Source organism: Vicugna pacos, unplaced genomic scaffold (assembly GCF_048564905.1).
Source record: "Vicugna pacos unplaced genomic scaffold, VicPac4 scaffold_109, whole genome shotgun sequence".
Lineage (NCBI taxonomy): Eukaryota > Metazoa > Chordata > Mammalia > Artiodactyla > Camelidae > Vicugna > Vicugna pacos.
In genome coordinates this window covers 165,938-238,026 of record NW_027328789.1, presented here as the reverse complement: position 1 = coordinate 238,026, position 72,089 = coordinate 165,938, and positions in this window count along the sequence as shown.

Genomic DNA, 72,089 nt, shown 5'->3' with positions numbered 1-72,089 from the left:
GTCTCTCCACATGCTCCGTTCTGAGAGATAAGTGTGTGTGAAAGCCGTCCTTCACCTAGCTTGAAGGGAACACAAAGTTTCTTTTCAGTTGCCAACTCCACTCCATACATATATATGGGGAGGTACAAGCTCCAACTCGGTTTTACAGTGAAAACGGCAGGCACTTCAAACCGGCACTAGGAAACAGACTGAGAAACCAGAGTAAGGGTTTCTCCTGCAACCAGTTCCCTTTGTGCTGGATGAACGAACGTCTCTCCACATGCTCAGTTCTGAGAGATAAGTGTGTGTGAAAGCCGTCCTTCACCTAGCTTGAAGGGAACACAAAGTTTCTTTTCAGTTGCCAACTCCACTCCATACATATATATGGGGAGGTACAAGCTCCAACTCGGTTTTACTGTGAAAACGGCAGGCACTTCAAACCGGCACTAGGAAACAGACTGAGAAACCAGAGTAAGGGTTTCTCCTACAAACCGTTACCTTTGTGCTGGATGAAAGAACGTCTCTCCACATGCTCAGTTCTGAGAGATAAGTGTGTGTGAAAGCCGTCCTTCACCTAGCTTGAAGGGAACACAAAGTTTCTTTTCAGTTGCCAACTCCACTCCATACATATATATGGGAGGTCCAAGCTCCAACTCGGTTTTACAGTGAAAACGGCAGGCACTTCAAACCGGCACTAGGAAACAGACTGAGAAACCAGAGTAAGGGTTTCACCTGCAACCAGTTCCCTTTGTGCTGGATGAACGATCGTCTCTCCACATGCTCAGTTCTGAGAGATAAGTGTGTGTGAAATCCGTCCTTCACCTAGCTTGAAGGGAACACAAAGTTTCTTTTCAGTTGCCAACTCCACTCCATACATATATATGGGGAGGTACAAGCTCCAACTCGGTTTTACAGTGAAAACGGCAGGCACTTCAAACCGGCACTAGGAAACAGACTGAGAAACCAGAGTAAGGGTTTCTCCTGCAACCCGTTCCCTTTGTGCTGGATGAAAGAACGTCTCTCCACATGCTCAGTTCTGAGAGATAAGTGTGTGTGAAAGCCGTCCTTCACCTAGCTTGAAGGGAACAAAAACTTTCTTTTCAGTTGCCAACTCCACTCCGTACATATATATGGGGAGGTACAAGCTCCAACTCGGTTTTACAGTGAAAACGGCAGGCACTTCAAACCGGCACTAGGAAACAGACTGAGAAACCAGAGTAAGGGTTTCTCCTACAAACCGTTACCTTTGTGCTGGATGAACGAACGTCTCTCCACATGCTCAGTTCTGAGAGATAAGTGAGTGTGAAAGCCGTCTTTCACCTAGCTTGAAGGGAACACAAAGTTTCTTTTCAGTTGCCAACTCCACTCCATACATATATATGGGAGGTCCAAGCTCCAACTCGGTTTTACAGTGAAAACGGCAGGCACTTCAAACCGGCACTAGGAAACAGACTGAGAAACCAGAGTAAGGGTTGCACCTGCAACCCGTTCCCTTTGTGCTGGATGAACGAACGTCTCTCCACATGCTCAGTTCTGAGAGATAAGTGTGTGTGAAAGCCGTCCTTCACCTAGCTTGAAGGGAACACAAAGTTTCTTTTCAGTTGTAAACTGCACTCCATACATATATATGGGGAGGTACAAGCTCCAACTCGGTTTTACAGTGAAAACGGCAGGCACTTCAAACCGGCACTAGGAAACAGACTGAGAAACCAGAGTAAGGGTTTCTCCTGCAACCCGTTCCCTTTGTGCTGGATGAACGAACGTCTCTCCACATGCTCAGTTCTGAGAGATAAGTGTGTGTGAAAGCCGTCCTTCACCTAGCTTGAAGGGAACACAAAGTTTCTTTTCAGTTGCCAACTCCACTCCATACGTATATATGGGGAGGTACAAGCTCCAGCTCGGTTTTACAGTGAAAACGGCAGGCACTTCAATCCGGCACTAGGAAACAGACTGAGAAACCAGAGTAAGGGTTTCTCCTGCAACCCGATCCCTTTGTGCTGGATGAACGAACGTCTCTCCACATGCTCAGTTCTGAGAGATAAGTGTGTGTGAAAGCCGTCCTTCACCTAGCTTGAAGGGAACACAAAGTTTCTTTTCAGTTGCCAACTCCACTCCATAAGTATATATGGGGAGGTCCAAGCTCCAACTCGGTTTTACAGTGAAAACGGCAGGCACTTCAAACCGGCACTAGGAAACAGACTGAGAAACCAGAGTAAGTGTTTCTCCTGCAACCCGTTCCCTTTGTGCTGGATGAACGAACGTCTCTCCACATGCTCAGTTCTGAGATATAAATGTGTGTGAAAGCCGTCCTTCACCTAGCTTGAAGGGAACACAAAGTTTCTTTTCAGTTGCCAACTCCACTCCATACATATATATGGGGATGTACAAGCTCCGACTCGGTTTTACAGTGAAAACGGCAGGCACTTCAAACCGGCACTAGGAAACAGACTGAGAAACCAGAGTAAGGGTTTCTCCTGCAACCCGTTCCCTTTGTGCTGGATGAAAGAACGTCTCTCCACATGCTCCGTTCTGAGAGATAAGTGTGTGTGAAAGCCGTCCTTCACCTAGCTTGAAGGGAACACAAAGTTTCTTTTCAGTTGCCAACTCCACTCCGTACATATATATGGGGAGGTACAAGCTCCAACTCGGTTTTACAGTGAAAACGGCAGGCACTTCAAACCGGCACTAGGAAACAGACTGAGAAACCAGAGTAAGGGTTTCTCCTGCAACCAGTTCCCTTTGTGCTGGATGAACGAACGTCTCTCCACATGCTCAGTTCTGAGAGATAAGTGTGTGTGAAAGCCGTCCTTCACCTAGCTTGAAGGGAACACAAAGTTTCTTTTCAGTTGCCAACTCCACTCCATACATATATATGGGGAGGTACAAGCTCCAACTCGGTTTTACTGTGAAAACGGCAGGCACTTCAAACCGGCACTAGGAAACAGACTGAGAAACCAGAGTAAGGGTTTCTCCTACAAACCGTTACCTTTGTGCTGGATGAAAGAACGTCTCTCCACATGCTCAGTTCTGAGAGATAAGTGTGTGTGAAAGCCGTCCTTCACCTAGCTTGAAGGGAACACAAAGTTTCTTTTCAGTTGCCAACTCCACTCCATACATATATATGGGAGGTCCAAGCACCAACTCGGTTTTACAGTGAAAACGGCAGGCACTTCAAACCGGCACTAGGAAACAGACTGAGAAACCAGAGTAAGGGTTTCACCTGCAACCAGTTCCCTTTGTGCTGGATGAACGATCGTCTCTCCACATGCTCAGTTCTGAGAGATAAGTGTGTGTGAAATCCGTCCTTCACCTAGCTTGAAGGGAACACAAAGTTTCTTTTCAGTTGCCAACTCCACTCCATACATATATATGGGGAGGTACAAGCTCCAACTCGGTTTTACACTGAAAACGGCAGGCACTTCAAACCGGCACTAGGAAACAGACTGAGAAACCAGAGTAAGGGTTTCTCCTGCAACCCGTTCCCTTTGTGCTGGATGAAAGAACGTCTCTCCACATGCTCAGTTCTGAGAGATAAGTGTGTGTGAAAGCCGTCCTTCACCTAGCTTGAAGGGAACAAAAACTTTCTTTTCAGTTGCCAACTCCACTCCGTACATATATATGGGGAGGTACAAGCTCCAACTCGGTTTTACAGTGAAAACGGCAGGCACTTCAAACCGGCACTAGGAAACAGACTGAGAAACCAGAGTAAGGGTTTCTCCTACAAACCGTTACCTTTGTGCTGGATGAACGAACGTCTCTCCACATGCTCCGTTCTGAGAGATAAGTGAGTGTGAAAGCCGTCTTTCACCTAGCTTGAAGGGAACACAAAGTTTCTTTTCAGTTGCCAACTCCACTCCATACATATATATGGGAGGTCCAAGCTCCAACTCGGTTTTACAGTGAAAACGGCAGGCCCTTCAAACCGGCACTAGGAAACAGACTGAGAAACCAGAGTAAGGGTTTCACCTGCAACCCGTTCCCTTTGTGCTGGATGAACGAACGTCTCTCCACATGCTCAGTTCTGAGAGATAAGTGTGTGTGAAAGCCGTCCTTCACCTAGCTTGAAGGGAACACAAAGTTTCTTTTCAGTTGCCAACTCCACTCCATACGTATATATGGGGAGGTCCAAGCTCCAACTCGGTTTTACAGTGAAAACGGCAGGCACTTCAAACCGGCACTAGGAAACAGACTGAGAAACCAGAGTAAGGGTTTCTCCTGCAACCCGTTCCCTTTGTGCTGGATGAACGAACGTCTCTCCACATGCTCAGTTCTGAGAGATAAGTGTGTGTGAAAGCCGTCCTTCACCTAGCTTGAAGGGAACACAAAGTTTCTTTTCAGTTGCCAACTCCACTCCATACATATATATGGGGAGGTGCAAGCTCCAACTCGGTTTTACAGGGAAAACGGCAGGCACTTCAAACCGGCACTAGGAAACAGACTGAGAAACCAGAGTAAGGGTTTTTCCTGCAACACGTTCCCTTTGTGCTGGATGAACGAACGTCTCTCCACATGCTCAGTTCTGAGATATAAATGTGTGTGAAAGCCGTCCTTCACCTAGCTTGAAGGGAACACAAAGTTTCTTTTCAGTTGCCAACTCCACTCCATACATATATATGGGGAGGTCCAAGCTCCAACTCGGTTTTACAGTGAAAACGGCAGGCACTTCAAAGCGGCACTAGGAAACAGACTGAGAAACCAGAGTAAGGGTTTCTCCTGCAACCCGTTCCCTTTGTGCAGGATGAACGAACGTCTCTCCACATGCTCAGTTCTGAGAGATAAGTGTGTGTGATAGCCGTCCTTCACCTAGCTTGAAGGGAACACAAAGTTTCTTTTCAGTTGCCAACTCCACTCCATACATATATATGGGGAGGTCCAAGCTCCAACTCGGTTTTACAGTGATAACGGCAGGCACTTCAAACCGGCACTAGGAAACAGCCTGAGAAACCAGAGTAAGGGTTTCACCTGCAACCCGTTCCCTTTGTGCTGGATGAACGAACGTCTCTCCACATGCTCAGTTCTGAGAGATAAGTGTGTGTGAAAGCCGTCCTTCACCTAGCTTGAAGGGAACACAAAGTTTCTTTTCAGTTGCCAACTCCACTCCATACGTATATATGGGGAGGTACAAGCTCCAACTCGGTTTTACAGTGAAAACGGCAGGCACTTCAAACCGGCACTAGAAAACAGACTGAGAAACCATAGTAAGGGTTTCTCCTGCAAACCATTCCCTTTGTGCTGGATGAACGAACGTCTCTCCACATGCTCAGTTCTGAGAGATAAGTGTGTGTGAAAGCCGTCCTTCACCTAGCTTGAAGGGAACACAAAGTTTCTTTTCAGTTGCCAACTCCACTCCATACATATATATGGGGAGGTACAAGCTCCGACTCGGTTTTACAGTGAAAACGGCAGGCACTTCAAACCGGCACTAGGAAACAGACTGAGAAACCAGAGTAAGGGTTTCTCCTGCAACCCGTTCCCTTTGTGCTGGATGAACGAACGTCTCTCCACATGCTCAGTTCTGAGAGATAAGTGTGTGTGAAAGCCGTCCTTCACCTAGCTTGAAGGGAACATAAAGTTTCTTTTCAGGTGCAAGCTCCAACCATACATATATATGGGGATGTACAAGCTCCAACTCGGTTTTACAGTGAAAACGGCAGGCACTTGAAACCGGCACTAGGAAACAGACTGAGAAACCAGAGTAAGGGTTTCTCCTGCAACCCGTTCCCTTTGTGCTGGATGAAAGAACGTCTCTCCACATGCTCCGTTCTGAGAGATAAGTGTGTGTGAAAGCCGTCCTTCACCTAGCTTGAAGGGAACACAAAGTTTCTTTTCAGTTGCCAACTCCACTCCGTACATATATATGGGGAGGTACAAGCTCCAACTCGGTTTTACAGTGAAAACGGCAGGAACTTCAAACCGGCACTAGGAAACAGACTGAGAATCCAGAGTAAGGGTTTCTCCTGCAACCAGTTCCCTTTGTGCTGGATGAACGAACGTCTCTCCACATGCTCAGTTCTGAGAGATAAGTGTGTGTGAAAGCCGTCCTTCACCTAGCTTGAAGGGAACACAAAGTTTCTTTTCAGTTGCCAACTCCACTCCATACATATATATGGGGAGGTACAAGCTCCAACTCGGTTTTACTGTGAAAACGGCAGGCACTTCAAACCGGCACTAGGAAACAGACTGAGAAACCAGAGTAAGGGTTTCTCCTACAAACCGTTACCTTTGTGCTGGATGAAAGAACGTCTCTCCACATGCTCAGTTCTGAGAGATAAGTGTGTGTGAAAGCCGTCCTTCACCTAGCTTGAAGGGAACACAAAGTTTCTTTTCAGTTGCCAACTCCACACCATACATATATATGGGACGTCCAAGCTCCAACTCGGTTTTACAGTGAAAACGGCAGGCACTTCAAACCGGCACTAGGAAACAGACTGAGAAACCAGAGTAAGGGTTTCACCTGCAACCAGTTCCCTTTGTGCTGGATGAACGAACGTCTCTCCACATGCTCAGTTCTGAGAGATAAGTGTGTGTGAAAGCCGTCCTTCACCTAGCTTGAAGGTAACACAAAGTTTCTTTTCATTTGCCAACTCCACTCCATACGTATATATGGGGAGGTACAAGCTCCAACTCGGTTTTACAGTGAAAACGGCAGGCACTTCAAACCGGCACTAGGAAACAGACTGAGAAACCAGAGTAAGGGTTTCTCCTGCAACCAGTTCCCTTTGTGCTGGATGAACGAACGTCTCTCCACATGCTCAGTTCTGAGAGATAAGTGTGTGTGAAAGCCGTCCTTCACCTAGCTTGAAGGGAACACAAAGTTTCTTTTCAGTTGCCAACTCCACTCCATACATATATATGGGGAGGTACAAGCTCCAACTCGGTTTTACTGTGAAAACGGCAGGCACTTCAAACGGGCACTAGGAAACAGACTGAGAAACCAGAGTAAGGGTTTCTCCTACAAACCGTTACCTTTGTGCTGGATGAACGAACGTCTCTCCACATGCTCAGTTCTGAGAGATAAGTGTGTGTAAAGCCGTCCTTCACCTAGCTTGAAGGGAACACAAAGTTTCTTTTCAGTTGCCAACTCCACTCCATACATATATATGGGAGGTCCAAGCTCCAACTCGGTTTTACAGTGAAAACGGCAGGCACTTCAAACCGGCACTAGGAAACAGACTGAGAAACCAGAGTAAGGGTTTCACCTGCAACCCGTTCACTTTGTGCTGGATGAATGAACGTCTCTCCACATGCTCAGTTCTGAGAGATAAGTGTGTGTGAAAGCCGTCCTTCACCTAGCTTGAAGGGAACACAAAGTTTCTTTTCAGTTGTAAACTGCACTCCATACATATATATGGGGAGGTACAAGCTCCAACTCGGTTTTACAGTGAAAACGGCAGGCACTTCAAACCGGCACCAGGAAACAGACTGAGAAACCAGAGTAAGGGTTTCTCCTGCAACCCGTTCCCTTTGTGCTGGATGAACGAACGTCTCTCCACATGCTCAGTTCTGAGAGATAAGTGTGTGTGAAAGCCGTCCTTCACCTAGCTTGAAGGGAACATAAAGTTTCTTTTCAGGTGCAAGCTCCAACCATACATATATATGGGGAGGTACAAGCTCCAACTCGGTTTTACAGTGAAAACGGCAGGCACATCAAACCGGCACTAGGAAACAGACTGAGAAACCAGAGTAAGGGTTTCTCCTGCAACCCGTTCCCTTTGTGCTGGATGAAAGAACGTCTCTCCACATGCTCCGTTCTGAGAGATAAGTGTGTGTGAAAGCCGTCCTTCACCTAGCTTGAAGGGAACACAAAGTTTCTTTTCAGTTGCCAACTCCACTCCGTACATATATATGGGGAGGTACAAGCTCCAACTCGGTTTTACAGTGAAAACGGCAGGCACTTCAAACCGGCACTAGGAAACAGACTGAGAAACCAGAGTAAGGGTTTCTCCTGCAACCCGTTCCCTTTGTGCTGGATGAACGAACGTCTCTCCACATGCTCAGTTCTGAGAGATAAGTGTGTGTGAAACCCGTCCTTCACATAGCTTGAAGGGAACACAAAGTTTCTTTTCAGTTGCCAACTCCACTCCATACGTATATATGGGGAGGTACAAGCTCCAACTCGGTTTTACAGTGAAAACGGCAGGCACTTCAAACCGGCACTAGGAAACAGACTGAGAAACCAGAGTAAGGGTTTCTCCTGCAACCCGTTCCCTTTGTGCTGGATGAACGAACGTCTCTCCACATGCTCAGTTCTGAGAGATAAGTGTGTGTGAAAGCCGTACTTCACCTAGCTTGAAGGGAACACAAAGTTTCTTTTCAGTTGCCAACTCCACTCCTTACATATATATGGGGAGGTACAAGCTCCAACTCGGTTTTACAGTGAAAACGGCAGGCACTTCAAACCGGCACTAGGAAACAGACTGAGAAACCAGAGTAAGGGTTTCTCCTGCAACCCGTTCCCTTTGTGCTGGATGAACGAACGTCTCTCCACATGCTCAGTTCTGAGAGATAAGTGTGTGTGAAAGCCGTCCTTCACCTAGCTTGAAGGGAACACAAAGTTTCTTTTCAGTTGCCAACTCCACTTCATACATATATATGGGGAGGTCCAAGCTCCAACTCGGTTTTACAGTGAAAACGGCAGGCACTTCAAACCGGCACTAGGAAACAGACTGAGAAACCAGAGTAAGGGTTTCTCCTGCAACCCGTTCCCTTTGTGCTGGATGAACGAACGTCTCTCCACATGCTCAGTTCTGAGAGATAAGTGTGTGTGAAAGCCGTCCTTCACCTAGCTTGAAGGGAACACAAAGTTTCTTTTCAGTTGCCAACTCCACTCCATACATATATATGGGAGGTCCAAGCTCCAACTCGGTTTTACAGTGAAAACGGCAGGCACTTCAAACCGGCACTAGGAAACAGACTGAGAAACCAGAGTAAGGGTTTCACCTGCAACCCGTTCCCTTTGTGCTGGATGAACGAACGTCTCTCCACATGCTCAGTTCTGAGAGATAAGTGTGTGTGAAAGCCGTCCTTCACCTAGCTTGAAGGGAACACAAAGTTTCTTTTCAGTTGTAAACTGCACTTCATACATATATATGGGGAGGTACAAGCTCCAACTCGGTTTTACAGTGAAAACGGCAGGCACTTCAAACCGGCACTAGGAAACAGACTGAGAAACCAGAGTAAGGGTTTCTCCTGCAACCCGTTCCCTTTGTGCTGGATGAACGAACGTCTCTCCACATGCTCAGTTCTGAGAGATAAGTGTGTGTGAAAGCCGTCCTTCACCTAGCTTGAAGGGAACACAAAGTTTCTTTTCAGTTGCCAACTCCACTCCATACATATATATGGGGAGGTACAAGCTCCGACTCGGTTTTACAGTGAAAACGGCAGGCACTTCAAACCGGCACTAGGAAACAGACTGAGAAACCAGAGTAAGGGTTTCTCCTGCAACCCGTTCCCTTTGTGCTGGATGAACGAACGTCTCTCCACATGCTCAGTTCTGAGAGATAAGTGTGTGTGAAAGCCGTCCTTCACCTAGCTTGAAGGGAACATAAAGTTTCTTTTCAGGTGCAAGCTCCAACCATACATATATATGGGGATGTACAAGCTCCAACTCGGTTTTACAGTGAAAACGGCAGGCACTTCAAACCGGCACTAGGAAACAGACTGAGAAACCAGAGTAAGGGTTTCTCCTGCAACCCGTTCCCTTTGTGCTGGATGAACGAACGTCTCTCCACATGCTCAGTTCTGAGAGATAAGTGTGTGTGAAAGCCGTCCTTCACCTAGCTTGAAGGGAACACAAAGTTTCTTTTCAGTTGCCAACTCCACTTCATACATATATATGGGGAGGTCCAAGCTCCAACTCGGTTTTACAGTGAAAACGGCAGGCACTTCAAACCGGCACTAGGAAACAGACTGAGAAACCAGAGTAAGGGTTTCTCCTGCAACCCGTTCCCTTTGTGCTGGATGAACGAACGTCTCTCCACATGCTCAGTTCTGAGAGATAAGTGTGTGTGAAAGCCGTCCTTCACCTAGCTTGAAGGGAACACAAAGTTTCTTTTCAGTTGCCAACTCCACTCCATACATATATATGGGAGGTCCAAGCTCCAACTCGGTTTTACAGTGAAAACGGCAGGCACTTCAAACCGGCACTAGGAAACAGACTGAGAAACCAGAGTAAGGGTTTCACCTGCAACCCGTTCCCTTTGTGCTGGATGAACGAACGTCTCTCCACATGCTCAGTTCTGAGAGATAAGTGTGTGTGAAAGCCGTCCTTCACCTAGCTTGAAGGGAACACAAAGTTTCTTTTCAGTTGTAAACTGCACTTCATACATATATATGGGGAGGTACAAGCTCCAACTCGGTTTTACAGTGAAAACGGCAGGCACTTCAAACCGGCACTAGGAAACAGACTGAGAAACCAGAGTAAGGGTTTCTCCTGCAACCCGTTCCCTTTGTGCTGGATGAACGAACGTCTCTCCACATGCTCAGTTCTGAGAGATAAGTGTGTGTGAAAGCCGTCCTTCACCTAGCTTGAAGGGAACACAAAGTTTCTTTTCAGTTGCCAACTCCACTCCATACATATATATGGGGAGGTACAAGCTCCGACTCGGTTTTACAGTGAAAACGGCAGGCACTTCAAACCGGCACTAGGAAACAGACTGAGAAACCAGAGTAAGGGTTTCTCCTGCAACCCGTTCCCTTTGTGCTGGATGAACGAACGTCTCTCCACATGCTCAGTTCTGAGAGATAAGTGTGTGTGAAAGCCGTCCTTCACCTAGCTTGAAGGGAACATAAAGTTTCTTTTCAGGTGCAAGCTCCAACCATACATATATATGGGGATGTACAAGCTCCAACTCGGTTTTACAGTGAAAACGGCAGGCACTTGAAACCGGCACTAGGAAACAGACTGAGAAACCAGAGTAAGGGTTTCTCCTGCAACCCGTTCCCTTTGTGCTGGATGAAAGAACGTCTCTCCACATGCTCCGTTCTGAGAGATAAGTGTGTGTGAAAGCCGTCCTTCACCTAGCTTGAAGGGAACACAAAGTTTCTTTTCAGTTGCCAACTCCACTCCGTACATATATATGGGGAGGTACAAGCTCCAACTCGGTTTTACAGTGAAAACGGCAGGAACTTCAAACCGGCACTAGGAAACAGACTGAGAATCCAGAGTAAGGGTTTCTCCTGCAACCAGTTCCCTTTGTGCTGGATGAACGAACGTCTCTCCACATGCTCAGTTCTGAGAGATAAGTGTGTGTGAAAGCCGTCCTTCACCTAGCTTGAAGGGAACACAAAGTTTCTTTTCAGTTGCCAACTCCACTCCATACATATATATGGGGAGGTACAAGCTCCAACTCGGTTTTACTGTGAAAACGGCAGGCACTTCAAACCGGCACTAGGAAACAGACTGAGAAACCAGAGTAAGGGTTTCTCCTACAAACCGTTACCTTTGTGCTGGATGAAAGAACGTCTCTCCACATGCTCAGTTCTGAGAGATAAGTGTGTGTGAAAGCCGTCCTTCACCTAGCTTGAAGGGAACACAAAGTTTCTTTTCAGTTGCCAACTCCACACCATACATATATATGGGAGGTCCAAGCTCCAACTCGGTTTTACAGTGAAAACGGCAGGCACTTCAAACCGGCACTAGGAAACAGACTGAGAAACCAGAGTAAGGGTTTCACCTGCAACCAGTTCCCTTTGTGCTGGATGAACGAACGTCTCTCCACATGCTCAGTTCTGAGAGATAAGTGTGTGTGAAAGCCGTCCTTCACCTAGCTTGAAGGTAACACAAAGTTTCTTTTCATTTGCCAACTCCACTCCATACGTATATATGGGGAGGTACAAGCTCCAACTCGGTTTTACAGTGAAAACGGCAGGCACTTCAAACCGGCACTAGGAAACAGACTGAGAAACCAGAGTAAGGGTTTCTCCTGCAACCAGTTCCCTTTGTGCTGGATGAACGAACGTCTCTCCACATGCTCAGTTCTGAGAGATAAGTGTGTGTGAAAGCCGTCCTTCACCTAGCTTGAAGGGAACACAAAGTTTCTTTTCAGTTGCCAACTCCACTCCATACATATATATGGGGAGGTACAAGCTCCAACTCGGTTTTACTGTGAAAACGGCAGGCACTTCAAACGGGCACTAGGAAACAGACTGAGAAACCAGAGTAAGGGTTTCTCCTACAAACCGTTACCTTTGTGCTGGATGAACGAACGTCTCTCCACATGCTCAGTTCTGAGAGATAAGTGTGTGTAAAGCCGTCCTTCACCTAGCTTGAAGGGAACACAAAGTTTCTTTTCAGTTGCCAACTCCACTCCATACATATATATGGGAGGTCCAAGCTCCAACTCGGTTTTACAGTGAAAACGGCAGGCACTTCAAACCGGCACTAGGAAACAGACTGAGAAACCAGAGTAAGGGTTTCACCTGCAACCCGTTCCCTTTGTGCTGGATGAACGAACGTCTCTCCACATGCTCAGTTCTGAGAGATAAGTGTGTGTGAAACCCGTCCTTCACATAGCTTGAAGGGAACACAAAGTTTCTTTTCAGTTGCCAACTCCACTCCATACGTATATATGGGGAGGTACAAGCTCCAACTCGGTTTTACAGTGAAAACGGCAGGCACTTCAAACCGGCACTAGGAAACAGACTGAGAAACCAGAGTAAGGGTTTCTCCTGCAACCCGTTCCCTTTGTGCTGGATGAACGAACGTCTCTCCACATGCTCAGTTCTGAGAGATAAGTGTGTGTGAAAGCCGTACTTCACCTAGCTTGAAGGGAACACAAAGTTTCTTTTCAGTTGCCAACTCCACTCCTTACATATATATGGGGAGGTACAAGCTCCAACTCGGTTTTACAGTGAAAACGGCAGGCACTTCAAACCGGCACTAGGAAACAGACTGAGAAACCAGAGTAAGGGTTTCTCCTGCAACCCGTTCCCTTTGTGCTGGATGAACGAACGTCTCTCCACATGCTCAGTTCTGAGAGATAAGTGTGTGTGAAAGCCGTCCTTCACCTAGCTTGAAGGGAACACAAAGTTTCTTTTCAGTTGCCAACTCCACTTCATACATATATATGGGGAGGTCCAAGCTCCAACTCGGTTTTACAGTGAAAACGGCAGGCACTTCAAACCGGCACTAGGAAACAGACTGAGAAACCAGAGTAAGGGTTTCTCCTGCAACCCGTTCCCTTTGTGCTGGATGAACGAACGTCTCTCCACATGCTCAGTTCTGAGAGATAAGTGTGTGTGAAAGCCGTCCTTCACCTAGCTTGAAGGGAACACAAAGTTTCTTTTCAGTTGCCAACTCCACTCCATACATATATATGGGAGGTCCAAGCTCCAACTCGGTTTTACAGTGAAAACGGCAGGCACTTCAAACCGGCACTAGGAAACAGACTGAGAAACCAGAGTAAGGGTTTCACCTGCAACCCGTTCCCTTTGTGCTGGATGAACGAACGTCTCTCCACATGCTCAGTTCTGAGAGATAAGTGTGTGTGAAAGCCGTCCTTCACCTAGCTTGAAGGGAACACAAAGTTTCTTTTCAGTTGTAAACTGCACTTCATACATATATATGGGGAGGTACAAGCTCCAACTCGGTTTTACAGTGAAAACGGCAGGCACTTCAAACCGGCACTAGGAAACAGACTGAGAAACCAGAGTAAGGGTTTCTCCTGCAACCCGTTCCCTTTGTGCTGGATGAACGAACGTCTCTCCACATGCTCAGTTCTGAGAGATAAGCGTGTGTGAAAGCCGTCTTTCACCTAGCTTGAAGGGAACACAAAGTTTCTATTCAGTTGCCAACTCCACTCCATACATATATATGGGGAGGTACAAGCTCCAGCTCGGTTTTACAGTGAAAACGGCAGGCACTTCAATCCGGCACTAGGAAACAGACTGAGAAACCAGAGTAAGGGTTTCTCCTGCAACCCGTTCCCTTTGTGCTGGATGAACGAACGTCTCTCCACATGCTCAGTTCTGAGAGATAAGTGTGTGTGAAAGCCGTCCTTCACCTAGCTTGAAGGGAACACAAAGTTTCTTTTCAGTAGCCAACTCCACTCCATACGTATATATGGGGAGGTACAAGCTCCAACTCGGTTTTACAGTGAAAACGGCAGGCACTTCAAACCGGCACTAGGAAACAGACTGAGAAACCAGAGTAAGGGTTTCTTCTGCAACCAGTTCCCTTTGTGCTGGATGAACGAACGTCTCTCCACATGCTCAGTTCTGAGAGATAAGTGTGTGTGAAAGCCGTCCTTCATCTAGCTTGAAGGGAACACAAAGTTTCTTTTCAGGTGCAAGCTCCAACCATACATATATATGGGGAGGTACAAGCTCCAACTCGGTTTTACAGTGAAAACGGCAGGCACTTCAAACCGGCACTAGGAAACAGACTGAGAAACCAGAGTAAGGGTTTGTCCTGCAACCCGTTCCCTTTGTGCTGGATGAACGAACGTCTCTCCACATGCTCAGTTCTGAGAGATAAGTGTGTGTGAAAGCCGTCCTTCACCAAGCTTGAAGGGAACACAATGTTTCTTTTCAGTTGCCAACTACACACCATACATATATATGGGGAGGTCCAAGCTCCAACTCGATTTTACAGTGAAAACGGCAGGCACTTCAAACCGGCACTAGGAAACAGACTGATAAACCAGTGTAAGGGTTTCTCCTGCAACCCGTTCCCTTTGTGCTGGATGAACGAACGTGTCTCCACATGCTCAGTTCTGAGAGAAAAGTGTGTGTGAAAGCCGTCCTTCACTTAACTTGAAGGGAACACAAAGTTTCTTTTCAGTTGCCAACTCCACTCCATACATATATATGGGGAGGTACAATCTCCAACTCGGTTTTACAGTGAAAACGGCAGGCACTTCAAACCGGCACTAGGAAACAGACTGAGAAACCAGAGTAAGGGTTTCTCCTGCAACCCGTTCCCTTTGTGCTGGATGAACGAACGTCTCTCCACATGCTCAGTTCTGAGAGATAAGTGTGTGTGAAAGCCGTCCTTCACCTAGCTTGAAGGGAACACAAAGTTTTTTTTCAGTTGCCAACTCCACTCCATACATATATATGGGGTGGTAAGAGCTCCAACTCGGTTTTACAGTGAAAACGGCAGGCACTTCAAACCGGCACTAGGAAACAGACTGAGAAACCAGAGAAAGGGTTTCTCCTGCAACCCGTTCCCTTTGTGCTGGATGAACGAACGTCTCTCCACATGCTCAGTTCTGAGAGCTAAGTGTGTGTGAAAGCCGTACTTCACCTGGCTTGAAGGGAACACAAAGTTTCTTTTCAGTTGCCAACTCCACTCCATACATATATATGGGGAGGTACAAGCTCCAACTCGGTTTTACAGTGAAAACGGCAGGCACTTCAAACCGGCACTAGGAAACAGACTGAGAAACCAGAGTAAGAGTTTGTCCTGCAACCCGTTCCCTTTGTGCTGGATGAACGAACGTCTCTTCACATGCTCAGTTCTGAGAGATAAGTGTGTGTGAAAGCCGTACTTCACCTAGCTTGAAGGGAACACAAAGTTTCTTTCCAGTTGCAAACTCCACTCCATACATATATATGGGGAGGTACAAGCTCCAACTCGGATTTACAGTGAAAACGGCAGGCACTTCAAACCGGCACTAGGAAACAGACTGAGAAACCAGAGTAAGGGTTTCTCCTGCAACCCGTTCCCTTTGTGCTGGATGAACGAACGTCTCTCCACATGCTCAGTTCTGAGAGATAAGTGTGTGTGAAAGCCGTCCTTCACCTAGCTTGAAGGGAACACAAAGTTTCTTTTCAGTTGCCAACTCCACTCCATACATATATATGGGAAGTCCAAGCTCCAACTCGGTTTTACAGTGAAAACCGCAGGCACTTCAAACCGGCACTAGGAAACAGACTGAGAAACCAGAGTAAGGGTTTCTCCTGCAACCCGTTCCCTTTGTGCTGGATGAACGAACGTCTCTCCACATGCTCAGTTCTGAGAATTAAGTGTGTGTGAAAGCCGTACTTCACCTAGCTTGAAGGGAACACAAAGTTTCTTTTCAGTTGCAAACTCCAATCCATATATATATATATATGGGGAGGTACAAGCTCCAACTCGGATTTACAGTGAAAACGGCAGGCACTTCAAACCGGCACTAGGAAGCAGCCTGAGAAATCAGAGAAATTGTTTCTCCTGCAAACCGTTCCCTTTGTGCTGGATGAACGAACGTCTCTCCACATGCTCAGTTCTGAGAGATAAGTGTGTGTGAAAGCCGTCCTTCACCTAGCTTGAAGGGAACACAAAGTTTCTTTTCAGTTGCCAACTCCACTCCATACGTATATATGGGGAGGTACAAGCTCCAACTCGGTTTTACAGTGAAAACGGCAGGCACTTCAAACCGGCACTAGGAAACAGACTGAGAAACCAGAGTAAGGGTTTCTCCTGCAACCAGTTCCCTTTGTGCTGGATGAACGAACGTCTCTCCACATGCTCAGTTCTGAGAGATAAGTGTGTGTGAAAGCCGTCCTTCACCTAGCTTGAAGGGAACACAAAGTTTCTTTTCAGTTGCCAAATACACACCATACATATATATGGGGAAGTATAAGCTCCATCTCGGTTTTACAGTTAAAACGGCAGGCACTTCAAACCGGCACTAGGAAACAGACTGAGAAACCAGAGTAAGGGTTTCTCCTGCAATCCATTCCCATTGTGATGGATGAACGAACGTCTCTCCACATGCTCAGTTCTGAGAGATAAGTGTGTGTGAAAGCCGTCCTTCACCTAGCTTGAAGGGAACACAAAGTTACTTTCCAGTTGCAAACCCCACTCCATACATATATATGGGGAGGTACAAGCTCCAACTCGGTTTTACAGTGAAAACGGCAGGCACTTCAAACCGGCACTAGGAAACAGACTGAGAAACCAGAGTAAGGGTTTGTCCTGCAACCCGTTCCCTTTGTGCTGGATGAAAGAACGTCTCTCCACATGCTCAGTTCTGAGAGAAAATTGTGTGTGAAAGCCGTCCTTCACCTAGCTTGAAGGGAACACAAAGTTTCTTTTCAGTTGCCAACTGCACACCATACATATATATGGGGAGGTCCAAGCTCCAACTCGGTTTTACAGTGAAAACGGCAGGCACTTCAAACCGGCACTAGGAAACAGACTGAGAAACCAGAGTAAGGGTTTCTCCTGCAACCCGTTCCCTTTGTGCTGGATGAACGAACGTCTCTCCACATGCTCAGTTCTGAGAGATAAGTGTGTGTGAAAGCCGTCCTTCACCTAACTTGAAGGGAACACAAAGTTTCTTTTCAGTTGCCAACTCCACTCCATACATATATATGGGGAGGTAAGAGCTCCAACTCGGTTTTACAGTGAAAACGGCAGGCACTTCAAACCGGCACTAGGAAACAGACTGAGAAACCCGAGTAAGGGTTTCTCCTGCAACCCGTTCCCTTTGTGCTGGATGAACGAACGTCTCTCCACATGCTCAGTTCTGAGAGATAAGTGTGTGTGAAAGCCGTCCTTCACCTAGCTTGAAGGGAACACAAAGTTTCTTTTCAGTTGCCAACTCCAATCCATATATATATATATATGGGGAGGTACAAGCTCCAACTCGGTTTTACAGTGAAAACGGCAGGCACTTCAAACCGGCACTAGGAAACAGCCTGAGAAATCAGAGAAATTGTTTCTCCTGCAACCCGTTCCCTTTGTGCTGGATGAACGAACGTCTCTCCACATGCTCAGTTCTGAGAGATAAGTGTGTGTGAAAGCCGTCCTTCACCTAGCTTGAAGGGAACACAAAGTTTCTTTTCAGTTGCCAACTCCTCTCCATACGTATATATGGGAAGGTAAAAGCTCCAACTCGGTTTTACAGTGAAAACGGCAGGCACTTCAAACCGGCACTAGGAAACAGACTGAGAAACCAGAGTAAGGGTTTTTCCTGCAACCAGTTCCCTTTGTGCTGGATGAACGAACGTCTCTCCACATGCTCAGTTCTGAGAGATAAGTGTGTGTGAAAGCCGTCCTTCACCTAGCTTGAAGGGAACACAAAGTTTCTTTCCAGTTGCCAACTCCAATCCATACATATATATGGGGAGGTACAAGCTCCAACTCGGTTTTACAGTGAAAACGGCAGGCACTTAAAACCGGCACTAGGAAACAGACTGAGAAACCAGAGTAAGGGTTTCTCCTGCAACCCGTTCCCTTTGTGTTGGATGAACGAACGTCTCTCCACATGCTCAGTTCTGAGAGATAAGTGTGTGTGAAAGCCGTCCTTCACCTAGCTTGAAGGGAACACAAAGTTTTTTTCAGTTGCCAACTACACACCATACATATATATGGGGAGGTATAAGCTCCAACTCGGTTTTACAGTGAAAACGGCAGGCACTTCAAACCGGCACTAGGAAACAGACTGAGAAACCAGAGTAAGGGTTTCTCCTGCAATCCATTCCCTTTGTGATGGATGAACGAACGTCTCTCCACATGCTCAGTTCTGAGAGATAAGTGTGTGTGAAAGCCGTCCTTCACCTAGCTTGAAGGGAACACAAAGTTTCTTTCCAGTTGCAAACCCCACCCATACATATATATGGGGAGGTACAAGCTCCAACTCGGTTTTACAGTGAAAACGGCAGGCACTTCAAAACGGCACTAGGAAACAGACTGAGAAACCAGAGTAAGGGTTTGTCCTGCAACCCGTTCCCTTTGTGCTGGATGAACGAACGTCTCTCCACATGCTCCGTTCTGAGAGATAAGTGTGTGTGAAATCCGTCCTTCACCTAGCTTGAAGGGAACACAAAGTTTCTTTTCAGTTGCCAACTACACACCATACATATATATGGGGAGGTCCAAGCTCCAACTCGGTTTTACAGTGAAAACGGAAGGCACTTCAAACCGGCACTAGGAAACAGACTGAGAAACCAGTGTAAGGGTTTCTCCTGCAACCCATTCCCTTTGTGCTGGATGAACGAACGTGTCTCCACATGCTCAGTTCTGAGAGAAAAGTGTGTGTGAAAGCCGTCCTTCACCTAGCTTGAAGGGAACACAAAGTTTCTTTTCAGTTGCCAACTCCAATCCATACATATATATGGGGAGGTACAAGCTCCAACTCGGTTTTACAGTGAAAACGGCAGGCACTTCAAACCGGCACTAGGAAACAGACTGAGAAACCAGAGTAAGGGTTTCTCCTGCAACCCGTTCCCTTTGTGCTGGATGAACGAACGTCTCTCCACATGCTCAGTTCTGAGAGATAAGTGTGTGTGAAAGCCGTCCTTCACCTAGCTTGAAGGGAACACAAAGTTTCTTTTCAGTTGCCAACTCCACTCCATACATATATATGGGGAGGTACAAGCTCCAACTCGGTTTTACAGTGAAAACGGCAGGCACTTCAAACCGGCACTAGGAAACAGACTGAGAAACCAGAGTAAGGGTTTCTCCTGCAACCCGTTCCCTTTGTGCTGGATGAACGAACGTCTCTCCACATGCTCAGTTCTGAGAGATAAGTGTGTGTGAAAGCCGTCCTTCACCTAGCTTGAAGGGAACAAAAAAGTTTTTTTTAGTTGCCAAATCCACTCCATACATATATATGGGGAGGTAAGAGCTCCAACTCGGTTTTACAGTGAAAACGGCAGGCACTTCAAACCGGCACTAGGAAACAGACTGAGAAACCAGAGTAAGGGTTTCTCCTGCAACCCGTTCCCTTTGTGCTGGATGAACGAACGTCTCTCCACATGCTCAGTTCTGAGAGATAAGTGTGTGTGAAAGCCGTCCTTCACCTAGCTTGAAGGGAACACAAAGTTTCTTTTCAGTTGCCAACTCCACTCCATACATATATATGGGGAGATACAAGCTCCAACTCGGTTTTACAGTGAAAACGACAGGCACTTCAAACCGGCACTAGGAAACAGACTGAGAAACCAGAGTAAGGGTTTGTCCTGCAACCCGTTCCCTTTGTGCTGGATGAACGAACGTCTCTCCACATGCTCAGTTCTGAGAGAAAAGTGTGTGTGAAAGCCGTCCTTCACCTAGCTTGAAGGGAACACAAAGTTTCTTTTCAGTTGTCAACTACACACCATACATATATATGGGGAGGTCCAAGCCCCAACTCGGTTTTACAGTGAAAACGGCAGGCACTTCAAACCGGCACTAGGAAACAGACTGAGAAACCAGTGTAAGGGTTTCTCCTGCAACCCATTCCCTTTGTGCTGGATGAACGAACGTGTCTCCACATGCTCAGTTCTGAGAGAAAAGTGTGTGTGAAAGCCGTCCTTCACCTAGCTTGAAGGGAACACAAAGTTTCTTTTCAGTTGCCAACTCCAATCCATACATATATATGGGGAGGTACAAGCTCCAACTCGGTTTTACAGTGAAAACGGCAGGCACTTCAAACCGGCACTAGGAAACAGACTGAGAAACCAGAGTAAGGGTTTCTCCTGCAACCCGTTCCCTTTGTGCTGGATGAACGAACGTCTCTCCACATGCTCAGTTCTGAGAGATAAGTGTGTGTGAAAGCCGTACTTCACCTAACTTGAAGCGAACACAAAGTTTCTTTTCAGTTGCCAACTCCACTCCATACATATATATGGGGAGGTACAAGCTCCAACTCGGTTTTACAGTGAAAACGGCAGGCACTTCAAAACGGCACTAGGAAACAGACTGAGAAACCAGAGTAAGGGTTTCTCCTGCAATCCATTCCCTTTGTGATGGATGAACGAACGTCTCTCCACATGCTCAGTTCTGAGAGATAAGTGTGTGTGAAAGCCGTCCTTCACCTAGCTTGAAGGGAACACAAAGTTTCTTTCCAGTTGCAAACCCCACCCATACATATATATGGGGAGGTACAAGCTCCAACTCGGTTTTACAGTGAAAACGGCAGGCACTTCAAAACGGCACTAGGAAACAGACTGAGAAACCAGAGTAAGGGTTTGTCCTGCAACCCGTTCCCTTTGTGCTGGATGAACGAACGTCTCTCCACATGCTCCGTTCTGAGAGATAAGTGTGTGTGAAATCCGTCCTTCACCTAGCTTGAAGGGAACACAAAGTTTCTTTTCAGTTGCCAACTACACACCATACATATATATGGGGAGGTCCAAGCTCCAACTCGGTTTTACAGTGAAAACGGAAGGCACTTCAAACCGGCACTAGGAAACAGACTGAGAAACCAGTGTAAGGGTTTCTCCTGCAACCCATTCCCTTTGTGCTGGATGAACGAACGTGTCTCCACATGCTCAGTTCTGAGAGAAAAGTGTGTGTGAAAGCCGTCCTTCACCTAGCTTGAAGGGAACACAAAGTTTCTTTTCAGTTGCCAACTCCAATCCATACATATATATGGGGAGGTACAAGCTCCAACTCGGTTTTACAGTGAAAACGGCAGGCACTTCAAACCGGCACTAGGAAACAGACTGAGAAACCAGAGTAAGGGTTTCTCCTGCAACCCGTTCCCTTTGTGCTGGATGAACGAACGTCTCTCCACATGCTCAGTTCTGAGAGATAAGTGTGTGTGAAAGCCGTCCTTCACCTAGCTTGAAGGGAACACAAAGTTTCTTTTCAGTTGCCAACTCCACTCCATACATATATATGGGGAGGTACAAGCTCCAACTCGGTTTTACAGTGAAAACGGCAGGCACTTCAAACCGGCACTAGGAAACAGACTGAGAAACCAGAGTAAGGGTTTCTCCTGCAACCCGTTCCCTTTGTGCTGGATGAACGAACGTCTCTCCACATGCTCAGTTCTGAGAGATAAGTGTGTGTGAAAGCCGTCCTTCACCTAGCTTGAAGGGAACAAAAAAGTTTTTTTTAGTTGCCAAATCCACTCCATACATATATATGGGGAGGTAAGAGCTCCAACTCGGTTTTACAGTGAAAACGGCAGGCACTTCAAACCGGCACTAGGAAACAGACTGAGAAACCAGAGTAAGGGTTTCTCCTGCAACCCGTTCCCTTTGTGCTGGATGAACGAACGTCTCTCCACATGCTCAGTTCTGAGAGATAAGTGTGTGTGAAAGCCGTCCTTCACCTAGCTTGAAGGGAACACAAAGTTTCTTTTCAGTTGCCAACTCCACTCCATACATATATATGGGGAGATACAAGCTCCAACTCGGTTTTACAGTGAAAACGACAGGCACTTCAAACCGGCACTAGGAAACAGACTGAGAAACCAGAGTAAGGGTTTGTCCTGCAACCCGTTCCCTTTGTGCTGGATGAACGAACGTCTCTCCACATGCTCAGTTCTGAGAGAAAAGTGTGTGTGAAAGCCGTCCTTCACCTAGCTTGAAGGGAACACAAAGTTTCTTTTCAGTTGTCAACTACACACCATACATATATATGGGGAGGTCCAAGCCCCAACTCGGTTTTACAGTGAAAACGGCAGGCACTTCAAACCGGCACTAGGAAACAGACTGAGAAACCAGTGTAAGGGTTTCTCCTGCAACCCATTCCCTTTGTGCTGGATGAACGAACGTGTCTCCACATGCTCAGTTCTGAGAGAAAAGTGTGTGTGAAAGCCGTCCTTCACCTAGCTTGAAGGGAACACAAAGTTTCTTTTCAGTTGCCAACTCCAATCCATACATATATATGGGGAGGTACAAGCTCCAACTCGGTTTTACAGTGAAAACGGCAGGCACTTCAAACCGGCACTAGGAAACAGACTGAGAAACCAGAGTAAGGGTTTCTCCTGCAACCCGTTCCCTTTGTGCTGGATGAACGAACGTCTCTCCACATGCTCAGTTCTGAGAGATAAGTGTGTGTGAAAGCCGTACTTCACCTAACTTGAAGCGAACACAAAGTTTCTTTTCAGTTGCCAACTCCACTCCATACATATATATGGGGAGGTACAAGCTCCAACTCGGTTTTACAGTGAAAACGGCAGGCACTTCAAAACGGCACTAGGAAACAGACTGAGAAACCAGAGTATGGGTTTCTCCTGCAACCCGTTCCCTTTGTGCTGGATGAACGAACGTCTCTCCACATGCTCAGTTCTGAGAGATAAGTTTGTGTGAAAGCCGTCCTTCACCTAGCTTGAAGGGAACAAAAAAGTTTTTTTTAGTTGCCAAATCCACTCCATACATATATATGGGGAGGTAAGAGCTCCAACTCGGTTTTACAGTGAAAACGGCAGGCACTTCAAACCGGCACTAGGAAACAGACTGAGAAACCAGAGTAAGGGTTTCTCCTGCAACCCGTTCCCTTTGTGCTGGATGAACGAACGTCTCTCCACATGCTCAGTTCTGAGAGATAAGTGTGTGTGAAAGCCGTCCTTCACCTAGCTTGAAGGGAACACAAAGTTTTTTTTCAGTTGCCAACTCCACTCCATACATATATATGGGGAGGTACAAGCTCCAACTCGGTTTTACAGTGAAAACGGCAGGCACTTCAAACCGGCACTAGGAAACAGACTGAGAAACCTGAGAAAGGGTTTCTCCTGCAACCCGTTCCCTTTGTGCTGGATGAACGAACGTCTCTCCACATGCTCAGTTCTGAGAGCTAAGTGTGTGTGAAAGCCGTCCTTCACCTAGCTTGAAGGGAACACAAAGTTTCTTTTCAGTTGCCAACTCCACTCCATACATATATATGGGGAGGTACAATCTCCAACTCGGTTTTACAGTGAAAACGGCAGGCACTTCAAACCGGCACTAGGAAACAGACTGAGAAACCAGAGTAAGAGTTTGTCCTGCAACCCGTTCCCTTTGTGCTGGATGAACGAACGTCTCTTCACATGCTCAGTTCTGAGAGATAAGTGTGTGTGAAAGCCGTCCTTCACCTAGCTTGAAGGGAACACAAAGTTTCTTTCCAGTTGCAAACTCCACTCCATACATATATATGGGGAGGTACAAGCTCCAACTCGGTTTTACAGTGAAAACGGCAGGCACTTCAAACCGGCACTAGGAAACAGACTGAGAAACCAGAGTAAGGGTTTCTCCTGCAACCCGTTCCCTTTGTGCTGGATGAACGAACGTCTCTCCACATGCTCAGTTCTGAGACATAACTTTGTGTGAAAGCCGTCCTTCACCTAGCTTGAAGGGAACACAAAGATTCTTTTCAGTTGCCAACTCCACTCCATACATATATATGGGGAGGTACAAGCTCCAACTCGGTTTTACAGTGAAAACGGCAGGCACTTCAAACCGGCACTAGGACACAGACTAAGAAACCAGGGTAAGGGTTTCTCCTGCAACCAGTTCCCTTTGTGCTGGATGAACGAACGTCTCTCCACATGCTCAGTTCTGAGAGATAAGTGTGTGTGAAAGCCGTCCTTCACCTAGCTTGAAGGGAACACAAAGTTTCTTTTCAGTTGCCAACTCCACTCCATACATATATATGGGAAGTCCAAGCTCCAACTCGGTTTTACAGTGAAAACGGCAGGCACTTCAAACCGGCACTAGGAAACAGACTGAGAAACCAGAGTAAGGGTTTCTCCTGCAACCCGTTCCCTTTGTGCTGGATGAACGAAGGTCTCTCCACATGCTCAGTTCTGAGAGATAAGTGTGTGTGAAAGCCGTCCTTCACCTAGCTTGAAGGGAACACAAAGTTTCTTTTCAGTTGCAAACTCCAATCCATATATATATATATGGGGAGGTACAAGCTCCAACTCGGTTTTACAGTGAAAACGGCAGGCACTTCAAACCGGCACTAGGAAACAGACTGAGAAACCAGAGTAAGGGTTTGTCCTGCAACCCGTTCCCTTTGTGCTGGATGAACGAACGTATCTCCACATGCCCAGTTCTGAGAGATAATTGTGTGTGAAAGCCGTCCTTCACCTAGCTTGAAGGGAACACAAAGTTTCTTTTCACTTGCCAACTCCACTCCATACATATATATGGGGAGGTCCAACCTCCATCTCGGTTTTACAGTTAAAAAGGCAGGCACTTCAAACCGGCACTAGGAAACAGACTGAGAAACCAGAGTAAGGGTTTCTCCTGCAACCAGTTCCCTTTGTGCTGGATGAACGAACGTCTCTCCACATGCTCAGTTCTGAGAGATAAGTGTGTGTGAAAGCCGTCCTTCACATAGCTTGAAGGGAACACAAAGTTTTTTTTCATGTGCTAGCTCCAACCATACATATATAAGGGGAGGTTCAAGAATCAACTCGGTTTTACAGTGAAAACGGCAGGCACTTCAAACCGGCACTAGGAAACAGACTGAGAAACCAGAGTAAGGGTTTCTCCTGCAACCAGTTCCCTTTGTGCTGGATGAACGAACGTCTCTCCACATGCTCAGTTCTGAGAGATAAGTGTGTGTGAAAGCCGTCCTTCACCTAGCTTGAAGGGATCACAAAGTTTCTTTTCAGTTGCCAACTCCACTCCATACATATATATGGGGAGGTACAAGCTCCAACTCGGTTTTACAGTGAAAACGGCAGGCACTTCAAACCGGCACTACGAAACAGACTGAGAAACCAGAGTAAGGGTTTCTCCTGCAACCCGTTCCCTTTGTGCTGGATGAACGAACGTCTCTCCACATGCTCAGTTCTGAGAGATAAGTGTGTGTGAAAGCCGTCCTTCACCTAGCGTGAAGGGAACACAAAGTTTCTTTTCAGTTGCCAACTCCACTCCATACATATATATGGGGAGGTACAAGCTCCAACTCGGTTTTACAGTGAAAACGGCAGGCACTTCAAACCGGCACTAGGACACAGACTAAGAAACCAGAGTAAGGGTTTCTCCTGCAACCCGTTCCCTTTTTGCTGGATGAACGAACGTCTCTCCACATGCTCAGTTCTGAGAGATAAGTGTGTGTGAAAGCCGTCCTTCACCTAGCTTGAAGGGAACACAAAGTTTCTTTTCAGTTGCCAACTCCACTCCATACATACATATGGGAAGTCCAAGCTCCAACTCGGTTTTACAGTGAAAACGGCAGGCACTTCAAACCGGCACTAGGAAACAGACTGAGAAACCAGAGTAAGGGTTTCTCCTGCAACCCGTTCCCTTTGTGCTGGATGAACGAACGTCTCTCCACATGCTCAGTTCTGAGAGATAAGTGTGTGTGAAAGCCGTCCTTCACCTAGCTTGAAGGGAACACAAAGTTTCTTTTCAGTTGCAAACTCCAATCCATATATATATATACGGGGAGGTACAAGCTCCAACACGGTTTTACAGTGAAAACGGCAGGCACTTCAAACCGGCACTAGGAAACAGACTGAGAAACCAGAGTAAGGGTTTCTCCTGCAACCCGTTCCCTTTGTGCTGGATGAACGAACGTCTCTCCACATGCTCAGTTCTGAGAGATAAGTGTGTGTGAAAGCCGTCCTTCACCTAGCTTGAAGGGAACACAAAGTTTCTTTTCAGTTGCCAACTCCACTCCATACATATATATGGGGAGGTACAAGCTCCAACTCGGTTTTACAGTGAAAACGGCAGGCACTTCAAACCGGCCCTAGGAAACAGACTGAGAAACCAGAGTAAGGGTTTGTCCTGCAACCCGTTCCCTTTGTGCTGGATGAACGAACGTATCTCCACATGCCCAGTTCTGAGAGATAATTGTGTGTGAAAGCCGTCCTTCACCTAGCTTGAAGGGAACACAAAGTTTCTTTTCACTTGCCAACTCCACTCCATACATATATATGGGGAGGTCCAACCTCCAACTCGGTTTTACAGTGAAAACGGCAGGCACTTCAAACCGGCACTAGGAAACAGACTGAGAAACCAGAGTAAGGGTTTCTCCTGCAACCCGTTCCCTTTGTGCTGGATGAACGAACGTCTCTCCACATGCTCAGTTCTGAGAGATAAGTGTGTGTGAAAGCCGTCCTTCACCTAGCTTGAAGGGAACACAAAGTTTCTTTTCAGTTGCCAACTACACACCATACATATATATGGGGTGGTATAAGCTCCAACTCGGTTTTACAGTGAAAACGGCAGGCACTTCAAACCGGCACTAGGAAACAGACTGAGAAACCAGAGTAAGGGTTTCTCCTGCAATCCATTCCCTTTGTGATGGATGAACGAACGTCTCTCCACATGCTCAGTTCTGAGAGATAAGTGTGTGTGAAAGCCGTCCTTCACCTAGCTTGAAGGGAACACAAAGTTTATTTCCAGTTGCAAACCCCACCCATACATATATATGGGGAGGTACAAGCTCCAACTCGGTTTTACAGTGAAAACGGCAGGCACTTCAAACCGGCACTAGGAAACAGACTGAGAAACCAGAGTAAGGGTTTGTCCTGCAACCCGTTCCCTTTGTGCTGGATGAACGAACGTCTCTCCACATGCTCAGTTCTGAGAGAAAAGTGTGTGTGAAAGCCGTCCTTCACCTAGCTTGAAGGGAACACAAAGTTTCTTTTCAGTTGCCAACTACACACCATAAATATATATGGGGAGGTCCAAGCTTCAACTCGGTTTTACAGTGAAAACGGCAGGCACTTCAAACCGGCACTAGGAAACAGACTGAGAAACCAGTGTAAGGGTTTCTCCTGCAACCCATTCCCTTTGTGCTGAATGAACGAACGTGTCTCCACATGCTCAGTTCTGAGAGAAAAGTGTGTGTGAAAGCCGTCCTTCACCTAGCTTGAAGGGAACACAAAGTTTCTTTTCAGTTGCCAACTCCAATCCATACATATATATGGGGAGGTACAAGCTCCAACTCGGTTTTACAGTGAAAACGGCAGGCACTTCAAACCGGCACTAGGAAACAGACTGAGAAACCAGAGTAAGGGTTTCTCCTGCAACCCGTTCCCTTTGTGCTGGATGAACGAACGTCTCTCCACATGCTCAGTTCTGAGAGATAAGTGTGTGTGAAAGCCGTCCTTCACCTAGCTTGAAGGGAACACAAAGTTTCTTTTCAGTTGCCAACTACACACCATACATATATATGGGGAGGTATAAGCTCCAACTCGGTTTTACAGTGAAAACGGCAGGCACTTCAAACCGGCACTAGGAAACAGACTGAGAAACCAGAGTAAGGGTTTCTCCTGCAATCTATTCCCTTTGTGATGGATGAACGAACGTCTCTCCACATGCTCAGTTCTGAGAGATAAGTGTGTGTGAAAGCCGTCCTTCACCTAGCTTGAAGGGAACACAAAGTTTCTTTCCAGTTGCAAACCCCACCCATTCATATATATGGGGAGGTACAAGCTCCAACTCGGTTTTACAGTGAAAACGGCAGGCACTTCAAACCGGCACTAGGAAACAGACTGAGAAACCAGAGTAAGGGTTTGTCCTGCAACCCGTTCCCTTTGTGCTGGATGAACGAACGTCTCTCCACATGCTCAGTTCTGAGAGAAAAGTGTGTGTGAAAGCCGTCCTTCACCTAGCTTGAAGGGAACACAAAGTTTCTTTTCAGTTGTCAACTACACACCATACATATATATGGGGAGGTCCAAGCCCCAACTCGGTTTTACAGTGAAAACGGCAGGCACTTCAAACCGGCACTAGGAAACAGACTGAGAAACCAGTGTAAGGGTTTCTCCTGCAACCCATTCCCTTTGTGCTGGATGAACGAACGTGTCTCCACATGCTCAGTTCTGAGAGAAAAGTGTGTGTGAAAGCCGTCCTTCACCTAGCTTGAAGGGAACACAAAATTTCTTTTCAGTTGCCAACTCCAATCCATACATATATATGGGGAGGTACAAGCTCCAACTCGGTTTTACAGTGAAAACGGCAGGCACTTCAAACCGGCACTAGGAAACAGACTGAGAAACCAGAGTAAGGGTTTCTCCTGCAACCCGTTCCCTTTGTGCTGGATGAATGAACGTCTCTCCACATGCTCAGTTCTGAGAGATAAGTGTGTGTGAAAGCCGTCCTTCACCTAACTTGAAGCGAACACAAAGTTTCTTTTCAGTTGCCAACTCCACTCCATACATATATATGGGGAGGTACAAGCTCCAACTCGGTTTTACAGTGAAAACGGCAGGCACTTCAAAACGGCACTAGGAAACAGACTGAGAAACCAGAGTATGGGTTTCTCCTGCAACCCGTTCCCTTTGTGCTGGATGAACGAACGTCTCTCCACATGCTCAGTTCTGAGAGATAAGTTTGTGTGAAAGCCGTCCTTCACCTAGCTTGAAGGGAACAAAAAAGTTTTTTTTAGTTGCCAAATCCACTCCATACATATATATGGGGAGGTAAGAGCTCCAACTCGGTTTTACAGTGAAAACGGCAGGCACTTCAAACCGGCACTAGGAAACAGACTGAGAAACCAGAGTAAGGGTTTCTCCTGCAACCCGTTCCCTTTGTGCTGGATGAACGAACGTCTCTCCACATGCTCAGTTCTGAGAGATAAGTGTGTGTGAAAGCCGTCCTTCACCTAGCTTGAAGGGAACACAAAGTTTTTTTTCAGTTGCCAACTCCACTCCATACATATATATGGGGAGGTACAAGCTCCAACTCGGTTTTACAGTGAAAACGGCAGGCACTTCAAACCGGCACTAGGAAACAGACTGAGAAACCTGAGAAAGGGTTTCTCCTGCAACCCGTTCCCTTTGTGCTGGATGAACGAACGTCTCTCCACATGCTCAGTTCTGAGAGCTAAGTGTGTGTGAAAGCCGTACTTCACCTAGCTTGAAGGGAAAACAAAGTTTCTTTTCAGTTGCCAACTCCACTCCATACATATATATGGGGAGGTACAATCTCCAACTCGGTTTTACAGTGAAAACGGCAGGCACTTCAAACCGGCACTAGGAAACAGACTGAGAAACCAGAGTAAGAGTTTGTCCTGCAACCCGTTCCCTTTGTGCTGGATGAACGAACGTCTCTTCACATGCTCAGTTCTGAGAGATAAGTGTGTGTGAAAGCCGTCCTTCACCTAGCTTGAAGGGAACACAAAGTTTCTTTCCAGTTGCAAACTCCACTCCATACATATATATGGGGAGGTACAAGCTCCAACTCGGTTTTACAGTGAAAACGGCAGGCACTTCAAACCGGCACTAGGAAACAGACTGAGAAACCAGAGTAAGGGTTTCTCCTGCAACCCGTTCCCTTTGTGCTGGATGAACGAACGTCTCTCCACATGCTCAGTTCTGAGACATAACTTTGTGTGAAAGCCGTCCTTCACCTAGCTTGAAGGGAACACAAAGATTCTTTTCAGTTGCCAACTCCACTCCATACATATATATGGGGAGGTACAAGCTCCAACTCGGTTTTACAGTGAAAACGGCAGGCACTTCAAACCGGCACTAGGACACAGACTAAGAAACCAGGGTAAGGGTTTCTCCTGCAACCAGTTCCCTTTGTGCTGGATGAACGAAGGTCTCTCCACATGCTCAGTTCTGAGAGATAAGTGTGTGTGAAAGCCGTCCTTCACCTAGCTTGAAGGGAACACAAAGTTTCTTTTCAGTTGCAAACTCCAATCCATATATATATATATGGGGAGGTACAAGCTCCAACTCGGTTTTACAGTGAAAACGGCAGGCACTTCAAACCGGCACTAGGAAACAGACTGAGAAACCAGAGTAAGGGTTTGTCCTGCAACCCGTTCCCTTTGTGCTGGATGAACGAACGTATCTCCACATGCCCAGTTCTGAGAGATAATTGTGTGTGAAAGCCGTCCTTCACCTAGCTTGAAGGGAACACAAAGTTTCTTTTCACTTGCCAACTCCACTCCATACATATATATGGGGAGGTCCAACCTCCATCTCGGTTTTACAGTTAAAAAGGCAGGCACTTCAAACCGGCACTAGGAAACAGACTGAGAAACCAGAGTAAGGGTTTCTCCTGCAACCAGTTCCCTTTGTGCTGGATGAACGAACGTCTCTCCACATGCTCAGTTCTGAGAGATAAGTGTGTGTGAAAGCCGTCCTTCACATAGCTTGAAGGGAACACAAAGTTTTTTTTCATGTGCTAGCTCCAACCATACATATATAAGGGGAGGTTCAAGAATCAACTCGGTTTTACAGTGAAAACGGCAGGCACTTCAAACCGGCACTAGGAAACAGACTGAGAAACCAGAGTAAGGGTTTCTCCTGCAACCAGTTCCCTTTGTGCTGGATGAACGAACGTCTCTCCACATGCTCAGTTCTGAGAGATAAGTGTGTGTGAAAGCCGTCCTTCACCTAGCTTGAAGGGATCACAAAGTTTCTTTTCAGTTGCCAACTCCACTCCATACATATATATGGGGAGGTACAAGCTCCAACTCGGTTTTACAGTGAAAACGGCAGGCACATCAAACCGGCACTACGAAACAGACTGAGAAACCAGAGTAAGGGTTTCTCCTGCAACCCGTTCCCTTTGTGCTGGATGAACGAACGTCTCTCCACATGCTCAGTTCTGAGAGATAAGTGTGTGTGAAAGCCGTCCTTCACCTAGCGTGAAGGGAACACAAAGTTTCTTTTCAGTTGCCAACTCCACTCCATACATATATATGGGGAGGTACAAGCTCCAACTCGGTTTTACAGTGAAAACGGCAGGCACTTCAAACCGGCACTAGGACACAGACTAAGAAACCAGAGTAAGGGTTTCTCCTGCAACCCGTTCCCTTTTTGCTGGATGAACGAACGTCTCTCCACATGCTCAGTTCTGAGAGATAAGTGTGTGTGAAAGCCGTCCTTCACCTAGCTTGAAGGGAACACAAAGTTTCTTTTCAGTTGCCAACTCCACTCCATACATACATATGGGAAGTCCAAGCTCCAACTCGGTTTTACAGTGAAAACGGCAGGCACTTCAAACCGGCACTAGGAAACAGACTGAGAAACCAGAGTAAGGGTTTCTCCTGCAACCCGTTCCCTTTGTGCTGGATGAACGAACGTCTCTCCACATGCTCAGTTCTGAGAGATAAGTGTGTGTGAAAGCCGTCCTTCACCTAGCTTGAAGGGAACACAAAGTTTCTTTTCAGTTGCAAACTCCAATCCATATATATATATACGGGGAGGTACAAGCTCCAACTCGGTTTTACAGTGAAAACGGCAGGCACTTCAAACCGGCACTAGGAAACAGACTGAGAAACCAGAGTAAGGGTTTCTCCTGCAACCCGTTCCCTTTGTGCTGGATGAACGAACGTCTCTCCACATGCTCAGTTCTGAGAGATAAGTGTGTGTGAAAGCCGTCCTTCACCTAGCTTGAAGGGAACACAAAGTTTCTTTTCAGTTGCCAACTCCACTCCATACATATATATGGGGAGGTACAAGCTCCAACTCGGTTTTACAGTGAAAACGGCAGGCACTTCAAACCGGCCCTAGGAAACAGACTGAGAAACCAGAGTAAGGGTTTGTCCTGCAACCCGTTCCCTTTGTGCTGGATGAACGAACGTATCTCCACATGCCCAGTTCTGAGAGATAATTGTGTGTGAAAGCCGTCCTTCACCTAGCTTGAAGGGAACACAAAGTTTCTTTTCACTTGCCAACTCCACTCCATACATATATATGGGGAGGTCCAACCTCCAACTCGGTTTTACAGTTAAAAAGGCAGGCACTTCAAACCGGCACTAGGAAACAGACTGAGAAACCAGAGTAAGGGTTTCTCCTGCAACCAGTTCCCTTTGTGCTGGGTGAACGAACGTCTCTCCACATGCTCAGTTCTGAGAGATAAGTTTGTGTGAATGCCGTCCTTCACATAGCTTGAAGGGAACACAAAGTTTTTTTTCATGTGCTAGCTCCAACCATACATATATATGGGGAGGTCCAAGCTCCAACTCGGTTTTACAGTGAAAACGGCAGGCACTTCAAACCGGCACTAGGAAACAGACTGAGAAACCAGAGTAAGGGTTTGTCCTGCAACCCGTTCCCTTTGTGCTGGATGAACGAACGTCTCTCCACATGCTCAGTTCTGAGAGATAAGTGTGTGTGAAAGCCGTCCTTCACCTAACTTGAAGGGAACACAAAGTTTCTTTTCAGTTGCCAACTCCACTCCATACATATATATGGGGAGGTACAAGCTCCAACTCGGTTTTACAGTGAAAACGGCAGGCACTTCAAACCGGCACTAGGAAACAGACTGAGAAACCAGAGTAAGGGTTTCTCCTGCAACCCGTTCCCTTTGTGCTGGATGAACGAACGTCTCTCCACATGCTCAGTTCTGAGAGATAAGTGTGTGTGAAAGCCGTCCTTCACCTAGCTTGAAGGGAACACAAAGTTTTTTTTCAGTTGCCAACTCCACTCCATACATATATATGGGGAGGTAAGAGCTCCAACTCGGTTTTACAGTGAAAACGGCAGGCACTTCAAACCGGCACTAGGAAACAGACTGAGAAACCAGACAAAGGGTTTCTCCTGCAACCCGTTCCCTTTGTGCTGGATGAACGAACGTCTCTCCACATGCTCAGTTCTGAGAGATAAGTGTGTGTGAAAGCCGTACTTCACATGGCTTGAAGGGAACACAAAGTTTCTTTTCAGTTGCCAACTCCACTCCATACATATATATGGGGAGGTACAAGCTCCAACTCGGTTTTACAGTGAAAACGGCAGGCACTTCAAACCGGCACTAGGAAACAGACTGAGAAACCAGAGTAAGAGTTTGTCCTGCAACCCGTTCCCTTTGTGCTGGATGAACGAACGTCTCTTCACATGCTCAGTTCTGAGAGATAAGTGTGTGTGAAAGCCGTACTTCACCTAGCTTGAAGGGAACACAAAGTTTCTTTCCAGTTGCAAACTCCACTCCATACATATATATGGGGAGGTACAAGCACCAACTCGGATTTACAGTGAAAACGGCAGGCACTTCAAACCGGCACTAGGAAACAGACTGAGAAACCAGAGTAAGGGTTTCTCCTGCAAACCGTTCCCTTTGTGCTGGATGAACGAACGTCTCTCCACATGCTCAGTTCTGAGAGATAAGTGTGTGTGAAAGCCGTCCTTCACCTAGCTTGAAGGGAACACAAAGTTTCTTTTCAGTTGCCAACTCCACTCCATACATATATATGGGAAGTCCAAGCTCCAACTCGGTTTTACAGTGAAAACCGCAGGCACTTCAAACCGGCACTAGGAAACAGACTGAGAAACCAGAGTAAGGGTTTCTCCTGCAACCCGTTCCCTTTGTGCTGGATGAACGAACGTCTCTCCACATGCTCAGTTCTGAGAGATAAGTGTGTGTGAAAGCCGTCCTTCACCTAGCTTGAAGGGAACACAAAGTTTCTTTTCAGTTGCAAACTCAAATCCATATATATATATATATGGGGAGGTACAAGCTCCAACTCGGATTTACAGTGAAAACGGCAGGCACTTCAAACCGGCACTAGGAAGCAGCCTGAGAAATCAGAGAAATTGTTTCTCCTGCAAACCGTTCCCTTTGTGCTGGATGAACGAACGTCTCTCCACATGCTCAGTTCTGAGAGATAAGTGTGTGTGAAAGCCGTCCTTCACCTAGCTTGAAGGGAACACAAAGTTTCTTTTCAGTTGCCAACTCCACTCCATACGTATATATGGGGAGGTACAAGCTCCAACTACGTTTTACAGTGAAAACGGCAGGCACTTCAAAGCGGCACTAGGAAACAGACTGAGAAACCAGAGTAAGGGTTTCTCCTGCAACCCGTTCCCTTTGTGCTGGATGAACGAACGTCTCTCCACATGCTCAGTTCTGAGAGATAAGTGTGTGTGAAAGCCGTCCTTCACCTAGCTTGAAGGGAACAAATAGTTTCTTTTCAGTTGCCAACTCCAATCCATACATATATATGGGGAGGTACAAGCTCCAACTCGGTTTTACAGTGAAAACGGCAGGCACTTCAAACCGGCACTAGGAAACAGCCTGAGAAATCAGAGAAATTGTTTCTCCTGCAACCCGTTCCCTTTGTGCTGGATGAACGAACGTCTCTCCACATGCTCAGTTCTGAGAGATAAGTGTGTGTGAAAGCAGTCCTTCACCTAGCTTGAAGGGAACACAAAGTTTCTTTTCAGTTGCAAACTCCCCTCCATACATATATATGGGGAGGTACAAGCTACAACTCGGTTTTACAGTGAAAACGGCAGGCACTTCAAACAGGCACTAGGCAACAGACTGAGAAACCAGAGTAAGGGTTTCTCCTGCAACCCGTTCCCTTTGTGCTGGATGAACGAACGTCTCTCCACATGCTCAGTTCTGAGACATAACTTTGTGTGAAAGCCGTCCTTCACCTAGCTTGAAGGGAACACAAAGATTCTTTTCAGTTGCCAACTCCACTCCATACATATATATGGGGAGGTACAAGCTCCAACTCGGTTTTACAGTGAAAACGGCAGGCACTTCAAACCGGCACTAGGACACAGACTAAGAAACCAGGGTAAGGGTTTCTCCTGCAACCAGTTCCCTTTGTGCTGGATGAACGAACGTCTCTCCACATGCTCAGTTCTGAGAGATAAGTGTGTGTGAAAGCCGTCCTTCACCTAGCTTGAAGGGAACACAAAGTTTCTTTTCAGTTGCCAACTCCACTCCATACATATATATGGGAAGTCCAAGCTCCAACTCGGTTTTACAGTGAAAACGGCAGGCACTTCAAACCGGCACTAGGAAACAGACTGAGAAACCAGAGTAAGGGTTTCTCCTGCAACCCGTTCCCTTTGTGCTGGATGAACGAACGTCTCTCCACATGCTCAGTTCTGAGAGATAAGTGTGTGTGAAAGCCGTCCTTCACCTAGCTTGAAGGGAACACAAAGTTTCTTTTCAGTTGCAAACTCCAATCCATATATATATATATGGGGAGGTACAAGCTCCAACTCGGTTTTACAGTGAAAACGGCAGGCACTTCAAACCGGCACTAGGAAACAGACTGAGAAACCAGAGTAAGGGTTTCTCCTGCAACCCGTTCCCTTTGTGCTGGATGAACGAACGTCTCTCCACATGCTCAGTTCTGAGAGATAAGTGTGTGTGAAAGCCGTCCTTCACCTAGCTTGAAGGGAACACAAACTTTCTTTTCAGTTGCCAACTCCACTCCATACATATATATGGGGAGGTACAAGCTCCAACTCGGTTTTACAGTGAAAACGGCAGGCACTTCAAACCGGCCCTAGGAAACAGACTGAGAAACCAGAGTAAGGGTTTGTCCTGCAACCCGTTCCCTTTGTGCTGGATGAACGAACGTATCTCCACATGCCCAGTTCTGAGAGATAATTGTGTGTGAAAGCCGTCCTTCACCTAGCTTGAAGGGAACACAAAGTTTCTTTTCACTTGCCAACTCCACTCCATACATATATATGGGGTGGTCCAACCTCCAACTCGGTTTTACAGTTAAAAAGGCAGGCACTTCAAACCGGCACTAGGAAACAGACTGAGAAACCAGAGTATGGGTTTCTCCTGCAACCAGTTCCCTTTGTGCTGGATGAACGAACGTCTCTCCACATGCTCAGTTCTGAGAGATAAGTGTGTGTGAAAGCCGTCCTTCACCTAGCGTGAAGGGAACACAAAGTTTCTTTTCAGTTGCCAACTCCACTCCATACATATATATGGGGAGGTACAAGCTCCAACTCGGTTTTACAGTGAAAACGGCAGGCACTTCAAACCGGCACTAGGACACAGACTAAGAAACCAGAGTAAGGGTTTCTCCTGCAACCCGTTCCCTTTTTGCTGGATGAACGAACGTCTCTCCACATGCTCAGTTCTGAGAGATAAGTGTGTGTGAAAGCCGTCCTTCACCTAGCTTGAAGGGAACACAAAGTTTCTTTTCAGTTGCCAACTCCACTCCATACATACATATGGGAAGTCCAAGCTCCAACTCGGTTTTACAGTGAAAACGGCAGGCACTTCAAACCGGCACTAGGAAACAGACTGAGAAACCAGAGTAAGGGTTTCTCCTGCAACCCGTTCCCTTTGTGCTGGATGAACGAACGTCTCTCCACATGCTCAGTTCTGAGAGATAAGTGTGTGTGAAAGCCGTCCTTCACCTAGCTTGAAGGGAACACAAAGTTTCTTTTCAGTTGCAAACTCCAATCCATATATATATATACGGGGAGGTACAAGCTCCAACTCGGTTTTACAGTGAAAACGGCAGGCACTTCAAACCGGCACTAGGAAACAGACTGAGAAACCAGAGTAAGGGTTTCTCCTGCAACCCGTTCCCTTTGTGCTGGATGAACGAACGTCTCTCCACATGCTCAGTTCTGAGAGATAAGTGTGTGTGAAAGCCGTCCTTCACCTAGCTTGAAGGGAACACAAAGTTTCTTTTCAGTTGCCAACTCCACTCCATACATATATATGGGGAGGTACAAGCTCCAACTCGGTTTTACAGTGAAAACGGCAGGCACTTCAAACCGGCCCTAGGAAACAGACTGAGAAACCAGAGTAAGGGTTTGTCCTGCAACCCGTTCCCTTTGTGCTGGATGAACGAACGTATCTCCACATGCCCAGTTCTGAGAGATAATTGTGTGTGAAAGCCGTCCTTCACCTAGCTTGAAGGGAACACAAAGTTTCTTTTCACTTGCCAACTCCACTCCATACATATATATGGGGAGGTCCAACCTCCAACTCGGTTTTACAGTTAAAAAGGCAGGCACTTCAAACCGGCACTAGGAAACAGACTGAGAAACCAGAGTAAGGGTTTCTCCTGCAACCAGTTCCCTTTGTGCTGGATGAACGAACGTCTCTCCACATGCTCAGTTCTGAGAGATAAGTTTGTGTGAAAGCCGTCCTTCACATAGCTTGAAGGGAACACAAAGTTTTTTTTCATGTGCTAGCTCCAACCATACATATATATGGGGAGGTCCAAGCTCCAACTCGGTTTTACAGTGAAAACGGCAGGCACTTCAAACCGGCACTAGGAAACAGACTGAGAAACCAGAGTAAGGGTTTGTCCTGCAACCCGTTCCCTTTGTGCTGGATGAACGAACGTCTCTCCACATGCTCAGTTCTGAGAGATAAGTGTGTGTGAAAGCCGTCCTTCACCTTACTTGAAGGGAACACAAAGTTTCTTTTCAGTTGCCAACTCCACTCCAAACATATATATGGGGAGGTACAAGCTCCAACTCGGTTTTACAGTGAAAACGGCAGGCACTTCAAACCGGCACTAGGAAACAGACTGAGAAACCAGAGTAAGGGTTTCTCCTGCAACCCGTTCCCTTTGTGCTGGATGAACGAACGTCTCTCCACATGCTCAGTTCTGAGAGATAAGTGTGTGTGAAAGCCGTCCTTCACCTAGCTTGAAGGGAACACAAAGTTTTTTTTCAGTTGCCAACTCCACTCCATACATATATATGGGGAGGTAAGAGCTCCAACTCGGTTTTACAGTGAAAACGGCAGGCACTTCAAACCGGCACTAGGAAACAGACTGAGAAACCAGACAAAGGGTTTCTCCTGCAACCCGTTCCCTTTGTGCTGGATGAACGAACGTCTCTCCACATGCTCAGTTCTGAGAGATAAGTGTGTGTGAAAGCCGTACTTCACCTGGCTTGAAGGGAACACAAAGTTTCTTTTCAGTTGCCAACTCCACTCCATACATATATATGGGGAGGTACAAGCTCCAACTCGGTTTTACAGTGAAAACGGCAGGCACTTCAAACCGGCACTAGGAAACAGACTGAGAAACCAGAGTAAGAGTTTGTCCTGCAACCCGTTCCCTTTGTGCTGGATGAACGAACGTCTCTTCACATGCTCAGTTCTGAGAGATAAGTGTGTGTGAAAGCCTTCCTTCACCTAGCTTGAAGGGAACACAAAGTTTCTTTCCAGTTGCAAACTCCACTCCATACATATATATGGGGAGGTACAAGCACCAACTCGGATTTACAGTGAAAACGGCAGGCACTTCAAACCGGCACTAGGAAACAGACTGAGAAACCAGAGTAAGGGTTTCTCCGGCAAACCGTTCCCTTTGTGCTGGATGAACGAACGTCTCTCCACATGCTCAGTTCTGAGAGATAAGTGTGTGTGAAAGCCGTCCTTCACCTAGCTTGAAGGGAACACAAAGTTTCTTTTCAGTTGCCAACTCCACTCCATACATATATATGGGAAGTCCAAGCTCCAACTCGGTTTTACAGTGAAAACCGCAGGCACTTCAAACCGGCACTAGGAAACAGACTGAGAAACCAGAGTAAGGGTTTCTCCTGCAACCCGTTCCCTTTGTGCTGGATGAACGAACGTCTCTCCACATGCTCAGTTCTGAGAGATAAGTGTGTGTGAAAGCCGTCCTTCACCTAGCTTGAAGGGAACACAAAGTTTCTTTTCAGTTGCAAACTCAAATCCATATATATATATATATGGGGAGGTACAAGCTCCAACTCGGATTTACAGTGAAAACGGCAGGCACTTCAAACCGGCACTAGGAAGCAGCCTGAGAAATCAGAGAAATTGTTTCTCCTGCAAACCGTTCCCTTTGTGCTGGATGAACGAACGTCTCTCCACATGCTCAGTTCTGAGAGATAAGTGTGTGTGAAAGCCGTCCTTCACCTAGCTTGAAGGGAACACAAAGTTTCTTTTCAGTTGCCAACTCCACTCCATACGTATATATGGGGAGGTACAAGCTCCAACTACGTTTTACAGTGAAAACGGCAGGCACTTCAAAGCGGCACTAGGAAACAGACTGAGAAACCAGAGTAAGGGTTTCTCCTGCAACCCGTTCCCTTTGTGCTGGATGAACGAACGTCTCTCCACATGCTCAGTTCTGAGAGATAAGTGTGTGTGAAAGCCGTCCTTCACCTAGCTTGAAGGGAACAAATAGTTTCTTTTCAGTTGCCAACTCCAATCCATACATATATATGGGGAGGTACAAGCTCCAACTCGGTTTTACAGTGAAAACGGCAGGCACTTCAAACCGGCACTAGGAAACAGCCTGAGAAATCAGAGAAATTGTTTCTCCTGCAACCCGTTCCCTTTGTGCTGGATGAACGAACGTCTCTCCACATGCTCAGTTCTGAGAGATAAGTGTGTGTGAAAGCAGTCCTTCACCTAGCTTGAAGGGAACACAAAGTTTCTTTTCAGTTGCAAACTCCCCTCCATACATATATATGGGGAGGTACAAGCTACAACTCGGTTTTACAGTGAAAACGGCAGGCACTTCAAACAGGCACTAGGCAACAGACTGAGAAACCAGAGTAAGGGTTTCACCTGGAACCCGTTCCCTTTGTGCTGGATGAACGAGCGTCTCTCCACATGCTCAGTTCTGAGAGATAAGTGTGTGTGAAAGCCGTACTTCACCTAGCTTGAAGGGAACACAAAGTTTCTTTTCAGTTGCCAACTCCACTCCATACATATATATGGGGAGGTACAAGCTCCAACTCGGTTTTACAGTGAAAACGGCAGGCACTTCAAACCGGCACTAGGAAACAGACTGAGAAACCAGAGTAAGGGTTTCTATTGCAAACCGTTCCCTTTGTGCTGGATGAACGAACGTCTCTCCACATGCTCAGTTCTGAGAGATAAATGTGTGTGAAAGCCGTCCTTCACCTAGCTTGAAGGGAACACAAAGTTTCTTTTCAGTTGCCAACTCCACTCCATACATATATATGGGGATGTACAAGCTCCAACTCGGTTTTACAGTGAAAACGGCAGGCACTTCAAACCAGCACTTGGAAACAGACTGAGAAACCAGAGTAAGGGTTTCTCCTGCAACCCGTTCCCTTTGTGCTGGATGAACGAACGTCTCTCCACATGCTCAGTTCTGATAGATAAGTGTGTGTGAAAGCCGTCCTTCACCTAGCTTGAAGGGAACACAAAGTTTCTTTTCAGTTGCCAACTCCACTCCATACATATATATGGGGAGGCACAAGCTCCAACTCGGTTTTACTGTGAAAACGGCAGGCACTTCAAACCGGCACTTGGAAACAGACTGAGAAACCAGAGTAAGGTTTCTCCTGCAACCCGTTCCCTTTGTGCTGGATGAACGAACGTCTCTCCACATGCTCAGTTCTGAGAGATAAGTGTGTGTGAAAGCCGTCCTTCACCTAGCTTGAAGGGAACACAAAGATTATTTTCAGTTGCCAACTCCACACCATACATTTATATGGGGAGGTACAAGCTCCAACTCGGTTTTACAGTGAAAACGGCAGGCACTTCAAACCGGCACTAGGAAACAGACTGAGAAACCAGAGTAAGGGTTTCTCCTGCAACCCATTCCCTTTGTGCTGGATGAAAGAACGTCTCTCCACATGCTCAGTTCTGAGAGATAAGTGTGTGTGAAAGCCGTCCTTCACCTAGCTTAAAGGGAACACAAAGTTTCTTTTCATTTGCCAACTCCACTCCATACATATATATGGGGAGTTTAAAGCTCCAACTCGATTTTACAGTGAAAACGGCAGGCACTTCACACCGGCACTAGGCAACAGACTGAGAAACCAGAGTAAGGGTTTCTCCTGCAACCCGTTCCCTTTGTGCTGGATGAACGAACGTCTCTCCACATGCTCAGTTCTGAGAGATAAGTGTGTGTGAAAGCCGTACTTCACCTAGCTTGAAGGGAACACAAAGTTTCTTTTCAGTTGCCAACTCCACTCCATACATATATATGGGGAGGTACAAGCTCCAACTCGGTTTTACAGTGAAAACGGCAGGCACTTCAAACCGGCACTAGGAAACAGACTGAGAAACCAGAGTAAGGGTTTCTCCTGCAACCCGTTCCCTTTGTGCTGGATGAACGAACGTCTCTCCACATGCTCAGTTCTGAGAGATAAGTGTGTGTGAAAGCCGTCCTTCACCTAGCTTGAAGGGAACACAAAGTTTCTTTTCAGTTGCCAACTCCACTCCATACATATATATGGGGAGGTACAAGCTCCAACTCGGTTTTACTGTGAAAACGGCAGGCACTTCAAACCGGCACTAGGAAACAGACTGAGAAACCAGAGTAAGGGTTTCTCCTGCAACCCGTTCCCTTTGGGCTGGATGAACGAACGTCTCTCCACATGCTCAGTTCTGAGAGATAAGTGTGTGTGAAAGCCGTCCTTCACCTAGCTTGAAGGGAACACAAAGTTTCTTTTCAGTTGCCAACTCAACTCCATACATATATATGGGGAGGTACAAGCTCCAACTCGGTTTTACAGTGAAAACGGCAGGCACTTCAAACTAGCATTAGGAAACAGACTGAGAAACCAGAGTAAGGGTTTCTCCTGCAACCCGTTCCCTTTGTGCTGGATGAACGAACGTCTCTCCACATGCTCAGTTCTGAGAGATAAGTGTGTGTGAAAGCCGTCCTTCACCTAGCTTGAAGGGAACACAAATTTTCTTTTCAGTTGCCATCTCCACTCCATACATATATATGGGGACTCACAAGCTCCAACACCGTTTTACAGTGAAAACGGCAGGCACTTCAAACCGGCACTAGGAAACAGACTGAGAATCCAGAGTAAGGGTTTCTCCTGTAACCCGTTCCTTTTGTGCTGGATGAACGAACGTCTCTCCACATGCTCAGTTCGGAGAGATAAGTGTGTGTGAAAGCCGTCCTTCACCTAGCTTGAAGGGAACTCAAAGTTTCTTTTCATTTGCCAACTCCACTCCAAACATATATATGGGGATGTAGAAGTTCCAACTCGGTTTTACAGTGAAAACGGCAGGCACTTCAAACCGGCACTAGGAAACAGACTGAGAAACCAGAGTAAGGGTTTGTCCTGCAACCCGTTCCCTTTGTGCTGGATGAACGAACGTCTCTCCACATGCTCAGTTCTGAGAGATAAGTGTGTGTGAAAGCCGTCCTTCACCTAGCTTGAAGGGAACACAAAGTTTCTTTTCAGTTGCCAACTCCACTCCATACATATATATGGGGAGGTCCAAGCTCCAACTCGGTTTTATAGTGAAAACGGCAGGCACTTCAAACCGGTACTAGGAAACAGACTGAGAAACCAGAGTAAGGGTTTCTCCTGCAACCCGTTCCCTTTGTGCTGGATGAACGAGGGTCTCTCCACATGTTCAGTTCTGAGAGATAAGTGTGTGTGAAAGCCGTCCTTCACCTAGCTTGAAGGGAACACAAAGTTTCTTTTCAGTTGCCAACTCCACTCCATACATATATATGGGGAGGTAAGAGCTCCAACTCGGTTTTACAGTGAAAACGGCAGGCACTTCAAACCGGCACTAGGAAACAGACTGAGAAACCAGAGTAAGGGTTTCTCCTGCAACCCGTTCCCTTTGTGCTGGATGAACGAACGTCTCTCCACATGCTCAGTTCTGAGACATAAGTGTGTGTGAAAGCCGTCCTTCACCTAGCTTGAAGGGAACACAAAGTTTCTTTCCAGTTGCCAACTCCACTCCATACATATATATGGGGAGGTACAAGCTCCAACACGGTTTTACATGGAAAACGGCAGGCACTTCAAACCGGCACTAGGAAACAGACTGAGAAACCAGAGAAAGGGTTTCTCCTGCAACCCGTTCCCTTTGTGCTGGATGAACGAACGTCTCTCCACATGCTAAGTTCTCAGAGATAAGTGTGTGTGAAAGCCGTCCTTCACCTAGCTTGAAGGGAACACAACGTTTCTTTTCAGTTGCCAACTACACACCATACATATATATGGGGAGGTACAAGCTCCAACTCGGTTTTACAGTGAAAACGGCGGGCAATTCAAACCGGCACTAGGAAACAGACTGAGAAACCAGAGTAAGGGTTTCTCCTGCAAACTGTTCCCTTTGTGCTGGATGAACGAACGTCTCTCCACATGCTCAGTTCTGAGAGATAAGTGTGTGTGAAAGCCGTCCTTCACCTAGCTTGAAGGGAACACAAAGTTTCTTTTCAGTTGCAAACTCCACTCCATACATATATATGGGGAGGTACAAGCTCCAACTCGGTTTTACTGTGAAAATGGCAGGCACTTCAAACCGGCACTAGGAAACAGACTGAGAAACCAGAGTAAGGGTTTCTCCTGCAACCCGTTCCCTTTGTGCTGGATGAACGAACGTCTCTCCACATGCTCAGTTCTGAGAGATATGTGTGTGTGAAAGCCGTCCTTCACCTAGCTTGAAGGGAACACAAAATTTCTTTTCAGTTGCCAACTCCACTCCATACATATATATGGGGAGGTCCAAGCTCCAACTCGGTTTTACAGTGAAAACGGCAGGCACTTCAAACCGGCACTAGGAAACAGACTGAGAAACCAGAGTAAGGGATTTTCCTGCAACACGTTCCCTTTGTGCTGGATGAACGAACGTCTCTCCACATGCTCAGTTCTGAGAGATAAGTGTGTGTGAAAGCCGTCCTTCACCTAGCTTGAAGGGAACACAAAGTTTCTTTTCATTTGCCAACTCCACTCCATACATATATATGGGGAGGTACAAGAATCAACTCGGTTTTACAGTGAAAACGGCAGGCACTTCAAACCGGCACTAGGAAACAGACTGAGAAACCAGAGTAAGGGTTTCTCCTGCAACCCGTTCCTTTTGTGCTGGATGAACGAACGTCTCTCCACATGATCAGTTCTGAGAGATAAGTGTGTGTGAAAGCCGTCCTTCACCTAGCTTGAAGGGAACACAAAGTTTCTTTTCAGTTGCCAACTCCACTCCATACATATATATGGGGAGGTACAAGCTCCAACTCGGTTTTACAGTGAAAACGGCAGGCACTTCAAACCGGCACTAGGAAACAGACTGAGAAACCAGAGTAAGGGTTTCTCCTGCAACCCGTTCCCTTTGTGCTGGATGAACGAACGTCTCTCCACATGCTCAGTTCTGAGAGATAAGTGTGTGTGAAAGCCGTCCTTCACCTAGCTTGAAGGGAACACAAAGTTTCTTTTCAGTTGCCAACTCCACTCCAAACATTTATATGGGGATGTAGAAGTTCCAACTCGGTTTTACAGTGAAAACGGCAGGCACTTCAAACCGGCACTAGGAAACAGACTGAGAAACCAGAGTAAGGGTTTGTCCTGCAACCCGTTCCCTTTGTGCTGGATGAACGAACGTCTCTCCACATGCTCAGTTCTGAGAGATAAGTGTGTGTGAAAGCCGTCCTTCACCTAGCTTGAAGGGAACACAAAGTTTCTTTTCAGTTGCCAACTCCACTCCAAACATATATATGGGGATGTAGAAGTTCCAACTCGGTTTTACAGTGAAAACGGCAGGCACTTCAAACCGGCACTAGGAAACAGACTGAGAAACCAGAGTAAGGGTTTGTCCTGCAACCCGTTCCCTTTGTGCTGGATGAACGAACGTCTCTCCACATGCTCAGTTCTGAGAGATAAGTGTGTGTGAAAGCCGTCCTTCACCTAGCTTGAAGGGAACACAGTTTCTTTTCAGTTGCCAACTCCACTCCATATATATATATGGGGAGGTCCAAGCTCCAACTCGGTTTTATAGTGAAAACGGCAGGCACTTCAAACCGGCACTAGGAAACAGACTGAGAAACCAGAGTAAGGGTTTCTCCTGCAACCCGTTCCCGTTGTGCTGGATGAACGAGGGTCTCTCCACATGTTCAGTTCTGAGAGATAAGTGTGTGTGAAAGCCGTCCTTCACCTAGCTTGAAGGGAACACAAAGTTTCTTTTCAGTTGCCAACTCCACTCCATACATATATATGGGGAGGTAAGAGCTCCAACTCGGTTTTACAGTGAAAACGGCAGGCACTTCAAACCGGCACTAGGAAACAGACTGAGAAACCAGAGTAAGGGTTTCTCCTGCAACCCGTTCCCTTTGTGCTGGATGAACGAACGTCTCTCCACATGCTCAGTTCTGAGACATAAGTGTGTGTGAAAGCCGTCCTTCACCTAGCTTGAAGGGAACACAAAGTTTCTTTCCAGTTGCCAACTCCACTCCATACATATATATGGGGAGGTACAAGCTCCAACTCGGTTTTACATGAAAAACGGCAGGCACTTCAAACCGGCACTAGGAAACAGACTGAGAAACCAGAGAAAGGGTTTCTCCTGCAACCCGTTCCCTTTGTGCTGGATGAACGAACGTCTCTCCACATGCTAAGTTCTGAGAGATAAGTGTGTGTGAAAGCCGTCCTTCACCTAACTTGAAGGGAACACAACGTTTCTTTTCAGTTGCCAACTACACACCATATATATATATGGGGAGGTACAAGCTCCAACTCGGTTTTACAGTGAAAACGGCAGGCAATTCAAACCGGCACTAGGAAACAGACTGAGAAACCAGAGTAAAGGTTTCTCCTGCAAACTGTTCCCTTTGTGCTGGATGAACGAACGTCTCTCCACATGCTCAGTTCTGAGAGATAAGTGTGTGTGAAAGCCGTCCTTCACCTAGCTTGAAGGGAACACAAAGTTTCTTTTCAGTTGCAAACTCCACTCCATACATATATATGGGGAGGTACAAGCTCCAACTCGGTTTTACTGTGAAAATGGCAGGCACTTCAAACCGGCACTAGGAAACAGACTGAGAAACCAGAGTAAGGGTTTCTCCTGCAACCCGTTCCCTTTGTGCTGGATGAACGAACGTCTCTCCACATGCTCAGTTCTGAGAGATATGTGTGTGTGAAAGCCGTCCTTCACCTAGCTTGAAGGGAACACAAAATTTCTTTTCAGTTGCCAACTCCACTCCATACATATATATGGGGAGGTCCAAGCCCCAACTCGGTTTTACAGTGAAAACGGCAGGCACTTCAAACCGGCACTAGGAAACAGACTGAGAAACCAGAGTAAGGGTTTCTCCTGCAAACTGTTCCCTTTGTGCTGGATGAACGAACGTCTCTCCACATGCTCAGTTCTGAGAGATAAGTGTGTGTGAAAGCCGTCCTTCACCTAGCTTGAAGGGAACACAAAGTTTCTTTTCAGTTGCAAACTCCATTCCATACATACATATGGGGAGGTACAAGCTCCAACTCGGTTTTACTGTGAAAATGGCAGGCACTTCAAACCGGCACTAGGAAACAGACTGAGAAACCAGAGTAAGGGTTTCTCCTGCAACCCGTTCCCTTTGTGCTGGATGAACGAACGTCTCTCCACATGCTCAGTTCTGAGAGATATGTGTGTGTGAAAGCCGTCCTTCACCTAGCTTGAAGGGAACACAAAGTTTCTTTTCAGTTGCCAACTCCACTCCATACATATATATGGGGAGGTACAAGCTCCAACTCGGTTTTACAGTGAAAACGGCAGGCACTTCAAACCGGCACTAGGAAACAGACTGAGAAACCAGAGTAAGGGTTTCTCCTGCAACCCGTTCCCTTTGTGCTGGATGAACAAACGTCTCTCCACATGCTCAGTTCTGAGAGATAAGTGTGTGTGAAAGCCGTCCTTCACCTAGCTTGAAGGGAACACAAAGTTTCTTTTCAGTTGCCAACTCCACTCCATACATATATATGGGGAGGTACAAGCTCCAACTCGGTTTTACAGTGAAAACGGCATGCACTTCAAACCGGCACTAGGAAACAGACTGAGAAACCAGAGTAAGGGTTTCTCCTGCAACCCGTTCCCTTTGTGCTGGATGAACGAACGTCTCTCCACATGCTCAGTTCTGAGAGATAAGTGTGTGTGAAAGCCGTCCTTCACCTAGCTTGAAGGGAACACAAAGTTTCTTTTCAGTTGCCATCTCCACTCCATACATATATATGGGGAGGTACAAGAATCAACTCGGTTTTACAGTGAAAACGGCAGGCACTTCAAACCGGCACTAGGAAACAGACTGAGAAACCAGTGTAAGGGTTTCTCCTGCAACCCGTTCCCTTTGTGCTGGATGAACGAACGTCTCTCCACATGCTCAGTTCTGAGAGATAAGTGTGTGTGAAAGCCGTCCTTCACCTAGCTTGAAGGGAACACAAAATTTCTTTTCAGTTGCCAACACCACTCCATACATATATATGGGGAGGTCCAAGCTCCAACTCGGTTTTACAGTGAAAACGGCAGGCACTTCAAACCGGCACTAGGAAACAGACTGAGAAACCAGAGTAAGGGATTTTCCTGCAACACGTTCCCTTTGTGCTGGATGAACGAACGTCTCTCCACATGCTCAGTTCTGAGAGATAAGTGTGTGTGAAAGCCGTCCTTCACCTAGCTTGAAGGGAACACAAAGTTTCTTTTCATTTGCCAACTCCACTCCATACATATATATGGGGAGGTACAAGAATCAACTCGGTTTTACAGTGAAAACGGCAGGCACTTCAAACCGGCACTAGGAAACAGACTGAGAAACCAGAGTAAGGGTTTCTCCTGCAACCCGTTCCCTTTGTGCTGGATGAACGAACGTCTCTCCACATGATCAGTTCTGAGAGATAAGTGTGTGTGAAAGCCGTCCTTCACCTAGCTTGAAGGGAACACAAAGTTTCTTTTCAGTTGCCAACTCCACTCCATACATATATATGGGGAGGTACAAGCTCCAACTCGGTTTTACAGTGAAAACGGCAGGCACTTCAAACCGGCACTAGGAAACAGACTGAGAAACCAGAGTAAGGGTTTCTCCTGCAACCCGTTCCCTTTGTGCTGGATGAACAAACGTCTCTCCACATGCTCAGTTCTGAGAGATAAGTGTGTGTGAAAGCCGTCCTTCACCTAGCTTGAAGGGAACACAAAGTTTCTTTTCAGTTGCCAACTCCACTCCATACATATATATGGGGAGGTACAAGCTCCAACTCGGTTTTACAGTGAAAACGGCAGGCACTTCAAACCGGCACTAGGAAACAGACTGAGAAACCAGAGTAAGGGTTTCTCCTGCAACCCGTTCCCTTTGTGCTGGATGAACGAACGTCTCTCCACATGCTCAGTTCTGAGAGATAAGTGTGTGTGAAAGCCGTCCTTCACCTAGCTTGAAGGGAACACAAAGTTTCTTTTCAGTTGCCAACTCCACTCCATACATATATATGGGGAGGTACAAGCTCCAACTCGGTTTTACAGTGAAAACGGCAGGCACTTCAAACCGGCACTAGGAAACAGACTGAGAAACCAGAGTAAGGGTTTCTCCTGCAACCCGTTCCCTTTGTGCTGGATGAACAAACGTCTCTCCACATGCTCAGTTCTGAGAGATAAGTGTGTGTGAAAGCCGTCCTTCACCTAGCTTGAAGGGAACACAAAGTTTCTTTTCAGTTGCCAACTCCACTCCATACATATATATGGGGAGGTACAAGCTCCAACTCGGTTTTACAGTGAAAACGGCAGGCACTTCAAACCGGCACTAGGAAACAGACTGAGAAACCAGAGTAAGGGTTTCTCCTGCAACCCGTTCCCTTTGTGCTGGATGAACGAACGTCTCTCCACATGATCAGTTCTGAGAGATAAGTGTGTGTGAAAGCCGTCCTTCACCTAGCTTGAAGGGAACACAAAGTTTCTTTTCAGTTGCCAACTCCACTCCATACATATATATGGGGAGGTACAAGCTCCAACTCGGTTTTACAGTGAAAACGGCAGGCACTTCAAACCGGCACTAGGAAACAGACTGAGAAACCAGAGTAAGGGTTTCTCCTGCAACCCGTTCCCTTTGTGCTGGATGAACGAACGTCTCTCCACATGCTCAGTTCTGAGAGATAAGTGTGTGTGAAAGCCGTCCTTCACCTAGCTTGAAGGGAACACAAAATTTCTTTTCAGTTGCCAACTCCACTCCATACATATATATGGGGAGGTACAAGCTCCAACTCGGTTTTACAGTGAAAACGGCAGGCACTTCAAACCGGCACTAGGAAACAGACTGAGAAACCAGAGTAAGGGATTTTCCTGCAACACGTTCCCTTTGTACTGGATGAACGAACGTCTCTCCACATGCTCAGTTCTGAGAGATAAGTGTGTGTGAAAGCCGTCCTTCACCTAGCTTGAAGGGAACACAAAGTTTCTTTTCAGTTGCCAACTCCACTCCATACATATATATGGGGAGGTAAGAGCTCCAACTCGGTTTTACAGTGAAAACGGCAGGCACTTCAAACCGGCACTAGGAAACAGACTGAGAAACCAGAGTAAGGGTTTCTCCTGCAACCCGTTCCCTTTGTGCTGGATGAACGAACGTCTCTCCACATGCTCAGTTCTGAGACATAAGTGTGTGTGAAAGCCGTCCTTCACCTAGCTTGAAGGGAACACAAAGTTTCTTTCCAGTTGCCAACTCCAATCCATACATATATATGGGGAGGTACAAGCTCCAAAACGGTTTTACATGGAAAACGGCAGGCACTTCAAACCGGCACTAGGAAACAGACTGAGAAACCAGAGAAAGGGTTTCTCCTGCAACCCGTTCCCTTTGTGCTGGATGAACGAACGTCTCTCCACATGCTAAGTTCTGAGAGATAAGTGTGTGTGAAAGCCGTCCTTCACCTAGCTTGAAGGGAACACAACGTTTCTTTTCAGTTGCCAACTACACACCATACATATATATGGGGAGGTACAAGCTCCAACTCGGTTTTACAGTGAAAACGGCGGGCAATTCAAACCGGCACTAGGAAACAGACTGAGAAACCAGAGTAAGGGTTTCTCCTGCAAACTGTTCCCTTTGTGCTGGATGAACGAACGTCTCTCCACATGCTCAGTTCTGAGAGATAAGTGTGTGTGAAAGCCGTCCTTCACCTAGCTTGAAGGGAACACAAAGTTTCTTTTCAGTTGCAAACTCCACTCCATACATATATATGGGGAGGTACAAGCTCCAACTCGGTTTTACTGTGAAAATGGCAGGCACTTCAAACCGGCACTAGGAAACAGACTGAGAAACCAGAGTAAGGGTTTCTCCTGCAACCCGTTCCCTTTGTGCTGGATGAACGAACGTCTCTCCACATGCTCAGTTCTGAGAGATATGTGTGTGTGAAAGCCGTCCTTCACCTAGCTTGAAGGGAACACAAAATTTCTTTTCAGTTGCCAACTCCACTCCATACATATATATGGGGAGGTCCAAGCTCCAACTCGGTTTTACAGTGAAAACGGCAGGCACTTCAAACCGGCACTAGGAAACAGACTGAGAAACCAGAGTAAGGGATTTTCCTGCAACAAGTTCCCTTTGTGCTGGATGAACGAACGTCTCTCCACATGCTCAGTTCTGAGAGATAAGTGTGTGTGAAAGCCGTCCTTCACCTAGCTTGAAGGGAACACAAAGTTTCTTTTCATTTGCCAACTCCACTCCATACATATATATGGGGAGGTACAAGAATCAACTCGGTTTTACAGTGAAAACGGCAGGCACTTCAAACCGGCACTAGGAAACAGACTGAGAAACCAGAGTAAGGGTTTCTCCTGCAACCCGTTCCTTTTGTGCTGGATGAACGAACGTCTCTCCACATGATCAGTTCTGAGAGATAAGTGTGTGTGAAAGCCGTCCTTCACCTAGCTTGAAGGGAACACAAAGTTTCTTTTCAGTTGCCAACTCCACTCCATACATATATATGGGGAGGTACAAGCTCCAACTCGGTTTTACAGTGAAAACGGCAGGCACTTCAAACCGGCACTAGGAAACAGACTGAGAAACCAGAGTAAGGGTTTCTCCTGCAACCCGTTCCCTTTGTGCTGGATGAACAAACGTCTCTCCACATGCTCAGTTCTGAGAGATAAGTGTGTGTGAAAGCCGTCCTTCACCTAGCTTGAAGGGAACACAAAGTTTCTTTTCAGTTGCCAACTCCACTCCAAACATTTATATGGGGATGTAGAAGTTCCAACTCGGTTTTACAGTGAAAACGGCAGGCACTTCAAACCGGCACTAGGAAACAGACTGAGAAACCAGAGTAAGGGTTTGTCCTGCAACCCGTTCCCTTTGTGCTGGATGAACGAACGTCTCTCCACATGCTCAGTTCTGAGAGATAAGTGTGTGTGAAAGCCGTCCTTCACCTAGCTTGAAGGGAACACAAAGTTTCTTTTCAGTTGCCAACTCCACTCCAAACATATATATGGGGATGTAGAAGTTCCAACTCGGTTTTACAGTGAAAACGGCAGGCACTTCAAACCGGCACTAGGAAACAGACTGAGAAACCAGAGTAAGGGTTTGTCCTGCAACCCGTTCCCTTTGTGCTGGATGAACGAACGTCTCTCCACATGCTCAGTTCTGAGAGATAAGTGTGTGTGAAAGCCGTCCTTCACCTAGCTTGAAGGGAACACAGTTTCTTTTCAGTTGCCAACTCCACTCCATACATATATATGGGGAGGTCCAAGCTCCAACTCGGTTTTATAGTGAAAACGGCAGGCACTTCAAACCGGCACTAGGAAACAGACTGAGAAACCAGAGTAAGGGTTTCTCCTGCAACCCGTTCCCGTTGTGCTGGATGAACGAGGGTCTCTCCACATGTTCAGTTCTGAGAGATAAGTGTGTGTGAAAGCCGTCCTTCACCTAGCTTGAAGGGAACACAAAGTTTCTTTTCAGTTGCCAACTCCACTCCATACATATATATGGGGAGGTAAGAGCTCCAACTCGGTTTTACAGTGAAAACGGCAGGCACTTCAAACCGGCACTAGGAAACAGACTGAGAAACCAGAGTAAGGGTTTCTCCTGCAACCCGTTCCCTTTGTGCTGGATGAACGAACGTCTCTCCACATGCTCAGTTCTGAGACATAAGTGTGTGTGAAAGCCGTCCTTCACCTAGCTTGAAGGGAACACAAAGTTTCTTTCCAGTTGCCAACTCCACTCCATACATATATATGGGGAGGTACAAGCTCCAACTCGGTTTTACATGGAAAACGGCAGGCACTTCAAACCGGCACTAGGAAACAGACTGAGAAACCAGAGAAAGGGTTTCTCCTGCAACCCGTTCCCTTTGTGCTGGATGAACGAACGTCTCTCCACATGCTAAGTTCTGAGAGATAAGTGTGTGTGAAAGCCGTCCTTCACCTAACTTGAAGGGAACACAACGTTTCTTTTCAGTTGCCAACTACACACCATATATATATATGGGGAGGTACAAGCTCCAACTCGGTTTTACAGTGAAAACGGCAGGCAATTCAAACCGGCACTAGGAAACAGACTGAGAAACCAGAGTAAGGGTTTCTCCTGCAAACTGTTCCCTTTGTGCTGGATGAACGAACGTCTCTCCACATGCTCAGTTCTGAGAGATAAGTGTGTGTGAAAGCCGTCCTTCACCTAGCTTGAAGGGAACACAAAGTTTCTTTTCAGTTGCAAACTCCACTCCATACATATATATGGGGAGGTACAAGCTCCAACTCGGTTTTACTGTGAAAATGGCAGGCACTTCAAACCGGCACTAGGAAACAGACTGAGAAACCAGAGTAAGGGTTTCTCCTGCAACCCGTTCCCTTTGTGCTGGATGAACGAACGTCTCTCCACATGCTCAGTTCTGAGAGATATGTGTGTGTGAAAGCCGTCCTTCACCTAGCTTGAAGGGAACACAAAATTTCTTTTCAGTTGCCAACTCCACTCCATACATATATATGGGGAGGTCCAAGCCCCAACTCGGTTTTACAGTGAAAACGGCAGGCACTTCAAACCGGCACTAGGAAACAGACTGAGAAACCAGAGTAAGGGTTTCTCCTGCAAACTGTTCCCTTTGTGCTGGATGAACGAACGTCTCTCCACATGCTCAGTTCTGAGAGATAAGTGTGTGTGAAAGCCGTCCTTCACCTAGCTTGAAGGGAACACAAAGTTTCTTTTCAGTTGCAAACTCCATTCCATACATACATATGGGGAGGTACAAGCTCCAACTCGGTTTTACTGTGAAAATGGCAGGCACTTCAAACCGGCACTAGGAAACAGACTGAGAAACCAGAGTAAGGGTTTCTCCTGCAACCCGTTCCCTTTGTGCTGGATGAACGAACGTCTCTCCACATGCTCAGTTCTGAGAGATATGTGTGTGTGAAAGCCGTCCTTCACCTAGCTTGAAGGGAACACAAAGTTTCTTTTCAGTTGCCAACTCCACTCCATACATATATATGGGGAGGTACAAGCTCCAACTCGGTTTTACAGTGAAAACGGCAGGCACTTCAAACCGGCACTAGGAAACAGACTGAGAAACCAGAGTAAGGGTTTCTCCTGCAACCCGTTCCCTTTGTGCTGGATGAACAAACGTCTCTCCACATGCTCAGTTCTGAGAGATAAGTGTGTGTGAAAGCCGTCCTTCACCTAGCTTGAAGGGAACACAAAGTTTCTTTTCAGTTGCCAACTCCACTCCATACATATATATGGGGAGGTACAAGCTCCAACTCGGTTTTACAGTGAAAACGGCAGGCACTTCAAACCGGCACTAGGAAACAGACTGAGAAACCAGAGTAAGGGTTTCTCCTGCAACCCGTTCCCTTTGTGCTGGATGAACGAACGTCTCTCCACATGCTCAGTTCTGAGAGATAAGTGTGTGTGAAAGCCGTCCTTCACCTAGCTTGAAGGGAACACAAAGTTTCTTTTCAGTTGCCATCTCCACTCCATACATATATATGGGGAGGTACAAGAATCAACTCGGTTTTACAGTGAAAACGGCAGGCACTTCAAACCGGCACTAGGAAACAGACTGAGAAACCAGTGTAAGGGTTTCTCCTGCAACCCGTTCCCTTTGTGCTGGATGAACGAACGTCTCTCCACATGCTCAGTTCTGAGAGATAAGTGTGTGTGAAAGCCGTCCTTCACCTAGCTTGAAGGGAACACAAAATTTCTTTTCAGTTGCCAACACCACTCCATACATATATATGGGGAGGTCCAAGCTCCAACTCGGTTTTACAGTGAAAACGGCAGGCACTTCAAACCGGCACTAGGAAACAGACTGAGAAACCAGAGTAAGGGATTTTCCTGCAACACGTTCCCTTTGTGCTGGATGAACGAACGTCTCTCCACATGCTCAGTTCTGAGAGATAAGTGTGTGTGAAAGCCGTCCTTCACCTAGCTTGAAGGGAACACAAAGTTTCTTTTCATTTGCCAACTCCACTCCATACATATATATGGGGAGGTACAAGAATCAACTCGGTTTTACAGTGAAAACGGCAGGCACTTCAAACCGGCACTAGGAAACAGACTGAGAAACCAGAGTAAGGGTTTCTCCTGCAACCCGTTCCCTTTGTGCTGGATGAACGAACGTCTCTCCACATGATCAGTTCTGAGAGATAAGTGTGTGTGAAAGCCGTCCTTCACCTAGCTTGAAGGGAACACAAAGTTTCTTTTCAGTTGCCAACTCCACTCCATACATATATATGGGGAGGTACAAGCTCCAACTCGGTTTTACAGTGAAAACGGCAGGCACTTCAAACCGGCACTAGGAAACAGACTGAGAAACCAGAGTAAGGGTTTCTCCTGCAACCCGTTCCCTTTGTGCTGGATGAACAAACGTCTCTCCACATGCTCAGTTCTGAGAGATAAGTGTGTGTGAAAGCCGTCCTTCACCTAGCTTGAAGGGAACACAAAGTTTCTTTTCAGTTGCCAACTCCACTCCATACATATATATGGGGAGGTACAAGCTCCAACTCGGTTTTACAGTGAAAACGGCAGGCACTTCAAACCGGCACTAGGAAACAGACTGAGAAACCAGAGTAAGGGTTTCTCCTGCAACCCGTTCCCTTTGTGCTGGATGAACGAACGTCTCTCCACATGCTCAGTTCTGAGAGATAAGTGTGTGTGAAAGCCGTCCTTCACCTAGCTTGAAGGGAACACAAAGTTTCTTTTCAGTTGCCAACTCCACTCCATACATATATATGGGGAGGTACAAGCTCCAACTCGGTTTTACAGTGAAAACGGCAGGCACTTCAAACCGGCACTAGGAAACAGACTGAGAAACCAGAGTAAGGGTTTCTCCTGCAACCCGTTCCCTTTGTGCTGGATGAACAAACGTCTCTCCACATGCTCAGTTCTGAGAGATAAGTGTGTGTGAAAGCCGTCCTTCACCTAGCTTGAAGGGAACACAAAGTTTCTTTTCAGTTGCCAACTCCACTCCATACATATATATGGGGAGGTACAAGCTCCAACTCGGTTTTACAGTGAAAACGGCAGGCACTTCAAACCGGCACTAGGAAACAGACTGAGAAACCAGAGTAAGGGTTTCTCCTGCAACCCGTTCCCTTTGTGCTGGATGAACGAACGTCTCTCCACATGATCAGTTCTGAGAGATAAGTGTGTGTGAAAGCCGTCCTTCACCTAGCTTGAAGGGAACACAAAGTTTCTTTTCAGTTGCCAACTCCACTCCATACATATATATGGGGAGGTCCAAGCTCCAACTCGGTTTTACAGTGAAAACGGCAGGCACTTCAAACCGGCACTAGGAAACAGACTGAGAAACCAGAGTAAGGGTTTCTCCTGCAACCCGTTCCCTTTGTGCTGGATGAACGAACGTCTCTCCACATGCTCAGTTCTGAGAGATAAGTGTGTGTGAAAGCCGTCCTTCACCTAGCTTGAAGGGAACACAAAATTTCTTTTCAGTTGCCAACTCCACTCCATACATATATATGGGGAGGTACAAGCTCCAACTCGGTTTTACAGTGAAAACGGCAGGCACTTCAAACCGGCACTAGGAAACAGACTGAGAAACCAGAGTAAGGGATTTTCCTGCAACACGTTCCCTTTGTACTGGATGAACGAACGTCTCTCCACATGCTCAGTTCTGAGAGATAAGTGTGTGTGAAAGCCGTCCTTCACCTAGCTTGAAGGGAACACAAAGTTTCTTTTCATTTGCCAACTCCACTCCATACATATATATGGGGAGGTACAAGAATCAACTCGGTTTTACAGTGAAAACGGCAGGCACTTCAAACCGGCACTAGGAAACAGACTGAGAAACCAGAGTAAGGGTTTCTCCTGCAACCCGTTCCCTTTGTGCTGGATGAACGAACGTCTCTCCACATGATCAGTTCTGAGAGATAAGTGTGTGTGAAAGCCGTCCTTCACCTAGCTTGAAGGGAACACAAAGTTTCTTTTCAGTTGCCAACTCCACTCCATACATATATATGGGGAGGTACAAGCTCCAACTCGGTTTTACAGTGAAAACGGCAGGCACTTCAAACCGGCACTAGGAAACAGACTGAGAAACCAGAGTAAGGGATTTTCCTGCAACACGTTCCCTTTGTACTGGATGAACGAACGTCTCTCCACATGCTCAGTTCTGAGAGATAAGTGTGTGTGAAAGCCGTCCTTCACCTAGCTTGAAGGGAACACAAAGTTTCTTTTCATTTGCCAACTCCACTCCATACATATATATGGGGAGGTACAAGAATCAACTCGGTTTTACAGTGAAAACGGCAGGCACTTCAAACCGGCACTAGGAAACAGACTGAGAAACCAGAGTAAGGGTTTCTCCTGCAACCCGTTCCCTTTGTGCTGGATGAACGAACGTCTCTCCACATGATCAGTTCTGAGAGATAAGTGTGTGTGAAAGCCGTCCTTCACCTAGCTTGAAGGGAACACAAAGTTTCTTTTCAGTTGCCAACTCCACTCCATACATATATATGGGGAGGTACAAGCTCCAACTCGGTTTTACAGTGAAAACGGCAGGCACTTCAAACCGGCACTAGGAAACAGACTGAGAAACCAGAGTAAGGGTTTCTCCTGCAACCCGTTCCCTTTGTGCTGGATGAACGAACGTCTCTCCACATGCTCAGTTCTGAGAGATAAGTGTGTGTGAAAGCCGTCCTTCACCTAGCTTGAAGGGAACACAAAGTTTCTTTTCAGTTGCCAACTCCACTCCATACATATATATGGGGAGGTACAAGCTCCAACTCGGTTTTACAGTGAAAACGGCAGGCACTTCAAACCGGCACTAGGAAACAGACTGAGAAACCAGAGTAAGGGTTTCTCCTGCAACCCGTTCCCTTTGTGCTGGATGAACGAACGTCTCTCCACATGCTCAGTTCTGAGAGATAAGTGTGTGTGAAAGCCGTCCTTCACCTAGCTTGAAGGGAACACAAAGTTTCTTTTCAGTTGCCAACTCCACTCCATACATATATATGGGGAGGTACAAGCTCCAACTCGGTTTTACAGTGAAAACGGCAGGCACTTCAAACCGGCACTAGGAAACAGACTGAGAAACCAGAGTAAGGGATTTTCCTGCAACACGTTCCCTTTGTGCTGGATGAACGAACGTCTCTCCACATGCTCCGTTCTGAGAGATAAGTGTGTGTGAAAGCCGTCCTTCACCTAGCTTGAAGGGAACACAAAGTTTCTTTTCATTTGCCAACTCCACTCCATACATATATATGGGGAGGTACAAGAATCAACTCGGTTTTACAGTGAAAACGGCAGGCACTTCAAACCGGCACTAGGAAACAGACTGAGAAACCAGAGTAAAGGTTTCTCCTGCAACCCGTTCCCTTTGTGCTGGATGAACGAACGTCTCTCCACATGATCAGTTCTGAGAGATAAGTGTGTGTGAAAGCCGTCCTTCACCTAGCTTGAAGGGAACACAAAGTTTCTTTTCAGTTGCCAACTCCACTCCATACATATATATGGGGAGGTTCAAGCTCCAACTCGGTTTTACAGTGAAAACGGCAGGCACTTCAAACCGGCACTAGGAAACAGACTGAGAAACCAGAGTAAGGGTTTCTCCTGCAACCCGTTCCCTTTGTGCTGGATGAACAAACGTCTCTCCACATGCTCAGTTCTGAGAGATAAGTGTGTGTGAAAGCCGTCCTTCACCTAGCTTGAAGGGAACACAAAGTTTCTTTTCAGTTGCCAACTCCACTCCATACATATATATGGGGAGGTACAAGCTCCAACTCGGTTTTACAGTGAAAACGGCAGGCACTTCAAACCGGCACTAGGAAACAGACTGAGAAACCAGAGTAAGGGTTTCTCCTGCAACCCGTTCCCTTTGTGCTGGATGAACGAACGTCTCTCCACATGATCAGTTCTGAGAGATAAGTGTGTGTGAAAGCCGTACTTCACCTAGCTTGAAGGGAACACAAAGTTTCTTTTCAGTTGCCAACTCCACTCCATACATATATATGGGGAGGTACAAGCTCCAACTCGGTTTTACAGTGAAAACGGCAGGCACTTCAAACCGGCACTAGGAAACAGACTGAGAAACCAGAGTAAGGGTTTCTCCTGCAACCCGTTCCCTTTGTGCTGGATGAACGAACGTCTCTCCACATGCTCAGTTCTGAGAGATAAGTGTGTGTGAAAGCCGTCCTTCACCTAGCTTGAAGGGAACACAAAGTTTCTTTTCAGTTGCCAACTCCACTCCATACATATATATGGGGAGGTACAAGCTCCAACTCGGTTTTACAGTGAAAACGGCAGGCACTTCAAACCGGCACTAGGAAACAGACTGAGAAACCAGAGTAAGGGTTTCTCCTGCAACCCGTTCCCTTTGTGCTGGATGAACGAACGTCTCTCCACATGCTCAGTTCTGAGAGATAAGTGTGTGTGAAAGCCGTCCTTCACCTAGCTTGAAGGGAACACAAAGTTTCTTTTCATTTGCCAACTCCACTCCATACATATATATGGGGAGGTACAAGAATCAACTCGGTTTTACAGTGAAAACGGCAGGCACTTCAAACCGGCACTAGGAAACAGACTGAGAAACCAGAGTAAGGGTTTCTCCTGCAACCCGTTCCCTTTGTGCTGGATGAACGAACGTCTCTCCACATGATCAGTTCTGAGAGATAAGTGTGTGTGAAAGCCGTCCTTCACCTAGCTTGAAGGGAACACAAAGTTTCTTTTCAGTTGCCAACTCCACTCCATACATATATATGGGGAGGTACAAGCTCCAACTCGGTTTTACAGTGAAAACGGCAGGCACTTCAAACCGGCACTAGGAAACAGACTGAGAAACCAGAGTAAGGGTTTCTCCTGCAACGCGTTCCCTTTGTGCTGGATGAACAAACGTCTCTCCACATGCTCAGTTCTGAGAGATAAGTGTGTGTGAAAGCCGTCCTTCACCTAGCTTGAAGGGAACACAAAGTTTCTTTTCAGTTGCCAACTCCACTCCATACATATATATGGGGAGGTACAAGCTCCAACTCGGTTTTACAGTGAAAACGGCAGGCACTTCAAACCGGCACTAGGAAACAGACTGAGAAACCAGAGTAAGGGTTTCTCCTGCAACCCGTTCCCTTTGTGCTGGATGAACGAACGTCTCTCCACATGCTCAGTTCTGAGAGATAAGTGTGTGTGAAAGCCGTCCTTCACCTAGCTTGAAGGGAACACAAAGTTTCTTTTCAGTTGCCAACTCCACTCCATACATATATATGGGGAGGTACAAGCTCCAACTCGGTTTTACAGTGAAAACGGCAGGCACTTCAAACCGGCACTAGGAAACAGACTGAGAAACCAGAGTAAGGGTTTCTCCTGCAACCCGTTCCCTTTGTGCTGGATGAACGAACGTCTTTCCACATGCTCAGTTCTGAGAGATAAGTGTGTGTGAAAGCCGTCCTTCACCTAGCTTGAAGGGAACACAAAGTTTCTTTTCAGTTGCCAATTCCACTCCATACATATATATGGGGAGGTACAAGCTCCAACTCGGTTTTACAGTGAAAACGGCAGGCACTTCAAACCGGCACTAGGAAACAGACTGAGAAACCAGAGTAAGGGTTTCTCCTGCAACCCGTTCCCTTTGTGCTGGATGAACGAACGTCTCTCCACATGCTCAGTTCTGAGAGATAAGTGTGTGTGAAAGCCGTCCTTCACCTACCTTGAAGGGAACACAAAATTTCTTTTCAGTTGCCAACTCCACTCCATACATATATATGGGGAGGTACAAGAATCAACTCGGTTTTACAGTGAAAACGGCAGGCACTTCAAACCGGCACTAGGAAACAGACTGAGAAACCAGAGTAAGGGTTTCTCCTGCAACCCGTTCCCTTTGTGCTGGATGAACGAACGTCTCTCCACATGCTCAGTTCTGAGAGATAAGTGTGTGTGAAAGCCGTCCTTCACCTAGCTTGAAGGGAACACAAAGTTTCTTTTCAGTTGCCAACTCCACTCCATACATATATATGGGGAGGTACAAGCTCCAACTCGGTTTTACAGTGAAAACGGCAGGCACTTCAAACCGGCACTAGGAAACAGACTGAGAAACCAGAGTAAGGGTTTCTCCTGCAACCCGTTCCCTTTGTGCTGGATGAACGAACGTCTCTCCACATGATCAGTTCTGAGAGATAAGTGTGTGTGAAAGCCGTACTTCACCTAGCTTGAAGGGAACACAAAGTTTCTTTTCAGTTGCCAACTCCACTCCATACATATATATGGGGAGGTACAAGCTCCAACTCGGTTTTACAGTGAAAACGGCAGGCACTTCAAACCGGCACTAGGAAACAGACTGAGAAACCAGAGTAAGGGTTTCTCCTGCAACCCGTTCCCTTTGTGCTGGATGAACGAACGTCTCTCCACATGCTCAGTTCTGAGAGATAAGTGTGTGTGAAAGCCGTCCTTCACCTAGCTTGAAGGGAACACAAAGTTTCTTTTCAGTTGCCAACTCCACTCCATACATATATATGGGGAGGTACAAGCTCCAACTCGGTTTTACAGTGAAAACGGCAGGCACTTCAAACCGGCACTAGGAAACAGACTGAGAAACCAGAGTAAGGGTTTCTCCTGCAACCCGTTCCCTTTGTGCTGGATGAACGAACGTCTCTCCACATGCTCAGTTCTGAGAGATAAGTGTGTGTGAAAGCCGTCCTTCACCTAGCTTGAAGGGAACACAAAGTTTCTTTTCATTTGCCAACTCCACTCCATACATATATATGGGGAGGTACAAGAATCAACTCGGTTTTACAGTGAAAACGGCAGGCACTTCAAACCGGCACTAGGAAACAGACTGAGAAACCAGAGTAAGGGTTTCTCCTGCAACCCGTTCCCTTTGTGCTGGATGAACGAACGTCTCTCCACATGATCAGTTCTGAGAGATAAGTGTGTGTGAAAGCCGTCCTTCACCTAGCTTGAAGGGAACACAAAGTTTCTTTTCAGTTGCCAACTCCACTCCATACATATATATGGGGAGGTACAAGCTCCAACTCGGTTTTACAGTGAAAACGGCAGGCACTTCAAACCGGCACTAGGAAACAGACTGAGAAACCAGAGTAAGGGTTTCTCCTGCAACGCGTTCCCTTTGTGCTGGATGAACAAACGTCTCTCCACATGCTCAGTTCTGAGAGATAAGTGTGTGTGAAAGCCGTCCTTCACCTAGCTTGAAGGGAACACAAAGTTTCTTTTCAGTTGCCAACTCCACTCCATACATATATATGGGGAGGTACAAGCTCCAACTCGGTTTTACAGTGAAAACGGCAGGCACTTCAAACCGGCACTAGGAAACAGACTGAGAAACCAGAGTAAGGGTTTCTCCTGCAACCCGTTCCCTTTGTGCTGGATGAACGAACGTCTCTCCACATGCTCAGTTCTGAGAGATAAGTGTGTGTGAAAGCCGTCCTTCACCTAGCTTGAAGGGAACACAAAGTTTCTTTTCAGTTGCCAACTCCACTCCATACATATATATGGGGAGGTACAAGCTCCAACTCGGTTTTACAGTGAAAACGGCAGGCACTTCAAACCGGCACTAGGAAACAGACTGAGAAACCAGAGTAAGGGTTTCTCCTGCAACCCGTTCCCTTTGTGCTGGATGAACGAACGTCTTTCCACATGCTCAGTTCTGAGAGATAAGTGTGTGTGAAAGCCGTCCTTCACCTAGCTTGAAGGGAACACAAAGTTTCTTTTCAGTTGCCAATTCCACTCCATACATATATATGGGGAGGTACAAGCTCCAACTCGGTTTTACAGTGAAAACGGCAGGCACTTCAAACCGGCACTAGGAAACAGACTGAGAAACCAGAGTAAGGGTTTCTCCTGCAACCCGTTCCCTTTGTGCTGGATGAACGAACGTCTCTCCACATGCTCAGTTCTGAGAGATAAGTGTGTGTGAAAGCCGTCCTTCACCTACCTTGAAGGGAACACAAAATTTCTTTTCAGTTGCCAACTCCACTCCATACATATATATGGGGAGGTACAAGAATCAACTCGGTTTTACAGTGAAAACGGCAGGCACTTCAAACCGGCACTAGGAAACAGACTGAGAAACCAGAGTAAGGGTTTCTCCTGCAACCCGTTCCCTTTGTGCTGGATGAACGAACGTCTCTCCACATGCTCAGTTCTGAGAGATAAGTGTGTGTGAAAGCCGTCCTTCACCTAGCTTGAAGGGAACACAAAGTTTCTTTTCAGTTGCCAACTCCACTCCATACATATATATGGGGAGGTACAAGCTCCAACTCGGTTTTACAGTGAAAACGGCAGGCACTTCAAACCGGCACTAGGAAACAGACTGAGAAACCAGAGTAAGGGTTTCTCCTGCAACCCGTTCCCTTTGTGCTGGATGAACGAACGTCTCTCCACATGCTCAGTTCTGAGAGATAAGTGTGTGTGAAAGCCGTCCTTCACCTACCTTGAAGGGAACACAAAATTTCTTTTCAGTTGCCAACTCCACTCCATACATATATATGGGGAGGTACAAGAATCAACTCGGTTTTACAGTGAAAACGGCAGGCACTTCAAACCGGCACTAGGAAACAGACTGAGAAACCAGAGTAAGGGTTTCTCCTGCAACCCGTTCCCTTTGTGCTGGATGAACGAACGTCTCTCCACATGCTCAGTTCTGAGAGATAAGTGTGTGTGAAAGCCGTCCTTCACCTAGCTTGAAGGGAACACAAAGTTTCTTTTCAGTTGCCAACTCCACTCCATACATATATATGGGGAGGTACAAGCTCCAACTCGGTTTTACAGTGAAAACGGCAGGCACTTCAAACCGGCACTAGGAAACAGACTGAGAAACCAGAGTAAGGGATTTTCCTGCAACACGTTCCCTTTGTGCTGGATGAACGAACGTCTCTCCACATGCTCAGTTCTGAGAGATAAGTGTGTGTGAAAGCCGTCCTTCACCTAGCTTGAAGGGAACACAAAGTTTCTTTTCATTTGCCAACTCCACTCCATACATATATATGGGGAGGTACAAGAATCAACTCGGTTTTACAGTGAAAACGGCAGGCACTTCAAACCGGCACTAGGAAACAGACTGAGAAACCAGAGTAAGGGTTTCTCCTGCAACCCGTTCCCTTTGTGCTGGATGAACGAACGTCTCTCCACATGCTCAGTTCTGAGAGATAAGTGTGTGTGAAAGCCGTCCTTCACCTAGCTTGAAGGGAACACATAGTTTCTTTTCAGCTGCCAACTCCACTCCATACATATATATGGGGAGGTACAAGAATCAACTCGGTTTTACAGTGAAAACGGCAGGCACTTCAAACCGGCACTAGGAAACAGACTGAGAAACCAGAGTAAGGGTTTCTCCTGCAACCCGTTCCCTTTGTGCTGGATGAACGAACGTCTCTCCACATGCTCAGTTCTGAGAGATAAGTGTGTGTGAAAGCCGTCCTTCACCTAGCTTGAAGGGAACACAAAATTTCTTTTCAGTTGCCAACTCCACTCCATACATATATATGGGGAGGTCCAAGCTCCAACTCGGTTTTACAGTGAAAACGGCAGGCACTTCAAACCGGCACTAGGAAACAGACTGAGAAACCAGAGTAAGGGATTTTCCTGCAACACGTTCCCTTTGTGCTGGATGAACGAACGTCTCTCCACATGCTCAGTTCTGAGAGATAAGTGTGTGTGAAAGCCGTCCTTCACCTAGCTTGAAGGGAACACAAAGTTTCTTTTCATTTGCCAACTCCACTCCATACATATATATGGGGAGGTACAAGAATCAACTCGGTTTTACAGTGAAAACGGCAGGCACTTCAAACCGGCACTAGGAAACAGACTGAGAAACCAGAGTAAGGGTTTCTCCTGCAACCCGTTCCCTTTGTGCTGGATGAACGAACGTCTCTCCACATGCTCAGTTCTGAGAGATAAGTGTGTGTGAAAGCCGTCCTTCACCTAGCTTGAATGGAACACAAAATTTCTTTTCAGTTGCCAACTCCACTCCATACATATATATGGGGAGGTCCAAGCTCCAACTCGGTTTTACAGTGAAAACGGCAGGCACTTCAAACCGGCACTAGGAAACAGACTGAGAAACCAGAGTAAGGGATTTTCCTGCAACACGTTCCCTTTGTGCTGGATGAACGAACGTCTCTCCACATGCTCAGTTCTGAGAGATAAGTGTGTGTGAAAGCCGTCCTTCACCTAGCTTGAAGGGAACACAAAGTTTCTTTTCAGTTGCCAACTCCACTCCATACATATATATGGGGAGGTACAAGCTCCAAATCGATTTTACAGTGAAAACGGCAGGCACTTCAAACCGGCACTAGGAAACAGACTGAGAAACCAGAGTAAGGGTTTCTCCTGCAACCCGTTCCCTTTGTGCTGGATGAACGAACGTCTCTCCACATGCTCAGTTCTGAGAGATAAGTGTGTGTGAAAGCCGTCCTTCACCTAGCTTGAAGGGAACACAAAGTTTCTTTTCAGTTGCCAACTCCACTCCATACATATATATGGGGAGGTACAAGCTCCAACTCGGTTTTACAGTGAAAACGGCAGGCACTTCAAACCGGCACTAGGAAACAGACTGAGAAACCAGAGTAAGGGTTTCTCCTGCAACCCGTTCCCTTTGTGCTGGATGAACAAACGTCTCTCCACATGCTCAGTTCTGAGAGATAAGTGTGTGTGAAAGCCGTCCTTCACCTAGCTTGAAGGGAACACAAAGTTTCTTTTCAGTTGCCAACTCCACTCCATACATATATATGGGGAGGTACAAGCTCCAACTCGGTTTTACAGTGAAAACGGCAGGCACTTCAAACCGGCACTAGGAAACAGACTGAGAAACCAGAGTAAGGGTTTCTCCTGCAACCCGTTCCCTTTGTGCTGGATGAACGAACGTCTCTCCACATGCTCAGTTCTGAGAGATAAGTGTGTGTGAAAGCCGTCCTTCACCTAGCTTGAAGGGAACACAAAGTTTCTTTTCAGTTGCCAACTCCACTCCATACATATATATGGGGAGGTACAAGCTCCAACTCGGTTTTACAGTGAAAACGGCAGGCACTTCAAACCGGCACTAGGAAACAGACTGAGAAACCAGAGTAAGGGTTTCTCCTGCAACCCGTTCCCTTTGTGCTGGATGAACGAACGTCTTTCCACATGCTCAGTTCTGAGAGATAAGTGTGTGTGAAAGCCGTCCTTCACCTAGCTTGAAGGGAACACAAAGTTTCTTTTCAGTTGCCAATTCCACTCCATACATATATATGGGGAGGTACAAGCTCCAACTCGGTTTTACAGTGAAAACGGCAGGCACTTCAAACCGGCACTAGGAAACAGACTGAGAAACCAGAGTAAGGGTTTCTCCTGCAACCCGTTCCCTTTGTGCTGGATGAACGAACGTCTCTCCACATGCTCAGTTCTGAGAGATAAGTGTGTGTGAAAGCCGTCCTTCACCTACCTTGAAGGGAACACAAAATTTCTTTTCAGTTGCCAACTCCACTCCATACATATATATGGGGAGGTACAAGAATCAACTCGGTTTTACAGTGAAAACGGCAGGCACTTCAAACCGGCACTAGGAAACAGACTGAGAAACCAGAGTAAGGGTTTCTCCTGCAACCCGTTCCCTTTGTGCTGGATGAACGAACGTCTCTCCACATGCTCAGTTCTGAGAGATAAGTGTGTGTGAAAGCCGTCCTTCACCTAGCTTGAAGGGAACACAAAGTTTCTTTTCAGTTGCCAACTCCACTCCATACATATATATGGGGAGGTACAAGCTCCAACTCGGTTTTACAGTGAAAACGGCAGGCACTTCAAACCGGCACTAGGAAACAGACTGAGAAACCAGAGTAAGGGTTTCTCCTGCAACCCGTTCCCTTTGTGCTGGATGAACGAACGTCTCTCCACATGCTAAGTTCTGAGAGATAAGTGTGTGTGAAAGCCGTCCTTCACCTACCTTGAAGGGAACACAAAATTTCTTTTCAGTTGCCAACTCCACTCCATACATATATATGGGGAGGTACAAGAATCAACTCGGTTTTACAGTGAAAACGGCAGGCACTTCAAACCGGCACTAGGAAACAGACTGAGAAACCAGAGTAAGGGTTTCTCCTGCAACCCGTTCCCTTTGTGCTGGATGAACGAACGTCTCTCCACATGCTCAGTTCTGAGAGATAAGTGTGTGTGAAAGCCGTCCTTCACCTAGCTTGAAGGGAACACAAAGTTTCTTTTCAGTTGCCAACTCCACTCCATACATATATATGGGGAGGTACAAGCTCCAACTCGGTTTTACAGTGAAAACGGCAGGCACTTCAAACCGGCACTAGGAAACAGACTGAGAAACCAGAGTAAGGGATTTTCCTGCAACACGTTCCCTTTGTGCTGGATGAACGAACGTCTCTCCACATGCTCAGTTCTGAGAGATAAGTGTGTGTGAAAGCCGTCCTTCACCTAGCTTGAAGGGAACACAAAGTTTCTTTTCATTTGCCAACTCCACTCCATACATATATATGGGGAGGTACAAGAATCAACTCGGTTTTACAGTGAAAACGGCAGGCACTTCAAACCGGCACTAGGAAACAGACTGAGAAACCAGAGTAAGGGTTTCTCCTGCAACCCGTTCCCTTTGTGCTGGATGAACGAACGTCTCTCCACATGCTCAGTTCTGAGAGATAAGTGTGTGTGAAAGCCGTCCTTCACCTAGCTTGAAGGGAACACAAAGTTTCTTTTCAGTTGCCAACTCCACTCCATACATATATATGGGGAGGTACAAGAATCAACTCGGTTTTACAGTGAAAACGGCAGGCACTTCAAACCGGCACTAGGAAACAGACTGAGAAACCAGAGTAAGGGTTTCTCCTGCAACCCGTTCCCTTTGTGCTGGATGAACGAACGTCTCTCCACATGCTCAGTTCTGAGAGATAAGTGTGTGTGAAAGCCGTCCTTCACCTAGCTTGAAGGGAACACAAAATTTCTTTTCAGTTGCCAACTCCACTCCATACATATATATGGGGAGGTCCAAGCTCCAACTCGGTTTTACAGTGAAAACGGCAGGCACTTCAAACCGGCACTAGGAAACAGACTGAGAAACCAGAGTAAGGGATTTTCCTGCACCACGTTCCCTTTGTGCTGGATGAACGAACGTCTCTCCACATGCTCAGTTCTGAGAGATAAGTGTGTGTGAAAGCCGTCCTTCACCTAGCTTGAAGGGAACACAAAGTTTCTTTTCATTTGCCAACTCCACTCCATACATATATATGGGGAGGTACAAGAATCAACTCGGTTTTACAGTGAAAACGGCAGGCACTTCAAACCGGCACTAGGAAACAGACTGAGAAACCAGAGTAAGGGTTTCTCCTGCAACCCGTTCCCTTTGTGCTGGATGAACGAACGTCTCTCCACATGCTCAGTTCTGAGAGATAAGTGTGTGTGAAAGCCGTCCTTCACCTAGCTTGAATGGAACACAAAATTTCTTTTCAGTTGCCAACTCCACTCCATACATATATATGGGGAGGTCCAAGCTCCAACTCGGTTTTACAGTGAAAACGGCAGGCACTTCAAACCGGCACTAGGAAACAGACTGAGAAACCAGAGTAAGGGATTTTCCTGCAACACGTTCCCTTTGTGCTGGATGAACGAACGTCTCTCCACATGCTCAGTTCTGAGAGATAAGTGTGTGTGAAAGCCGTCCTTCACCTAGCTTGAAGGGAACACAAAGTTTCTTTTCAGTTGCCAACTCCACTCCATACATATATATGGGGAGGTACAAGCTCCAACTCGGTTTTACAGTGAAAACGGCAGGCACTTCAAACCGGCACTAGGAAACAGACTGAGAAACCAGAGTAAGGGTTTCTCCTGCAACCCGTTCCATTTGTGCTGGATGAACGAACGTCTCTCCACATGCTCAGTTCTGAGAGATAAGTGTGTGTGAAAGCCGTCCTTCACCTAGCTTGAAGGGAACACAAAGTTTCTTTTCAGTTGCCAACTCCACTCCATACATATATATGGGGAGGTACAAGCTCCAACTCGGTTTTACAGTGAAAACGGCAGGCACTTCAAACCGGCACTAGGAAACAGACTGAGAAACCAGAGTAAGGGATTTTCCTGCAACACGTTCCCTTTGTGCTGGATGAACGAACGTCTCTCCACATGCTCAGTTCTGAGAGATAAGTGTGTGTGAAAGCCGTCCTTCACCTATCTTGAAGGGAACACAAAGTTTCTTTTCGTTTGCCAACTCCACTCCATACATATATATGGGGAGGTACAAGAATCAACTCGGTTTTACAGTGAAAACGGCAGGCACTTCAAACCGGCACTAGGAAACAGACTGAGAAACCAGAGTAAGGGTTTCTCCTGCAACCCGTTCCCTTTGTGCTGGATGAACGAACGTCTCTCCACATGATCAGTTCTGAGAGATAAGTGTGCGTGAAAGCCGTCCTTCACCTAGCTTGAAGGGAACACAAAGTTTCTTTTCAGTTGCCAACTCCACTCCATACATATATATGGGGAGGTACAAGCTCCAACTCGGTTTTACAGTGAAAACGGCAGGCACTTCAAACCGGCACTAGGAAACAGACTGAGAAACCAGAGTAAGGGTTTCTCCTGCAACCCGTTCCCTTTGTGCTGGATGAACAAACGTCTCTCCACATGCTCAGTTCTGAGAGATAAGTGTGTGTGAAAGCCGTCCTTCACCTAGCTTGAAGGGAACACAAAGTTTCTTTTCAGTTGCCAACTCCACTCCATACATATATATGGGGAGGTACAAGCTCCAACTCGGTTTTACAGTGAAAACGGCAGGCACTTCAAACCGGCACTAGGAAACAGACTGAGAAACCAGAGTAAGGGTTTCTCCTGCAACCCGTTCCCTTTGTGCTGGATGAACGAACGTCTCTCCACATGATCAGTTCTGAGAGATAAGTGTGTGTGAAAGCCGTCCTTCACCTAGCTTGAAGGGAACACAAAGTTTCTTTTCAGTTGCCAACTCCACTCCATACATATATATGGGGAGGTACAAGCTCCAACTCGGTTTTACAGTGAAAACGGCAGGCACTTCAAACCGGCACTAGGAAACAGACTGAGAAACCAGAGTAAGGGTTTCTCCTGCAACCCGTTCCCTTTGTGCTGGATGAACGAACGTCTCTCCACATGCTCAGTTCTGAGAGATAAGTGTGTGTGAAAGCCGTCCTTCACCTAGCTTGAAGGGAACACAAAGTTACTTTTCAGTTGCCAACTCCACTCCATACATATATATGGGGAGGTACAAGCTCCAACTCGGTTTTACAGTGAAAACGGCAGGCACTTCAAACCGGCACTAGGAAACAGACTGAGAAACCAGAGTAAGGGTTTCTCCTACAACCCGTTCCCTTTGTGCTGGATGAACGAACGTCTCTCCACATGCTCAGTTCTGAGAGATAAGTGTGTGTGAAAGCCGTCCTTCACCTAGCTTGAAGGGAACACAAAGTTTCTTTTCATTTGCCAACTCCACTCCATACATATATATGGGGAGGTACAAGAATCAACTCGGTTTTACAGTGAAAACGGCAGGCACTTCAAACCGGCACTAGGAAACAGACTGAGAAACCAGAGTAAGGGTTTCTCCTGCAACCCGTTCCCTTTGTGCTGGATGAACGTACGTCTCTCCACATGATCAGTTCTGAGAGATAAGTGTGTGTGAAAGCCGTCCTTCACCTAGCTTGAAGGGAACACAAAGTTTCTTTTCAGTTGCCAACTCCACTCCATACATATATATGGGGAGGTACAAGCTCCAACTCGGTTTTACAGTGAAAACGGCAGGCACTTCAAACCGGCACTAGGAAACAGACTGAGAAACCAGAGTAAGGGTTTCTCCTGCAACCCGTTCCCTTTGTGCTGGATGAACAAACGTCTCTCCACATGCTCAGTTCTGAGAGATAAGTGTGTGTGAAATCCGTCCTTCACCTAGCTTGAAGGGAACACAAAGTTTCTTTTCAGTTGCCAACTCCACTCCATACATATATATGGGGAGGTACAAGCTCCAACTCGGTTTTACAGTGAAAACGGCAGGCACTTCAAACCGGCACTAGGAAACAGACTGAGAAACCAGAGTAAGGGTTTCTCCTGCAACCCGTTCCCTTTGTGCTGGATGAACGAACGTCTCTCCACATGCTCAGTTCTGAGAGATAAGTGTGTGTGAAAGCCGTCCTTCACCTAGCTTGAAGGGAACACAAAGTTTCTTTTCAGTTGCCAACTCCACTCCATACATATATATGGGGAGGTACAAGCTCCAACTCGGTTTTACAGTGAAAACGGCAGGCACTTCAAACCGGCACTAGGAAACAGACTGAGAAACCAGAGTAAGGGTTTCTCCTGCAACCCGTTCCCTTTGTGCTGGATGAACGAACGTCTCTCCACATGCTCAGTTCTGAGAGATAAGTGTGTGTGAAAGCCGTCCTTCACCTAGCTTGAAGGGAACACAAAGTTTCTTTTCAGTTGCCAACTCCACTCCATACATATATATGGGGAGGTACAAGCTCCAACTCGGTTTTACAGTGAAAACGGCAGGCACTTCAAACCGGCACTAGGAAACAGACTGAGAAACCAGAGTAAGGGTTTCTCCTGCAACCCGTTCCCTTTGTGCTGGATGAACGAACGTCTCTCCACATGCTCAGTTCTGAGAGATAAGTGTGTGTGAAAGCCGTCCTTCACCTACCTTGAAGGGAACACAAAGTTTCTTTTCAGTTGCCAACTCCACTCCATACATTTATATGGGGAGGTACAAGAATCAACTCGGTTTTACAGTGAAAACGGCAGGCACTTCAAACCGGCACTAGGAAACAGACTGAGAAACCAGAGTAAGGGTTTCTCCTGCAACCCGTTCCCTTTGTGCTGAATGAACGAACGTCTCTCCACATGCTCAGTTCTGAGACATAAGTGTGTGTGAAAGCCGTCCTTCACCTAGCTTGAAGGGAACACAAAGTTTCTTTTCAGTTGCCAACTCCACTCCATACATATATATGGGGAGGTACAAGCTCCAACTCGGTTTTACAGTGAAAACGGCAGGCACTTCAAACCGGCACTAGGAAACAGACTGAGAAACCAGAGTAAGGGATTTTCCTGCAACACGTTCCCTTTGTGCTGGATGAACGAACGTCTCTCCACATGCTCAGTTCTGAGAGATAAGTGTGTGTGAAAGCCGTCCTTCACCTAGCTTGAAGGGAACACAAAGTTTCTTTTCATTTGCCAACTCCACTCCATACATATATATGGGGAGGTACAAGAATCAACTCGGTTTTACAGTGAAAACGGCAGGCACTTCAAACCGGCACTAGGAAACAGACTGAGAAACCAGAGTAAGGGTTTCTCCTGCAACCCGTTCCCTTTGTGCTGGATGAACGAACGTCTCTCCACATGCTCAGTTCTGAGAGATAAGTGTGTGTGAAAGCCGTCCTTCACCTAGCTTGAAGGGAACACAAAATTTCTTTTCAGTTGCCAACTCCACTCCATACATATATATGGGGAGGTCCAAGCTCCAACTCGGTTTTACAGTGAAAACGGCAGGCACTTCAAACCGGCACTAGGAAACAGACTGAGAAACCAGAGTAAGGGATTTTCCTGCAACACGTTCCCTTTGTGCTGGATGAACGAACGTCTCTCCACATGCTCAGTTCTGAGAGATAAGTGTGTGTGAAAGCCGTCCTTCACCTAGCTTGAAGGGAACACAAAGTTTCTTTTCATTTGCCAACTCCACTCCATACATATATATGGGGAGGTACAAGAATCAACTCGG